At 43.0% G+C, this 56,242-nt stretch overlaps 3 protein-coding genes across 4 annotated transcripts; all 3 read right to left on the bottom strand.

Annotated features, from left to right (window-relative positions):
* Positions 1-5,163: 5,163 nt before the first annotated feature.
* On the bottom strand, positions 5,164-46,500 carry LOC121872316 (protein hunchback-like). 2 transcript variants are annotated; one of them, XM_042375026.1, is made up of 2 exons: positions 46,251-46,500; positions 5,164-9,961 (listed from the first exon to the last, which is right to left on the bottom strand). In XM_042375026.1, exon 2 carries the CDS (start codon positions 9,931-9,933, stop codon positions 6,802-6,804), a length of 3,132 nt encoding a protein of 1,043 aa, XP_042230960.1. In that variant the 5' UTR covers positions 9,934-9,961; positions 46,251-46,500; the 3' UTR covers positions 5,164-6,801. The 2 variants fall into 2 exon arrangements, with proteins under 2 accessions (XP_042230960.1, XP_042230961.1); XM_042375027.1 differs by lacking the exon at positions 46,251-46,500 and adding an exon at positions 14,769-14,848.
* Positions 22,107-23,336, bottom strand: LOC121872254 (keratin-associated protein 9-1-like). The gene has a single exon (XM_042374921.1). It carries the CDS (start codon positions 23,334-23,336, stop codon positions 22,107-22,109), a length of 1,230 nt encoding a protein of 409 aa, XP_042230855.1.
* LOC121872253 (keratin-associated protein 10-5-like) lies at positions 23,350-24,519 on the bottom strand. Its single transcript, XM_042374920.1, has one exon. The coding sequence runs from the start codon at positions 24,517-24,519 to the stop codon at positions 23,350-23,352; it is 1,170 nt and encodes a 389-aa protein (XP_042230854.1).
* Positions 46,501-56,242: the final 9,742 nt, after the last annotated feature.

Here is a 56,242-nt window from a genome sequence, read left to right as displayed (position 1 = left end):
ATATATATATATATATATATATATATATATATATATATATATATATATATATATAACCACAAGGAAAGCTTTGCAAAAGTTCCCCAAGCGCTTTCGTGTAATTCACATCTTCAGAATTTGGTACGGTCTGTACTCACCTGAGCTGTAGTACAACTGAAATACTGTCTCATAATTATCATATACTAAATCACCTTGCCTACAGTGATTTACTTGCATATATATATATATATATATATATATATATATATATATATATATATATATATATATATATATATATATATATATATATATAATGTTCAGCGTAGCCGCTCGGACAGTTTAGTTTACACCAAAGGATATTGGCGTCAAAAGTGCCGTGCATTTTGTGTATTTATCTGAAACATGGTAAAGCTAGGATTCCATTCATGCGGTAGCGGTATTACCAAAAATAGATCATATTGAAATGTACACGGTTGTTTCCATTGGAGCGGTAGCGTTAGTGTTGTGCGTTTGCAGTACATTTCAATCGGTCCCTGTGGTGATTGAAAACGCAACTGCGTGGAAATGGACGAAGGAATTCCACACTGTGACGTCACTAGTTCCTGTTTCGTATACTTGCTCTCCTCACCCAGCAAGGTATTCTCAGATTTTTTCTTCACCCAAGCTTAGCTCTTTTACCAAAGTATTGTAATCTCCAAATTTGGACCGATTCAGCAGTAGTTTGTGCATCCACCATCTATATTTCCTTGACCGTTTTCCCTTTGTATCACGCAAGATCTTACACAAACTCAAGATTATTAATAGCGTCGTATCTTCGATATACTGGGCGCCATTTTTCCTGCTTTGCTATCGCTAAGACAGAATATGCAACTGCAAATGGAAACAGGGGTGTCCGTTTTCCAAGGCAATTTAACGCAAACGCACTGCAAACGCATATATGGAATCCTAGCCTAAGAATTTATCAGTACAAGGGTACCGCTAAAAATATCATTGTTCTCGATCTACTGGGAAACATGGAACTTGTCAAGAATAATTGATGGAACTAGTCAGGTATAATTGCTGGAACTTCATAGGATTAATTGATGGAATTTTGTCAAGAATGATCGATGGAACTTCATTAGGAGTAATTGATGGAACCTAGTCAAGATTATTGATGGAACTCTGTCAAGAATAATTGAGGAACTTCTTAAAGAATAACTAATGGAACTGTCAAGGATAATTGGTGGAACCTTATCAAGTTCATAGCCAACAGCTTTAACTTACGAGTAGATAACGACACCTCGATTAGCTGATTAATATAGAACGTGTGATAGAATTAAAAAAATTTTTGGCGACGATAAACAAAAATTATCTGGTAATATTGTATAATTTTTAATGTCTCACAAAGCGTATATTACGCCGTGTTAGTGAACAAATCGCGCTAGCTGACGGCCCAGGGCTGTGGAGTCGGAGTCGGAGTCGGAGTCGAGGAGTCGGAGGAAATTTCGGCTTGTGGAGTCGGAGTCGGAGTCGGTAAAATTGTCCAGACTCCGACTCCAGCTGAATCTTGATTGCACTGAATTGCCATTTTCTTCACGAGCTTAGTAATAGTATTAGTATCTGAGTATTTCCCTCCATTATTTAATTATATTAAATCCCTTCAGCCCACTATAAGAGGGTTGATAGAAAAAAAATAAAAACTTCTGGTTTTATTTAGTCAACTGCAGGAACAGTTGCCATCCTGCGTGTAGAAATAGTTGTTACAAATAGGCCAAGGAGTCGGAGTCGGAGTCGGATTCGGAAGCATAAAAATTTGAGGAGTCGGAGTCGAAGGTTTTGTCTTCGACTCCACAGCCCTGGCTGACGCACAAATACTGTAGTATTATCCCTATTCATATACAGTAAAGTATATATTAATAATTTATTACACAACGAATTTAGCACTATAAATACCGCTATTTACTTTAGGCTTTATCTAAACGAGTACATAATTTTTGTTAAATTTAATTTTGATTCAAATTAAAATAGATTGTACATCCAAATGATATTTTTTCCGCGTCTCTGGTTAACCAATCAGGTGCCGTCGTCCCATTAGTGCATACAGAGTACTGTACTTTTTGGGAACATGTTCAGTTGATATTAACTTGATTGATGAAACTTTATTGGGAATAACTATTGACACTGAATTTGGACGTGAGTGATTAACCTTTTTCAAAATAAAATAACCAAGCTTAGACGTAATTATTGGGACTATGGTACTCGTTATTAGTTTATGCAGGTAAGGAAGTGTCTCTTTTTGTCGAATAATTTGAAGAAAAATACTACGGGTTTTGTAAGGAAGGAAAGATGTGTAGATCCCACAGTCTAGCGGAAGATTTATGTACTGTAAGTAATTTTTCCTGCAGTGAGTCGATGACGAGTATTGTAGTGCTGAGTGGATGGATAAACCGCCCGGTATGGTGGGGGTGACGGGGGTCAACTTCACTAGAGGACTGACCATCACTGAGGGTATTAGACAGTGAGCGACGGTCATAGATGGGTGGAGGACAGGGAGTCAGGGCCACTGTTGAAGAGTGTAGCATTTATCCTAGGTATTCTAACAGTCGAGGAGGATTGTGTAACACCTCTAGTCATAAGAGTAATATTCCCACTGAAGACACGGCTTTTGTAAAGGCTGTGTCATAAGAAAGAAGAAATATAGTAGCGATTAGTAGGGGGGGGGGGGACATATATACGAGAGGTTACACACTTTTAATGCATTTTTTGGTAGATTCATGTGTTAAATTCAAGGAACTCTTTTAAGCTGCCTGGGAAGGTTGACTTGGGACGAGGAATCACTGTTGTTAAAGAAGAGTGGTCTTGCTGTCCTGAAACAATTAGTACATGGTTTCTAGAAGACTGTTATATCGATGTTATTGTTTCCTCGGCGTATGACGACAGTGTTTAGTACTGTTTATGACTCTTACGAGAGTTGAGAGTGCACGTGAGGTTCAGGCGGAGTGTAGGGAGGCAGAGGAGGTATTAATGACCAATGCACGAGGACAGGTGGTTGGTTGTGTGGACTTTTACACAATCTATTAGATTTTGTGTGACTGGATATTGTAGAGTGATTTTTAAGGTCTTATTAATATTATTTGTACCGATTTGCCCTTGTATTTCGTGGATAGAAACTGTATAAAGGTACACTACGTGTATTTAGTTTTGAACATGAAGAGGTGTGAGACAAGGTCATCTGATAGATCCTCATTTGATTAGACTTTGAAAGTGATGAGGTCATGTTATCCACGTGTTTATATTTATGTGTAATTATGAATGTGTGACACACCTGTAGTGGTTTACGTACATGATTGAGTATGTTAGTATTATGTGTGCATCTGTTCTTGTATTTATATTTGTGGTGTCGTGTGTGTGGTTTTGTGCAGCCCTCGGTGAAGGAGCTTAACGCATCACTGCTCTTTAGGTTATCCTGATCATTGTGTTCTCTAAGTTATCTTTTCTCATCATAGTGGCTATAATTTTTTTCTTCATTACTACTCCTTCATTAGTCTTTATTTTTTTCAGGGTACAACAATCATTGACGTAAGCCTTTTTTAATATCATTTAGGTTAAATTACCCCCATTTTTTTCTTTTATAAGTTTTATGTTCAGAGAAAAAAAATGGTCATACCTGATTGGCTTAATTCTCGCCTTACGCCCTGCAGCGTTGGAGTCCTATAAAGACTTGTTGAAAAAACAAAAGGAAAAAAAACATTCTCGGTTAGTTCGCCATCGCAAAGTATTTAAGCAGTCAAGTGCTGAACAATATCAATGACGTCAGGTTTTTCCAGGACTGACTTTGTTTTTAAGGCCATAAAAGCCTATTGTTAGTATAATAAAATCAGGCAATATCACATACACGCGAACTACACTGGCACTGCACCTACAGCACAGGCAGTTAGGGAATGTCTTTTTGTTTTATGAAGCGTGTCCTCCACTTCTTAAATCAATAGCTCTGATTGGCTAGATTCTTTTTAAGCTTCGTTATTGGCTAGGAGCAGTCAGCCATATCTTTTAACACAGCGGCCGCTCTCTATACTGTTAATTATCGAATTTTTTATCATTGGGCGTTTTTTTTATAGTTCCTTGTTAGCTTATGTTTCCTGTTATTTGATGTTAGTCACATTTGTCACACTAATATTCAGTGGGTTTTTTATACATATTCTGTATATTTACTTAATTATCATTGATTTATGTATCAAATTGAAACTTCTTATTTCATGTACAAAAATTGTTAGTCAGAAGTGAATTTTGTTTCGAAACTTTATATGTAATTGAGGAAAATAAGTCGATTAATACTGTACACAGGAAACATATAAACTGAGTCCAATTTCACCCATTTTTAGTTTAAGAAAATCTCTTTACTGTAGTTGTGTGAAGGGCGTTGGGGGTTCTTACTACAGCCCCCCCCCCCCTTCTACGGCGCTCATCCACCTTCTTCCTCCCCCACTGACGGACTAGTGTTTCATGTCCTCGTGGTGTCATATTTGTACTGGCTCCTGTTAAGTCCAGTTTACTCGTTTTTCGAATTGTGTCTCGGAAAAATGTATACACATTACCGTACAGATTTTCGTGCAGATCGCATGAATGGTTGTATTGCAACAGCAACATTGTCCTCACATGTTGTAGGAGTGGGAGGCCTCCCACAGGCGAGGGCAATGTTGCCTTTTTAGTACAGACATTCAAGCGATCTCCAAGAAAATATATAAGGCAGTGTGTATATATGTTTTAGTCATACTGTATATTCAATAATTTCACTTTTATTTTAGTTATATTTCCGTTCTTTTGATTTTTTCGAGCCAGAATCATATCTTAAAAGATTTTTACTTTATTTTATTGAGTTAAAATTTATTGTAGATAACGAAAGACTCGGGTGTGTTGGTATATGACTTATTGTTGGTCATCCTGTTTTGCGTCCAGGTGTCATGGCGCGCCATACATTACCTTTAGCTGCTGTGTTCTCTCTTCACACCCACTGTCACCACCTTTTGTGCAAGCAACACAGATAACTTGTAGACAACGTGTTAACTTTTATTTCTATCGCATAGTATTAGTATTTGTTACCATTCCTGAATACCAGAGTTTTTATTTTAACTGGAGCTTTCATCACACACGTCGTAAACAACATGGGGAATATGAAGGGGAAGGAAATACATGCATAGCAGTAATTGATTTAATATTTGATATGACATTGTACCTGAACACAAGGCAAACCCTACATGACCACAGACTACACATATAAAGCCACTGCCCCGGGACACGGAGAACACTGGAAGGAACATATTAGTCCCTGTACACGAAAATTGAAATGTGCTCATGGCTACTATTATACATTTTTCTAAGTGAATCTCTCATCCTCGACTACAAGTAACCAAATTGATGCCAGTGCTTTGGGTAAGTGGCCAGGGTTACGGCCAGTCTACTCACACTGCGTGGCCAGGGTCCCACTCGCTAAGGAAGATACTGACACTTGGTGGCTAGCCACCTACCTCAGTCGCTGGTGGCATACTCTCAGTGTTACATGTGAAGATGGTAGTTATGATTTCATCTTTTGTTATCCCATTCATTGTTTTACTTGAAAATTAAGTCTTTAATTTTACTCGTCGTGTTTGCGACTATATTATCGCTGTGTTAATAATAGCCTTCATTTGAAAATGTGGCTTTTGGATAAATGCAAAGAGAACAGTTTATTAGAGAGTGTGAGGTGGCTATAGGATTTGGGATACAAGCGTTCTGGTAAGAGTGTTGTGGCAGACACGCCCACAAGATATGTTATGAGGGCCCCGTCTCTCACTCGTTTTATCCCTGAGTACAAAGTTACGAAAAGGAACGTCTTCATAATATCTAGCATTAAAAAAAATTAACTGGGCGCTGTTGACAATTTTTATACAGTATCATTATTATTACAGTATTATTAATTGCAGTAACACTTAAAGGTATCTTTAAGTGTTACTGACCCAATATTATACAGATAATATATAATTTTTAAAATATAATATTAATATGACTCTATGGGTGTTACGCTTACATGTACATAGCTGGAGTCCATCACACGCAAGTACAGTACACCATCAAGAGCTGTGTTCCGTCTCTGAAGACGTCAGCGGTGTCAAGTGGATATATCTAGACTCTTCAAAGTTACATCTACAGTGGACAGCATCAAGAGACAGACAGCCTTACAAGATCCATTATAATCATCCTTCTTAACTTAATATATGGTGGAGAAGGGGACCTAATGGATTTCTGGAACAAATTATCACTGCACAATTTAAACTTAAATCACTACAAACTAATACCCGCATAAGTCCAAACTAATACTGTGACAAAATGTTCAATAGAATCAGACTAAATATTAGTTACTGAATTTAACTTTTCTGAATTAAAATTTTTAAGTTTAAAGATAAAATTTACTTAAATGATCCATTTCACAAATGAAATTCTGTAACGATCATTTCTGATTGAAGTTATCACATGAAATATGAATTTACACTGAATAAACTCTCATATATACAGTACAAGTTCTACAGCTGACTAGAGCCTACGTGTTACTGCAGTTCAGTGAACCACGACCATTAGCCTATAAGCACCCATGAGAGGGAACTGGGTTGAGTTGGTGTGCCACCTGCACCAGGGTAGCACACATGCAGCAGTAGCAGCTGGTTATCCGGGCTCTAGCAGTGCTCACTGACTTATGAGCCCAGCACCAGCCAGCGAGATCAACGATTCTTCATTGAGATCACATCTCACATCATGAGTGAGATTATTAAATTTAAGTGTTAGGTGTGTATGCGGGAGCATTGCAGCTCACGAGTGTGAAGAACGAGCAATGTGGAGGAAAAAGGCCACTTTATCTGTGGCCTGATGACCGCACATGTTGCAGGTGAAAGGGTTGCGATAACCATGGTAGCCCATGTGCATAGTGTACATAACAACATCCTTGAAAGCCATGTCACAAAACTGACACTGATGGGCACTCTGCCAGGCTTCCTGACCCTCAGGCGGGTCATCAAGCTGCTCCATGGGCATGAGTGGTGGCATACGGTTCTCAGATGCCTTGGGTTGGCTCTCATCATCCTCACGTCGCATGTCTTCATCGTGACCGCTGCTCTCACCCTCAGCACTTTCACTCAGACGTAGGGCAATACGCTCCAACTTGAAAGCACGACCCTTTCGACGATTTTTTGAGGGTGGCGTTGATGTCTCGGAGCGAGGCGGTGATGATGACTGAGGAGATGAATGGTTTGGAGAAAGAGATGCTCGAGACTCTGTCCTTTGTTGGATTGGCGGTGGTTCTTTGCTGGTGTCTCTTATTGGTTGAGGTGGCGTGTGTTCTGTGGCCATGGCAAGCTGCTGAAGCGGTGTTTGTTCCTTACTTAAGTCCAGGACACCATCAGTGTTGGGCAAGAGAGTCTGGTGAAGGGAAATTTGAGGCGAGGGCTGACGGTGGTCTTCCTCTGGTTGGATGGGTCGTGGTCCCTGCAGTACTGGGTGAGTAAAGCGCTGCAGGTGTTGCTGCAAGCCAAATGCTGGGTGAATCTGTCCACTCATCATACGTTGGTAAAAGAAGGGGTTCATGGCACAGGTCAGATATTCTTTCAGATTATGAGCTGCTGCTAATGGTGAGTACAGTGGACCTGTCTCATTGGGTGTGAGTGGTGGTGGTTGATGTTGAAAGATGGGAGGGCGCACTGGAGAGATGGAACGATGCTCTGGAGTACTTGAACGTTCAATGGGTTGTGGAGAACGAGGTGTGTCATCACTGTCTTCTCGACGTTCAGCAGTTGCATGAATAATCATCATATGCTGAGAAAACATATCTCGACGATCTGTGACAAAATCACAGAGAGAGCACCGTAAGACATCCTTTGGTGACAAGGGATTTATATGTGCAGTGCGTTCTCTCTCACGTAAGAGTTCTCGCAGTTGTTCCCGAGGTTCTTCCGAGGATTTCAGAGCGCGAGACAGGATGGGCGAAGAGTTTTGGAAGTTTTCCATCATACCTGGGTAAGGTATTGGGAATGGTGAGTGAGGAGGCCCGGTCTGTGATGTTGGCGGGAGAGGTGTTGGTTGCCTCGGGTTCGGGGGTTGTGGGCTGTCAAGGGGCGAGGAGGGTGACGGAGCAATCTTTCCAGATGCATGCATCTGTGCCTTTAGGATTTGAGCTTGAATTTGATAATGAGGCGGGAGAATTGGCATTCCTTTGTCATCTTTCTTCAGTTTTGGTCCCCTCCGTGTTCCATACACATCAATAATAGGAATCGGGTTGGGAGTTCCATCTGGGTTAAGCACCATGGCAGGGTTGTGGCCATACTTGCGTAGGTGAAGTTTAAGGGAATGACAGTACTTAGTGGCATAGGTACAGTCTGAACACCGATACTGATATATATTACTATGAGATTTCATGTGCGAGTTCAGCATTGATTTGTTTACACAAGAGTAATTGCACTTATTACATTTGAAAGGTTTTGATCCAAAATGGTTCCTTAGGTGATATTCCAAGTGATGTTTATATTCTGTCACAAAAGGACATTTTGGACAGGTAAGAAGTTTCTCGCTCTTTATGTGCGAGCGTGCATGCTCCCAGAAGTCACTTTTGGTTATAGCCACATACTCACACTGTTTGCACTTGAAAGTTTTCACTTTGCCCTGTGCGTTCACCCGAGGCACACGTATACTCTCCAGATCCTCGTTGGCGTCCAGGCTGATTCCGTGAGCGTCCAGCATGTGGTCTCTCAGCTTGGCCTCGGCGTGGGTTGTGAACTCACACTTCATACACTTGTGATCATAGTGAGTGTTTAGGTGAGTGTTGAAATGAAAGCGAGAAGTTCCAGAGTATGAACAGATGTGGCACTGGAACACCTGAGGCTTATCTCCTGAGTCGCCGTCTTTATCTGACATGACACCGGACAGTTGCATAGCGTGTTGTAGGCGGGAGAGATGGTCCATGTCACCTTCGTTAGGGTTCATGGAGGAGTCCATAGTGTCCTCACCATCGGGTTCTACACTGGATGGCATGTGTTCCTCACTACCATGATAATTCTCATCAAAAGGAGACATTCTTTCTATGCTATCATTGTTTTTGAAAGATGGATCATATGCACGGAAAGACTGCTGCTGCTCTTCGGTGGACTGAGTTCTCGCAGAGTCTGTGGGCAGGTCTGGTGATTCTCCAGCCTTCTCAATTGGTGATCTCGTTGATTCAGCTTGATGTTCGGGTCTCGCAAAGCGTAGCACTGTATCGGACTCGTTGTGAGCGTGGTCCTTCTCACGCTCCGGAGCCTCTGCCTGCTGTTCATCTATCTGCTGAGGCTCTTCCTTGATGGTCACCTCCTGAGACTGGCCTGGTTTTGGAGACTGGTCAGCCGAGGTGTAACTGCTTTCTCCAGATGATTGGTGAGACTGAGGAAAGAGGTGAGTACTGTCATGCATTTGGATGTCGTTGGCATCATTTTCTTGCTCACTGGAGGTGTTAATGGGCTCCTCTTTAAGTGTACAAGTCTCCTGAGATTGAGGATAAGCTTGTCTTAATTGTTCCTCACGGTGTGAATACAGTTGACTGACCTCGTGCATCCTCGCCCGTTGCTCGTACAAGCGGCGGAGGTCTTGCTGCATTTGCACGGTGCCGTAGTGGCGTTCGTTGTGGACATGTGCCGTGTCCATAGGCATTTGGTGGTCCCTGGTGTGTGTACGGTCCATCTCCATGGCTGCACGCATTGTAGCCTCGTAGCCGGCCAGCGGCGGGATAAGAGAGACACGCCCCTCGTAGCTGATGCCCGCGGAGCCGTGCCGTTCTGTGGGCTTGGCAGCGGTGGTCATGGGCGAGGCGGTGGGCATGGGATTAGCAGCGAGCGACTGAGGTGGAACAGCCTCACACTCAGCAGACATGGTGGGGGAGCGGGCGGGGAAGTGGTCAGCGATGGGTGACTGCTGCAGCATGAGGCGGGACGGCAGGCGCTCCTCACTCCTGTAACACGTAAAAATACTGTCACTACTTCGTCCTCCACACTTTATAACATCTTAAAACTTAATGATATACATAAAGTTACGGATCATGTTAAGGTTAAGCACCCGAGCTTATTTCACTTAAGAATAACCACCCTAACGCCAACCTCCGAATAACATTAGGGTGTTTAATCATCAGGGAAAATAAGCTAGGGTGCCGAATTTTTACCAGATCTAAAGTTATTACTTGAAATCTAACTTAGAAATGTTCATAAAACTATATCTTGAAATTTATATTAAAATCTTACTTAATACTACATCAGAATGACAATATATTAATGTACCGTCAGAATAGTTATTATATTATCATCCTGTCTTAGTCAGCGTCAAGTAGATTTTGAATTAAGACAGTTACAATATTTCCAGGGTGGTTCAGAGAAGGGATCCTTGTTACCCGAGAGAACAGTACTATTTGACCACTGCATTTGTTTGCCACTCGCGGTAACAAGAGATCCTCCTAAACGGACCAGGAGACGATCTGTTGTACAGTATATTACGCGTATAACGCTTTAATTTATTTCAGCATTGCAATAAAGTTCAATATTTTAAGATAACTTGCATTAGATAATTATGTCGGGAGGTGGTGATGAGCAGCGAGGGTAAGCCTGGACCAGCACGCTCGCCTGGACACAACACGTAAACAAGCCCTCACTGCCCCGACGTCCCGTGAAAGTGTTACTAAAAGCGACGTAAACCTTATTGTGTGCGAGCCTCCAGCCGTCATTATTTGTGTTGTGGACGTTACTATTTGGGGTCCAGGTGTTCCTGTCACCCCCCCTCCCTCGCTCACCATAATAACATCTTCCTGTTGGTGACTCACTTGACCCGCCACCACACTAGTATCGCACGGTGTAATATGGTGAGTATTTCTAGTTTAAGTTTTGAGGGATTGGTGACTTGTAGTTAGCGACAAGATGAGATGATGTGGGGTATCAATGTCACCCCCCCACCCCCCATCCCCGGACGTTTTCTTTAGCGGCGTGACGGGAGGAGTGTGGTGACGGTAAGCTGTTTGTGTCATTGGTCATCACATCTCAACCGTAACACCACTCTTAGCACAACGTTTGACAGTAACATATTCATTATATTATCTCTTTGAAAAGTAACACCTTAGGTATACAGTTGAATATTTCAACAAGAACTACATGCTATTTCTTGATGTTAAAAATTCATATATTTAAGTCGGGATTGAAACATTTGTATAGTATAACGTAACAGTCTGATAAGGTTATCAACAAGACACGTCATGCATTCATACTAATTCGCCATCTCAACGATTATAAGGAAGTACATCAAGCAGAGCGTGGTCGACCTATGGAATCAACTGAAGATTCGCCCCAGCTTAATTACCTTAACACCACCTGGAGGCTTAACTTAGCGTTTGGGTGGTTAATCTTCAGGTGAAATAAGATGTGGAGGGGGGTCAATCTTCAAGTGACCCGACGCGACCTTAGGAACAGTGTAACCTTTCAACAGAAGCCGTGTAAACAAGAACCGCGCTGGGCTTTAAAATAACCCTGGACAAGATTATCAGGAAACATGGCGGGGATCCTTAACAAGTCAACGGCTTCCTCCCTGACGTGAACACTTGTAGTGGCGGTGGCTTGCATGCTAACGGGTAGACTTACTGTCCAATGTTTTATACCAAAGTCCAGTCATTGAAATGTACAGTAAATTAACTAATAAGATTTATTGAATTAAAAAAAATACGTTATGTCGGAATGTATATATGATCTCACCATTGTAAGAGAGTTATTTAAGAGAATATTTCACTAAACTAACTCCTCTCTGAAGCACAGCCAACAGCGTGTATGTTTCCCTGGGTGGTGGAGAGGGGTCAGCCGTTGTGGTACTCCCCAGCACGTGTCTCCATCGCCAACAAACATAGATACATCCAGGACAGGGTGACAGGGGGATGGGGGTGAGGGGCGGGGGTACAAAGCTGTTAAAATAGTGACGGGTCGCGTACACAGCATCAGAGGCCGGAGCGGTCAAGCGGAAAAATACCGCGCGCCGCCCCGACGTCACGTGACCTGTGGCTCCCCTCCCTCCCTCCACCTCTTCCCCTATCCCACACTTACATTCCCTCCTGCTGGTAGTGGCTACTGGTTCAGGTCTGTATGTGCTTCTGTCCACACACACACACACACGCACACACACACGCGCACACACACACACGCGCGCACAGATAACGCCAGCACATGTATGCATACACACGCATTTGCATACAGCCACACACGCTATGAACTGTTTATTGATATCAAACTAATCTAAAAAGCCATATACAGTGTACCTACGTATTATGATAATCGACCCTTCTGTGACCTGGTGTGGGTGTGTGTGTGTTCTCCCGTGTGACCTGGTGTGGGTGTGTGTGTGTTCTCCCGTGTGACCTGGTGTGTGTGTGTGTGTTCTCCCGTGTGACCTGGTGTGTCCCTTCCCGGGTTCCTTGACAAAACCCCAACAGGGTTGTTATTTGTCAACACTAACCTAACCTAAACATAAAAGTGTTTTATTTTATATTTTATATATGAGACGGGTTGGGGTTTTATCCGGTCACCCCCTTCCCGTGTGACCTGGTGTGTGTGTCCCTTCCCGTGTGATCTGGTGTAAAATAATAATATTAAACGGTTTATTAATAGAGTTGCAGCCGGTGGCTGTAAATACACGAACTTACTGTAGATGTGATTTAGATATAATGGTATGCTGTACAGTACATAAATCAGGTGTGTGTGTCCCCTCCCGTGTGACCTGGTGTGTGTGTGTGTGTGTGTGTGTCGCCTCCCGTGTGACCATTCTGGAGGCTCAGGAAAATATTTGTATCAACCAATCTTAACTGAAGACGACCGATCAGATTAACTCGTTCTATCATAACCTCTACATTACTAAGTCAACTGAGCCAATCACAACTTGAACTTAATCAAATCAACACTTATACATAATTAATCCAACTCGGATGATTATAACCTGAACATAATTATCAAGTATAGATGTTGTTTTACAGACTTAATTGATTATTAATAAAAAAAAAAGAAAATCAACGATAAGAAAATTCATATGAACACACGAACAATAAATGCGCACGAGAGTAAATAAAAGCATCACCTGAAGAATCTCCTCCCCAGCTTATTTCACCTGAAGATTAACCACCCTAACACTATATGAGGGATGAGGTTAGGTTAAGTAGCGTTAGGGAGGTTTAATCTTGAAGTGAAACAGGTTGGGGGTGGAGATTCTTCAGGTAGTCTCAGTAGAGTTCTCTTCTATCAGTCAACCCAGATTTAGCTATAAAAGTTAAGTATAATAAAACACGTATTAATTGGATCAGGTGTATGTGATAGTGGTAAAGATCTACCTGTGGACGTTGACTCTCACCACCACGAGCCCGACATTCCTCACATGACTGGCCAGCGGTAACATTTCTCACAAAATACACTGAAGTGACTCGTACTGTCGTAGCAAAGGTCACACACACACACACACACAGCCCACTTAGCAACTCCTCTTAAGGTTTTTATTGAGGCGAACTTCTTACACCCGAGATATTTCCCTATTGATTGAGGTGTCGTGTTGATGCTGGTAAAACTAGTTGAAACTCACCAACCAAGACACTTCAAGGTTTATACTCAAGGACCTAATCTGTTTTCATAATTCGTTCGGAAGATTATTTATATCATATCAAGTTTATCTCTGTAAGTTTTGGTGTTCAATAAGATGACTATTTAACGGATGGGAGAGGGAACGAGTTGTACACTGTAAAAGGCGGTAGGTTGGGACGAGGAGTGTGGGGGCCGTAGACTACTTTACAACGTATTATATCGCTCATTGGCTTCCACGCCGCTACCGACATTCATCGCTCGAGTATTAAAAAATAGGTTGACTGTGTTGTGTTCTAGCCATGTCCTCGGATCTGGCTCCTATGTACTAATAATATGTCAGGACTGGATTATTGGTACACGTGTATGCATATAAACTGGCAACGATCGGATCAAAATTGACTTTAAACATTACGTACAGAAAATTAAACATTGGTTTTCTTCCTACAGTTTATGATAAATACAGAACTAACTAATGTACAGTACACCGGACATGAAAACAATTTAACATGACGCAGTGCAAACGTGATAATGTTAATAATATTCAGGAAAAAAAATATATGGGTTAACGTGGACATAGATTGGTTGAGTGTATGAGTCAGCGGGAGAGTCATCTCAGGTCAGTTTACTCTGGAGTAACAAGAAGTTCACCATTGTTTATCTCGGCCTTTAGTGGTAAAGTCAGCTCTGAGAATGCTGACAGTGCATTTATTAATACCAGTGTAAAGGACAACCAACTCTCCTGATATAAAGAGTAACTTAAAATCCGTTAATGATCCTAAAATGGATAAATAAATGTAGAGTACAGAGTGAGTAGCCAGGATAGTTTTGTGTAAGGCAGGGGGCGGAGTGCTGGTCCACTGTGCAGGCTCACTCTCCTGGACCGCAGGAATCACACAACTTTAAAACTCTGAATATAAAATCTAAGATCACTTAACTGCAAATAGTCTAATATATACCTTAAGCCTGATAAACTCTCATCGATTTATACAAAAAAAAATGTGAAAACTCTCCGTCGTTGTCGAGGAGCCTCGCATACAAAGATTTGAAAAGAATAAACTTGTTTAGCAAAAAAAAAGAAAGCTTGAACACAAAGCACAGACAGGCAGCTTCACACACCGTCGCCACACACCACCACTTGCTTTGTTTCTACATTTTACAACAACAACGTACTTTTTTCTCTCTCGAGAGAGAGTTCACTGTTAAACAAAATCCATCGAAATGAGGAGGTCCAGCCCCCACGGCGCGGCCTGGGAGACTAGCGGTGCTTGTTACCTGCGCTTACCTCACCTGTTGTAACTACCCCCCCCACCACACCCACCCCCCAACCCCAAGCACTCACCCCTTCCCACCCCCACCCCCTCCAGCTTGTGTACCCAGGTTACCATAGGTCCCTCGTCCTGTCCCTCACCCTCGTGGTGCGTCACTCACCCCGGTACTCAAACAACATAAACGATATGTATGAATTACCTTTAATTATGCAGAGGAAACAAAATAATATTTGTTTTTAATGTGTATAAAATTTATACACATTAAAAACAATCGCACGGATCAATTAATATGGGATCACCTTAAGATTATCCTCCAAGCGTATTTCACCTGATCATTAAACACCCATATGCTTACCTGGTGGTTAGGTTAGGTTAAGCTTGCGGTAGGGTGGATAATCTCAAGGTGAAATAATCTGGGGGGTGTTGATGTTCAGGTGATGCGTAACTTGTTAGTAAAAGAGATGTATGTATAGGTCGTAAACTCAGCATGAAAATATAAAATTAGTGATAATAGCGTAGTTGCCTTATAGCGCTGGGCTGTCCGAGGTGTGATTTATGGGAAACAAGTGATGGTGAGGTAGGTGGTGGTGTCTGGGCGGCCACCTACGTCACTATTCTGGGTGTGGAGGCAACACTTTCCCTTCCCAGCAGTGTCTTAACCTCTGAAATACGGCAAGAAAAAATCATCGACCTATAAGAAACTTAAAAAAAAAAAACCGAGTCCTTCAATAAGACCCAACTGAATTATTCAAGTTAATTTAGTTTTTATTGCCAATAACACATTAGTATGGATTAATGAACGTACACTGACTGTGCTACTTGTCATAATGGGTACAAACTATATACAGTATATAACCTTGAAATGTGATATTTTGGCGTAACAGGTGGAGGAACAAACACGTGTGGGATGCCGGGATAAAGCGAGGGTGTGGGGGAAGGGGGGGGGGAGGTGTTCTGCTGCCTCGACCACTAGCACACAAATCCTCTTTTTATAACCTGCTCACAGCCCGCCATGCTTGTATTGGTTTCACCCATCATATGTCAGAATATTCTCCCGTGATTTATATTCTGGTCGATATTCCTCTAAAACTTTTGAACCTGTAGAAGGAAAAGTTGGTAACGATAACAAGTGTAAGGTGAATGAGGTAACACGAGGGAAGGTGGTGGGGGGAGGGAAACGGGACAAGTAAACAACCCCCCACAAACAAGTTACCGAGCGGCCTCCATGGCACTTGACTTTTTCTCTCTTCCTTCAAACCATAATTATTTTTGTCACTGACGTACAGAATCAACTAGTCTTTGCCAGGGAAAAAACCATGAACAGTCTTGTCGGTATACAGTAGATGGAATTCAGAAAAAAAAGCAGTGGTGGTGAAGCGACACTGGTTAGTTACCTGATGCGACCTACTTTCCCGCGGCCGCCAGCCAATGGCAACACCCGATAGAAGGACTAACCCACCAATGGGCGACTAGCTACCTCTCCACGCTACAGTAGGGTACTGGGAAAGTTGCGCAAGTAATGGAAAATAAATCTTATATACAAGGGGTAGAAGGTACATGAAGGAACCAAAGCACCGTAGGGACCCCGAGGAGTCTCTAGGCAAGGATTACACTAAACCTTATGTCCCCGCCACACAAGGTAGAAGCTCACGTCCTGTCACGGTTTTGCGTGAATTGACACAATACCTCAATAACTGGAAAACAGGATAGCTGAGGACCCGAAAACCAGGTCACGCGGAGAAGGTCTTACCCCCGGGGGCCACACACAGGTGAAGTAGGCCGGGACGAGCCACAACCCTTCCTTACTGACAAACAACACCGGCTGACCACGCCGTAACGGACAGCGGATTGAGGGAGATAACCGCGCACCCTAGAGCCTCTTGACGGGTTAACAGAGGTACTGACATGACGCAAACTGTACACAACTGGTTATACGTGATGACTGATGCCAATGAGAATGATATACAGTATGTAGTGAGCGGGACTGAAATTAAGCCGTCATCCAGATGGCGGAGGCGAGGTGTTTCCAACAGGTATAAGCCGATGTTTTCCTTTAAAGGGTGATGCGTTGACAGTACAGGTAGCTAGCCACCTCATGAAAGGCATAAGGCACATATACCCGGACACGTGAGAGCAGGCTCCTGGCGGCCAGCGGTCCACAGACAACAACTTCCCTTAAAACAAACAAACACCCGTATCTCCCACCAAACACGGACAGTGAAGTTATAAACAACAGGAATGTATGCACCGAGAAGCACCTCCTCCGCCGTCCACCTTGCTCAACCCCCTCCGCCCATAACGTTTCTCTCATGACAACTACCTGTATGGAATGTACGGGTGGATCTAGGAAATTTCTGAGACCTAAGTACGTACTTACCCACACACACATAGAAGTGTACCTAATACAGAATTGAAAGACGTTAGTACACGCGCATTGGCATCATTGTAATAGGTTTCTAATATGACCAGACAAATCTAATAACAGCAAGAAAAATGTATTAACAAGCGTAGTATTATCACTCACCACCACACCAGTCAACCGTAAACAGTAATAATAATTCATGGATTCATTGGTTAATCAGGGACAAGTCTATAAAATTATAAGGTTGAGGAGAAGAACTCAAAAACTGGTGGACCACGCTGGGGGGGAGAAGGGTGTGGCGCCCCTCCCTCGGCCACGGTTAGATTTATTTGGAATATTAGTGTTAACTGATGCATTTTGATCAGGGTTTTTATTTTAATATTTGCCATATACATATCTACTAAATTTAAATTTTGTCCACAAAACTCACTGAAAATTCTCAGATACATAGACAGGATTTGCTAAGAGTTTAGTGTAGGTTATCCAAACAGCGGTGGGCGAACAAAGGTGTTATGACTGTTGGCATTAAGAATTAATTTAAAGGAAACAGTTCTCTGTAAAGAGGAAACTCCCGGCTACGGTGCTGCACAGAGGAAACTGCCTCGTCTACCTCTACCTCTCAGTCGTCACTGGAGGCAGCAGGTTCCTCTTATCGATTTACTTATCCTTTTCATCGTCTATCAGCGTACAAGCCGCGGTTGGTAACTCCTCAGCTTTATGTGGGTGGCAGATCTGATCACGTGGTATGTGGACTACTTCACCCTTGGTTCTAGAAACATAAAATTTGACTGGGTGCATCTATGATGACAATTTTGTCCTGTAGTACAGTACAGATTGGACAGCCGTAAACGTCCGAGCACTTTTAGATGAGAGCCACTCATTGGTGAAGGGGGTGGGGGTGACACAGCGGTGGGTGTCTGACCCGGAGGGAGGAGGGGAGGTAGCTGTGTCGTGCCAATATGTTTTTCGTGTTGGATCAGCGTGACAGGTTTGGTAGGATAAGGTAATCGCTCTGTTTATTTGTTCTTAAAGGTGCGTGTGATAGGCCAGCCCCCCCACCAACCCACGATAACGCTACAAATATTTCTTGTTACCAGCGGCCCTGGTGCTAACTGAAGAGAGGAAGGGGGGGGGGGGCGTACACTCTGTCAGCTGTATTCATCCACCAGCACCAGAGTCTTAAAGATTTGTATTTTTAAGTTTTCCTGACTCTGTAATTGGTAATTTAAAAACACATGAAAGAGGGGAACTTATTACAAGACACAACGAAGGCGGCACATGTAACATTGATGTGACATTTAGACACTCGTAATTATCTGTGTTTTCTCGTCTACAGTGAGGAGAAAACTACCTGAGGAATATTTGAGCATGTTGGTGTGTGTGATGAACAGAGTCTGGAAAAATACACAACATTGTCTTCTCAGCCCGGGTGATGATAAGGTGTGTGAGCCTCAGCTTAAATGTCCCTAAGTTCTAATAAGCTCCATCCTATAACCTATTCATTAAAATGGGGGACCTATTGGGACTGTCCCCAATCCTAAAGGTTCAACTGGAGCGTATTAGGACGGGCCCATTTGATCAGTCACCCTTAAGGTATACAAGAAGAATTATCACGTGTAAAGTGAGTCAGGTCAAAGGTGGTGGTCAGGACCAGTGAGGCAGAGGTAAGAGCAGGCAGGAGGTGGTGGTGGTGTTCTTGAAGGCAAGGTAGATAGCGCCTCCCTCCCCCACATACACACACACCCGCTACACACAGATAACAAGATAACAAGACAGTTACCAACCAAGAAACACGGCTCCAAAGGTGATAGAAAACATGCGATAAAAGCAAATAATACCAGAAAGAGAGAGAGAGATGCAATATAATGTCTTATAGTAAATGTGATTTCAACGCCAATTCTCCAGGCTTCGCTGTTTCGTATAACAAATTCGTCCGTCCTGGTGCATGAGTACAGCTAACACGGACACGTCACCCCCCCCCCTCACTACACAGGGATGCCAGAGTACAATACAATAAACATTATACTAGTTGGTGTTATATGAACAAATGTGGTGAAGGTAATTGGATATTTAAAGTATTTTTTAACAGGTATAATAGTTTGACATCCTTGTATCTATTTATTAGGGATATAACTATTGTTTACACTTGGGACGTGATAATATCGAACTGTAAACAACTATAAGAAAGTGTCAAAATATAAAGATTTGCATCAGGTGGTAGTAGACCTGGTAACTGCGCGAAGTATTTCATTCGTTTGTGGTAGTCAAAGTGAACAAACAACCGTGATATTATTATTTTAAGTAATATAAATAAAACAACATTAATGGTAAGATTATTATTACCGCTATGTGTTATAGTGTGAATATCTTATCATGGAAGAGAATCATAAAGAAAAACAATACCAGATACTTGAATAATTTTGACAAGGTTGTTTCCGTGTTTGATTAAAATTAGCCATCCTCACGTTAGTTTAATCTATTATAACCTAACTTAACCTAACCTCTTATAACCTAAAACCTAACTTAACCATCCTAACGCTAGCCTAACACATCATAACCTAACCTAACGCTAGCCTAACCAATCAGAACCTCACGCTAGCCTAACCAATCAGAACCTCACGCTAGCCTAACCAATCATAACCTAACGCTAGCCTAACCAATCAGAACCTCACGCTAGCCTAACCAATCAGAACCTCACGCTAGCCTAACCAATCAGAACCTCACGCTAGCCTAACCAATCAGAACCTCACGCTAGCCTAACCAATCATAACCTCACGCTAGCCTAACCAATCATAACCTAACGCTAGCCTAACCAATCAGAACCTCACGCTAGCCTAACCAATCATAACCTCACGCTAGCCTAACCAATCAGAACCTAACGCTAGCCTAACCAATCATAACCTAACACTACCTAACCTAGACTTACGCTACCTAACCAATCATAACCTAACGCTAGCCTAACCAATCAGAACCTAACGCTAGCCTAACCAATCAGAACCTCACGCTAGCCTAACCAATCATAACCTAACGCTAGCCTAACCAATCAGAACCTAACGCTAGCCTAACCAATCATAACCTATAACAACCTAACCTGACACTAGGCTAACTTATCATAACCTAATCTAACCTAACCATCCTAGCACTAACCTAACCTCCCCCAATAGTGTTAAGGTGAGTAATCTTTAGGTGAAATAAGCTGGGCTGGAGATTCTTCAGGTGACTCACTATTTGACACAGTTCATTAGGCCCAATAAGAATATTACTCTATATAAAGAACAGGGATATCGTAACGATGATTCACGAAACGGTCGGTGATTCATGAGACTGATGGTGATTCATGAGATGGACGGTGATTACGGACGGTGATTCACGGATGGTGATTATGAGACGGTCTGTGATTCATGAGACAGTTTTGATTCATGGAGACGGTCGGTGATTCAGAGACGGATGGTGATTCATGAGACGGATGGTGATTCATGAGACGGATGGTGATTCATTCGGTGATTCAGAACGGTCGGTGATTCATGAGACGGATGGTGATTCATGAGACTGGACGGTGATTTATGAGACGGTTGGTAATTCAGAGACGGACGGTGATTCACGGAGATGGACGGTGATTCATGAGACGGTCGGTGATTCGCCGAGACGGTCAGTGATACACGAGACTGTCAGTAGTAATTCACGAGACGGTCGGTGATACACGAGACTGTCAGTAGTGATTCATGAGACGGACGGCGATTCACGAGACTGTCAGTAGTGATTCATGAGACGGTCGGTGATTCACGAGACGGTCGGTGATTCACGAGACTGTCAGTAGTGATTCATGAGACGGACGGTGATTCAGGAGACAGTCGGTGATTCATGAGACGGTCAGTGATACACGAGACTGTCAGTAGTGATTCATGAGACGGTCAGTGATTCATAAGACTGTCAGTACTGATTCATGAGACGGTCAGTGATTGGACCTGACACACTGTCCACGCCAGCAACACCTATGACAACCTTCCCTTCATAAATATATTTTCACTACATTTATATCACCTGTATTATCATAATTCCTCCCAGACTCAGGTATGGTTGTAGCTGACTTAATTAATTACATTATTTATCGTAACTGTAATAGATTTTATATAATGTAATTTTTTTTAACAGTTATATTGAATAAACACAAAAGGAACTTAGATTTGTAATTTTCATCGCGTGTGTGTGTGTGTGTGTGTGTGTGTGTGTGTGTGTGTGTGTGTTGTGGTCTCGTTGTGCGTGACTGTCTTGTGCTGTACTGTAGATGAAGCGATGGGAAGTCTCGGAGCTAGAAATAATTTAAGTCCATATTGGGGTACATGTATCTTAAACAAAGGATCCGTCTGCCTCACAGGAGAAGGAGAACCAAATCAAAGATAGACGGGTAGTGAGTGAGTGAGTGACGTGACTTGTAAGTAAATAATAATAATAACTTCTCGGGATTCGGGTCTTGGAGCGTGTCGGTGGACCAGACTTTTGGGGTCACCTGAAGATTAGGCACCCCAGCTTATTTAAACTGGAAGATTAACCATCCCAGCTTATTTTACCTGAAGATTACGTATCCCAGCTTATTTAACCGAAAGATTAACCATCCCAGCTTATTTTACCTGAAGATTATTTAACCGGATTAGGCACCCATGCTTATTATAACTACGGCCGAGTGGATACGGTACTTGACCCATTTTTATAGGGTCAACGGTTCACATCCATAAATAGATAAATTAATGCGTAAATATATAAATAAGTAAGAACATAACAAGGTGAAAGGGGATGAGTCAGATTAGTAATGAAAGACAAAATGTTTCTTACATCTATGGAGACAACACAACAACCTGAGGGGAACAGCAGCAGATAGTATCACGAAGACAGCAGTAAGGACACAATCAGCGGTAGCGATGCAGCAATAGGGACACAGCACTGACAAGCGTTACAGCAGTAGTGACAGTAGGAGTGATACATGTAGCAGTAGCGACACAGGAGTGATGTATGCAGCAGTAGTGACACAGGAGTGATACATGCAGCAGTAGCGACACAGGAGTGATACATGCAGCAGTAGCGACACAGGAGTGATACATGCAGCAGTAGCGACACAGGAGTGATGTATGCAGCAGTAGCGACACAACAAGTAGAGTGATACATGCAGCAGTAGCAGTAGCGACACAGGAGTGATGCAGCAGAAGGACAGGAGTGATATGCAGCAGTAGCGACACAGGAAGTGATACATGCAGCAGAGTAGATACATGACACAGAAGTGATACATGCAGCAGTAGCGACACAGGAGTGATACATGCAGCAGTAGCGACACAGAGTGATACATGCAGCAGAAGCAGACACAGAAGTGATACATGCAGCAGTAGCGACACAGGAGTGATGCATGCAGCAGTAGCGCGATACATAGTAGGTGACACAGAAGTGATGCATGCAGCAGAAGGACACAGGAAGTGATATGCAGCAGTACACAGAGTGATACATGCAGCAGTAGCGACACAGAAGTGATACATGCAGCAGTAGCGACACAGGAGTGATACATGCAGCAGTAGCGACACAGGAGTGATACATGCAGCAGTAGTGACACAGAACACACAGCAGAAGTGACACAGGAGTGATGCATGGTAGCGACACAGGAGTGATGCATGCAGCAGAAGCGACAGGAGTGATACATGCAGTAGTGACACGAAGTGGCAAGTGATACATGCAGCAGTAGCGACACAGGAGTGATGCACAGCAGTGCAGTATGCAGCAGTGGACACGCATGCAGCAGGACACAGAAGTGATACATGCAGCAGTAGCGACACAGGAGTGATGCATGCAGCAGTAGCGACACATGCATGCGACGGCAATACATGCAGCAGAAGTGACACAGGAGTGATGCAGCAGAGACACAGGAGGATATGCAGTAGCGACACAGGAGTGAGTATACATGCAGCAGTGACACAAGATACATGCAGCAAATACATGCATGCAGAAGGTACAGGGTGATGCAGCAGTAGCGACACAGGGTGATACATGCAGCAGCGACACAGTGCGGCAGTAGTACGACACAGAGTGGATACATGCAGCAGTAAACGCAGCGACAGCAGAGAGCATGCAGTGCAGCAGTTTATGTGGTGCATGCAGCAGTAGCGACACAGTAGTGATGCAGTATGGCAGGAGTGATGTAGCGTAGCACAGGAGTGATGTATGCAGACACAGAGGGTGACACAGGAGAGATGCATGCAGCAGGGGTGGAGCAAGTAGCAGTGGCGACACAGGAGTGATGTATGCAGCGACACAGGAGAGATGCATGCAGCAGTAGGGGTGGTGCATGCAGCAGTAGCGACACAGGAGTGATACATGCGGCAGTGATGTATGCAGCAGTAGCGACACAGGAGTGCATGCATGCAGCAGCTGACACAGGAGTGATGTATGCAGCGACACGGTAGGACACATGCAGCAGCAGTAGCGACACAGAGTGATGTATGCAGCAGGGGGTGGTGCATGCGCGACACAGAGTGATACATGCAGCAGTAGACACAGGAGAGATGCATGTAGCAGTAGGGAGTGATGCATGCAGCAGTAGGACACAGGAGGTGATACATGGCAGTGATGCATGCAGCAGTAGCACACAGGAGTGATGTATGCAGCAGGACAGGGAGTGATGTATGCAGCAGAAGCGACACAGAGTGATGCATGCAGCAGTAGCGACACAGGAGTGATGTATGCAGCAGTAGCGACACAGGAGTGATACATGCAGTAGAAGCGACACAGGAGTGATACATGCAGCAGTAGCGACACAGGGAGATGCATGCAGCAGTACTAGACACAGAGTGATACATGCAGCAGATGCAGCAGTGCGACACAGGAGATGCATGCAGCAGTAGCGACACAGGAGAGATGCATGCAGCAGTAGCGACACAGGGTGATGCATGCAGCAGTAGCGACACAGGAGTGATACATGCAGCAGTATGACACAGGAGAGATACATGCAGCAGTAGCGACACAGGAGTGATGCATGCAGCAGCGACACAGGAGAGATACATGCAGCAGGAAGTGACACAGGAGAGATGTATGCAGCAGTAACACAGAGATACATGCAGCAGTAGCGACACAGGAGAGATACATGCAGCAGTAGCGACACAGGAGAGATGTATGCAGCAGTAGCGACACAGAGTGATACATGCAGCAGTAGCGACACAGGAGATACATGCAGCAGAAGGGACACAGGAGAGATGCACAGCAGTAGCGACACAGGAGAGATGCATGCAGCAGTAGCGACACAGGAGTGATACATAGCGCAGCAGTAGCGACACAGGAGGATGTATGCAGCAGCGACACAGGAGGATGATCGCACAGGAGAGATGCATGCAGCAGTACACACAGGAGAGATGCATGCAGCAGTAGCGACACAGAGAGATGCATGCGGTAGGGGTGGTGCATGCAGCAGTAGGGGTGGTGCATGCAGCAGTAGCGACACAGCAGGAGTGATGCATGCAGCAGTAGCGACACAGGAGAGATGCATGCAGCAGTAGGGGTGGTGCATGCAGCAGTAGGGGTGGTGCATGCAGCAGTAGCGACACAGGAGTGATGTATGCAGCAGTAGCGACACAGGAGAGATGCATGCAGCAGTAGCGACACAGCAGGAGTGATGCATGCAGCAGTAGCGACACAGCAGGAGTGATGTATGCAGCAGTAGCAACACAACAGCCACGGAAGGGACTACGTGGCAGCAGGAACAGCTGTACTACGAAGCAGCCACAACAAAAGCGACGAGTCATAACAAAAACAGCAACAACTCCGCAATAAAAAGTCAATATAGGAGCAACGACACAGTAAATGGGACAACAACAAAAAGCATTGACCTTTAGTTACACGGCAGCACCGACACGGCTGTAGATTTTGACCATGATCTGGGACCACCCAACCCGAGAAACAGATGTCGAACGCAAGTGAGTTGGGAGGAGACAACAAGCCCTTGAAGACGTTTCCACATATAAATAATAAGATAGAGAGAAATACAGAGAAACAGTGGGGACATAACCTGATGTTTACAAGCACCTGTACACCTGTTGCACACTTGTTTCCGAACGCTGGAGTTGTTCAGAGTAAACACCGAGAGTAAGATAAAATGATTTCCTTATATCTGACCACCGCACAGCTACGCCAGGGAAGGAAAACAGTAGTTAAAATTGTGGCACATTTCTTCTAAGAACTTCCAGTGTGGCTATTCAATCTCCAATGCCGCCTCCTTCCCGGCCTTTAGGAAGAAATGTAAAAATCTTGTGTTTTCGCCCCCTGCTATATCTTCGTCTCCTCCATCTCTCCCTCCCCGCTTCCCCTCCCCGCTGTCTCTGCGATGCACGTCAGCTCGTCCCTACACACGTCACATGCAATTATTCTGCAGCTGTTGCCATGGATACATCAAAATCTACTTACGTCGCGGGCCGAAATATGTAGTGGTGAGACGACCGGTCAATACTGGAGTCCCCGCGCGTGCTTAATGGTCCTGAATTTACCACGTGTGTGTGTGTGTGTGTGTGTGTGTAAGGTGGAACAGGAGGTCTTGAGAATGAAACACACAAATACACTCATTCACACATGAGAGAACCAATTAAAACATTAGCTTTTTAAACTGAATAATTATTAGTGGTTAATGACAATTGGTGTGCAGAGGAAAAAAAAAATCAGTCGTATATTCCTCAAATGCTGTATTCCAAAGCAGATGTTTATGGACGGACAGATTACTGGGTTATAATAGAGAATTGTCAGTCATTCATACATAGGATAAGGTAATTATCACATAGTATTTAATATATCAATAAAAGCTGCGTTCAGTTAAGTATAATTGTGGCGTAGAACTTAAAAGTGTATTGACATCACCCTATACATAGGCCTAAGAAATATGGCCAATCAATTATGGAATAAAGAATAAAGGAAACTAACCGATCATAAATAATGGCAAAGAAGAGAAGAGAGCGAGGTGGCTGGGACACTACAAATGGATTCGCTCCTCCCTCCTGCCATTTAATTCCCTTGATTGAGAAGCCGTCGGGGCCTCCTGAGAGAATCACTTCAGTCTAAATACAGTGGTCACTCTCACTCCTGCAGCCCACGCACCTCGCCAAGCTCACAACACTTCTTTACTAAGCTGTTTACTCTTAGCATTTATTGACGCCGAACAACACTCAATATACGACAAAAATAGAAAAATGCACCGAAAGTAAACATTATCGGTACCTCAAGCGAAAACACACCTCCCTCCATAGTATGGAGGTTCACCAGCCTTCTGGCAGCACATACATCTCCCCTCTATCTTTTTTGTAATTGCATTTTTCTGATTGGCTGAAAAAGCCTCAGCCCCCCCCCCTCCTGCGAGACCCTCCCCCCCCTCGTCCGCTGTGACTCACACTTAACTCGCTCTCAACAAACATTGTTATTTTGTTAATTTAACAAAATATCGAAGACAATTAATAATTATAAAAAAAAATATCCGATGTTTGATGTTTGGAGTATAACAACAGTAAAAAGTTCTGGTAAATAAAATAACCTTGCAAATAATTGTTAGGTGGCACCTCAGGCTCCCCCTCGAGTTCTCCATTTAATCCTCGGTGAGGCCGGTGGGGAGGGCGGCCAGACCCCCGCTATATCATATACTGTACAGTATTGTACAGTATTACAAATACTGTACTACGCTCTCCACAACTACTATATCTCTTCATCATCAGCGACACACACACACACACACACACACACACACACACACACACACACACCGAATTTTCTAACCGTACTGTTTAGTTTGCTAAAATAATTCTCTTTATTATCCAGTTTATATTTTCCTCGCGTTTATCTCATGTTCAACACTCAAAACCTTGTGTTCCTCCTCCTCCTCGTCGTCGTTAAGCTGTAAGTCGGGCAGAGACGACCTTCGTTATCTACCGAGACATTTGCGTCATCGTGTCAGTGAATCATAATCTTAACCACACTGTACGGACGGACGGACGGACGGACGCTCTTTAACATTATCGGACACAGTCAGTTCGCTCATATGGGGGGCATATAGATTCTTACTTCCGGTGTCAGAATAAGTAACGACGGAATGGAGTGGCGGTAGTTTGTGGGTTGTTTACTTACTTAGTACAGTACTGTATAGTTATTAAGCATGTACCCAATTTGTTGCTAGAACCACATTTACTGTACATTTGTGTTGGTGGAAAATTAAACAAAATGGGGGGGGGTAGGGGTGCTAAGGCCAGGTAAGGCTTGCAGGTGTTGGGGGGGGCTGTGGTTGTTGGGGGTGGTGGGTGTTAGAGAATATTAAGGGTTGTGGTTTTGGGGGTAGCGTGGTGTTGGTGGAAGCAGTGGGTGTTGGTGGAGGTTATGAGTGATGGAGTATGTTGTAGCTGGTAAAAGATTCACGTCACACCCCCCTTGACTTAACGTAGCACCACAATGAAGAGCGAGTACCGCAAACATTCATGGTTCTGATAAACTGTGTAAGTTAGTTTAAAAAATAATCATGACTAAAGAGGAGTGTGGGAGGGTAGCACTTGCTCTTTTCTTACCCGAAGTAATACTGTGAGTTATATAGTATATTGATGTACTGTACTGCACCTGTATTCTGTGAACACCTGCAGATTTACTGGGGAGATGGCAGAGAATTGTAATTATACGGGAGAGTACAACTGTTTCATAGGGTAATGACCGGTAAACAATGGTAGGTATAGTTGTACTGCACCTGTATTCTGTGATCACCTGCAGATTTACTATGGAGATGGCAGAGAAGTGTAATTATACGGGAGAGTACAACTGTTTCATAGGGTAATGACCGGTAAACAATGGTAGGTATAGTTGTACTGCACCTGTATTCTGTGATCACCTGCAGATTTACTAGGGAGATGGCAGAGAAGTGTAATTATACGGGAGAGTACAACTGTTTCATAGGGTAATGACCGGTAAACAATGGTAAGTAAACATATTGTACACTGAAGCCCCCAAAAGTATCTGAATATATACCCGTACTGTATGTATATTGTGTACCTGCACTGTCTATGTAATTGTATACATACATGGTTTATATACACAGAATCAAAGTAAACTTGTATGGCGATTTTACTGAATATCAATTTTACTGAATATGCAATACATTAAAATGCATTGCATATTCGTAGTGAAATGGACTTAGTTATTTTAAGGCAACATTTCAGCAAGTACGAGATACACAAACTGCAAAGTATTAATCCTTAGTGCCCTACAGTGAATGAACTCACCTGTCTTGCTAACCACGGTGTACCACCTGATAAGTGATAATGATTTATAAGCACGTAGAAACATACAGTACCAGCACACCTGTTACACGGCAACAATAAATAAATAATACCACAGGTAAATTCGTAGAACTCAATCATACCCCACGTCAACACCACACCTGCTTGCTCAGACCACACCTGCTCCCCGATAACATAACGAGGAACAACTCGACGCATCATCATGCAAAAAGGACAGCAATACTCGGGGAGGCGTTTACACTGCTAGGTCAATGACAGTATTTGTTTACAATTGTTTCCTAACGTTTACTGTCATACAACATACAGCAGTGACCCGTCATACAACAAACAGCAGTGACCCGTCATACAACCTACAGCAGTGACCTGTCATACAACAAACAGCAGTGACCCGTCATACAATATACTTCAGTGACCTGTCCTACAACAAACAACAGTGACCTGTCATACAACATACAGCAGTGACCTGTCATACAACCTACAGCAATGAGCATGTCATACAACCTACAGCAATGAGCATGTCATACAACAAACAGCAGTAACCTGTCATACAACAAACAACAGTGACCTGTCATACAACATACAGCAATGACCTGTCGTACAACATACAGCAGTGACCTGTCATACAACAAACAGCAGTAACCTGTCATACAACAAACAACAGTGACCTGTCATACAATATAATGCAGTGACCTTTCATACAACATACAAGGTGGGCGAGAGGAACTGTGATGTTAGGAACCCAGAACATGTGTTTGAGCTCCGCCTTAATCACAGCATATAGTACAGTACACTTCACCATGTACTGTGTGACTTCTTTACAGCATCTGCGGTATGGTAGTATGGAATAATAGGTCTCATTAATTCTTCATTCGTGTGGTAGCGCTGTTTTGCCACATAACTTGTTTGTGTGGTAGCGGCGTTTTGCCACATTTCTTATTATTGGTAGCGCTGTTTTGCCACATTCCCCATTCGTGTGGTAGCGGTGTTTTTGCCACATTCCTCATTCATGTGGTAGCGGTGTTTTGCCACATTCTTCATTCATGTGGTAGCGCTAATTTTGCCACATTCCCCATTTGTGTGGTAGCGCTAATTTTGCCACCCCTCTTTAATGTATCCACAGACAGAATTGTAACAGGCTCCTAGGTCGAGGGTTCCCTGCTTAGAACTACATCATTGGTGTTAATGGAGACACAACTAACACACAACTTACCACCACCTATCCATGACCTCTTACCACCACCTATCCATGACCTATCCTGGGAATGCCTGACGGTTGCGGTGTATAATGAGCACTAATGCATTATGTCTCACGGGGGGAAGTTCGTCCAGGAGTTAGTTGGAACCAGTTTTGTGACGTCCAGATAAGGGGCTTGATTGACAGTACCCCCGCCGCCAAAAACAAATCAAAATTTATATATCAGTATCGTGGAACCAATCTGCAGAGACCGTCATCAGTATACAATAGACCTCTCATACAGTATACAATGACCCGTCATACAGTATACAATAGACCCGTCATACAGTATACAATAGACCCGTCATACAGTATACAACAGACCCGTCATACAGTATACAATAGACCCGTCATACAGTATACAATAGACCGTCATACAGTATACAACAGACCGTCATACAGTATACAATAGACCCGTCATACGAGTATACCAATAGACCCGTCATACAGTATACAATAGACCCGTCATACAGTATACAATAGACCCATCATACAGTATACAATAGACCCGTCATACAGTATACAATAGACCCGTCATACAGTATACAACAGACCCGTCATACAGTATACAACAGACGCCGTCATACAGTAGTACAATAGACCCGTCATACAGTATACAATAGACCCGTCATACAGTATACAATAGACCGTCATACAGTATACAATAGACCGTCATACAGTGTACAATAGACCCGTCATACAGTATACAATAGACCCGTCATACAGTATACAATAGGACCCGTCATACAGTATACAATAGACCCGTCATACAGATACAACAGACCCGTCATACAGATACAATAGACCCGTCATACAGTATACAATAGACCCGTCATACAGTATACAACAGACCCGTCATACAGTATACAATAGACCGTCATACAGTATACAATAGACCCGTCATACAGTGTACAATAGACCCGTCATACAGTATACAATAGACCCGTCATACAGTATACAATAAACCTCGTCATACAGTATACAATAGACCCGTCATACAGTATACAATAGACCCGTCATACAGTGTACACAGACCCGTCATACAGATACAAAGACCTGTTACAGTGTACAAAGACCCGTCATACAGTGTACAAAGACCCGTCATACAGTATACACAGACCTGTCATACAGTATACAATAGACCCGTCATACAGTACACAGACCCGTCATACAGCATGAAACAGACCCGTCATACAGTGTACACAGACCTGTCATACAGTATACAATAGACCCGTCATACAGTATACAATAGACCCGTCATAACAGTATACAATAGACCCCATACAGTATACAATAGACCCCATACAGTACACAACAGACCCGTCATACATATACAATAGACCCGTCATACAGTATACAATAGACCCGTCATACAGTATACAATAGACCCGTCATACAGCACAATAGACCCATTATACAGTATACAATAGACCCGTCATACAGTATACACAGACCCGTCATACAGTACACAATAGACCCGTCATACAGTATACAATAGACCCGTCATACAGTATACAATAGACCCGTCATACAGTATACACAACCGTCATACAGTATACAATAGACCCGTCATACAGTATACAATAGACCCGTCATACAGTATACAATCAGACCTGTCACATATACAAAAGTGACCCGTCATACAGTATACAATAGACCTGTCATACAGTATACAACAGTGACCATCATACAGTATATAACAGACCCGTCATACAGTATACAACAGACCATCATACAGTATACAACAGGACCCGTCATACAGTATACAACAGACCATCATACAGTATACAATAGACCATCATACAGTATATAACAGTGACCCGTCATACAGTATACAACAGTGACCCGTCATACAGTATACAACAGTGACCCGTCATACAGTATACAACAGTACCATCATACAGTATACAACAGACCATCATACAATATACACAGTGACCATCATACAGTATATAACAGACCATCATACAGTATACAACAGGACCATCATACAGTATACAACAGGACCCGTCATACAGTATACAACAGGACCATCATACAGTATACAACAGGACCATCATACAGTATACAACAGTACCATCATACAGTATACAACAGTGACCATCATACAGTATACAACAGTGACCATCATACAGTATATAACAGACCATCATACAGTATACAACAGACCTCATATACAACAGACCTATACAGTATACAACAGGACCATCATACAGTATACAACAGGACCATCATACAGCATACAACAGTGACCATCATAGTATACAACAGTGACCATCATACAGTATACAACAGTGACCATCATACAGTATATAACAGTGACCATCATACAGTATACAACAGTGACCACGTATAATATACAACAGCGACCATCATACAGCATACAACAGTGACCTTCATACAGTATACAACAGACCCATCATACAGTATACAACAGTGACCATCATACAGTATACAACAGTGACCCGTCATACAGTATACAACCTGTGACCATCATACAGTATACAACAGTGACCCGTCATACAGTATAACAAGACCATCATACAGTATACAACAGTGACCATCCTACAGTATACAACATGACCATCATACAGTATACAACAGTGACCCGTCATATACAACAATGACCATCATACAGTATACAACAGGACCATCATACAGTATATAACAGACCTGTCATACAGTATACAACAGACCATCATACAGTATAAATGACCCGTCATACAGTATACAATGACTCATGCAGTATACAACAGGACCATCATACAGTATATAACAGTGACCCGTCATACAGTATACAACAGACCCGTCATACAGTATACAACAGTGACCCGTCATACAGTATTGACCATCATACAGTATACAACAGACCCTCATACAGTATACAACAGTGACCATCATACGTATATAACAGTGACCCTCATACAGTATACAACAGGACCATCATACAGTATACAATCGAAATACCTCATACAGTATACAACAGGACCTCGTACAGTATACATCATACGTATACAACAACAGTGACCATCATACAGTATACAACAGTGACCATCATACAGTATACAACAGTTGTATATAGTAAGACCATCATACAGTATACAACAGGACCATCATACAGTATACAACGACGAGACCATCATACAGTATATAACAGTGACCATCATACAGTATACAACAGTGACCATCATACAGTATACAACAGTGACCATCATACAGTATACAGTGACCATCATACAGTATACAACAGTGACCATCATACAGTATACAACAGTGACCATCATACAGTATACAACAGTGACCCGTCATACAGTATAACAACGTGACCATCCAGTATACAACAGACATATACAACAGTGACCTCATACAGTACATGCCCGCATACGTATACAACAGTGACCATCATACAGTATACAACAGTGACCATCATACAGTATACAACAGTGACCCGTCATACAGTATACAACAGTGACCATCCTACAGTATACAACAGTGACCCGTCATACAGTATACAACAGTGACCCTCATACAGTACATAACAGTGACCATCCCTCATACAGTATACAACAGTGACCCGTCATACAGTATACATACAGTATACAACAGTGACCATCATACAGTATACAACAGTGACCCGCCATACAGTATACAACAGTGACCATCATACAGTATACAACAGTGACCCTCATACGCAACAGTGACCATCATACAGTATACAACAGTGACCATCATACAAGTGACCATCATACAGTATACAACAGTGACCATCATACAGTATACAACAGTGACCATCATACAGTATACAACAGTACCCGTCATACAGTATACAACAGCGACCATCATACAGTATACAACAGTGAACCGTCATACAGTATACAACAGTGACCATCATACAGTATACAACAGTGACCATCATACAGTATACAACAGTGACCCGTCATACAGTATACAACAGTGACCATCATACAGTATACAACAGTGACCATCATACAGTATACAACAGTGACGTCATATACAAAGACCGTCATACAGTATACAAAGTGACCATCGTATACAAGTACCATCATACAGTATACAACAGTGACCCGTCATACAGTATACAACAGCGACCATCATACAGTATACAACAGTGACCATCATACAGTATACAACAGTGACCATCATACAGTATACAACAGTGACCATCATACAGTATACAACAGTGACCCGTCATACAGTATACAACAGTGACCATCATACAGTATACAACAGTGACCATCATACAGTATAGAAAAGTGGCCATCATACAGTATACAACAGTGACCATCATACAGTATACAACAGTGACCATCATACAGTATACAACAGTGACCATCATACAGTATACAACAGCACTACTCATACAGTATACAACAGTGACCATCATACAGTATACAACAGCGACCATCATACAGTATACAACATGCATCATACAGTATAACAGTGACCCGTCATACAGTATACAACAGTGAACCGTCATACAGTATACAAAGGACCCGTCACAGTATACAACAGTGAACCGTCATCAGTATACAACAGCGACCGTCATACAGTATACAACAGCGACATCATACAGTATACAACAGCGACCATCATACAGTATACAACAGTGACCATCATACAGTATACAACAGTGACCGTCATACAGTATACAACAGCGACCGTCATACAGCATACAACAGAGACCATCATACGTATACAACAGTGACCATCATACAGTATACAACAGCGACCATCATACACAGTATACAACAGTGACCATCATACAGTATACAACAGCGACCATCATACAGTATACAACAGCGACCATCATACAGTACAACAGTGAACCGTCATACAGTATAACAGAGACCATCATACAGTATACAACAGCGACCGTCATACAGTATACAACAGAGACCATCATACAGTATACAACAGCGACCATCATACAGTATACAACAGCGACCGTCATACAGTATACAACAGTGACCATCATACAGTATACAACAGTGACCATCATACAGTATACAACAGTGACCATCATACAGTATACAACAGGACCATCATACAGTATACAACAGTGACCATCATACAGTACACAACAGTGAACCGTCATACAGTATACAACAGTGAACCGTCATACAGTATACAACAGGCCATCATACAGTATACAACAGCGACCATCATACAGTATATAACAGTGGCCATCATACAGTATATACAACAGTGACCCGTCATACAGTATACAACAGCGACCATCATACAGTATACAACAGCGACCGTCATACAGTATACAACAGTGACCATCATACAGTATACAACAGTGACCATCATACAGTATACAACAGTGACCATCATACAGTATACAACAGTGACCATCATACAGTATACAACAGTGACCCGTCATACAGTATACAACAGTGAACATCATACAGTATACAACAGTGACCATCATACAGTATACAACAGTGACCATCATACAACATACAACAGTGACCGTCATACAGTATACAACAGTGACCATCATACAGTATACAACAGTGACCAATGATGCAGTAACAGTGACCATCATACAGTATACAACAGTGACCCGTCATACAGTATACAACAGTGATCATATACAAGTACAACAGTGACCATCATACAACAGTGACTCCGCCATACAGTATACAACAGTGACCATCATACAGTATACACATTAAAGTGACCCGTCATACAGTATACAACAGTGACCCATCATACAGTATACAACAGTGACCATCATACAGTATACAACAGTGACCATCATACAGTATACAACAGTGACCATCATACAACATAGAGTAGTAATGTCCAGCAGTTTATATTAATCAACACCTTTATGAGTGGGAGGGAGGAAAGGAGGGAGTGGATGGGAGGGAAGGAGGAGGGGGTAGGTAGGTAGGGAGGTAAGGAGGGAGGGAGGGGGTGGGTGCAGCCATAAACAGCAATAATGACAGCAGCAAGAGGAGGAGAGCAAGGCCTGCCCCCTCCCTCCCTGGCCCACACGCTCCCTTTATTGCACCCTTGACACTACCACCACACACCCTGCATGTCACCCACAAACTGGTGATAGATCTTGTGTCATGTCATGTACAACAGCGAAGCGTCTTCATCCACCACCTCAAAGTCAACGAAGTTCTTGTCTTGCCTCTTAGGAGTGCATTTAAGGAGTCGGGGTCGCCATATAGGGGTTCGCGGACGCGTGCTATAAATGGGTGTTTTTATGTCCGCCTAAAAACGGGGGTGGCGATCCTGGGTGCCCGCGGGGGCTGCCACACACCGCCACGCGCCACCACTACTACCGCCACACCCGCACCATAGGCCTACACCCTCTTGTCCTGCCCACCATTCTCCCTCCCTCGCTCACCCTCATCCTGAACCCAGGATTCGCGGATTTATCTTTCATGGATTATTCTTCGTGGGTTTATAGGATGGGATTTGGTTATCCGGGGATTATTTACTCGCGTTAAATCAGATTCGACTAACTTGTAGCCGAGAATTACAGTCTCAAGGATTTTGATGTTTTTTATCTGGAGAGTTACAGCGAGGATGAAAGGCGAGCCATGGCATTAGTGACTCGGGGCGCGGGGAGAATTGTTTGTAATTATAAAGTTCACGAAATTATAAAAACAAAATAGATAATTAAGAAATAAATTTATAGACAAGGTAAAATTAAAGCTAACATTTAGTGTTAACGTTTAGAATACAACATTCTCTGTTAGTGAACGACGCGGGAAATGTCGGCACCTAGTAAACCCCAAGATAAATTACTGAATTATATTGTTTAATGATAATAATTAAAACTAATTAACCATACGTATAAATGAACTAATATTATCCCTTTAAAGTTAGTTCATAAGCTAAAATTATCAGGAAATTAAATATATACACAACCAGGAAAGTAAAATTGGTGGTATTAATAAGTTGAGTGGCTAACACGGCCAAACAGGGAGCAGAAAATGAAACCAGCACAATAACTAACCGGTATAACACAAGTACACAGGTGTGATAAAGCTGGGTTGGAGATTCTTCAGGTGGTCCAGTAAAGTACTAGACGGTCAAGTGCCTAACTTATAAAACTCTACTCAACCATCATATCCACGCTAAAGTAAGTAAATAAATAATAAATAAATGAAAGTGGAAAGGACCGAAATATTAAACTAAATTGAGTAAATACCAAGAATGATAAATCAATACGTGAGTAAAAGACCTTCATGTTTATATAAGGATAGATACAGTACAGTACAGTTGACGCAAGTGTTCGAATACTGTGTGAGGCGCCCCACACCCGTCCCTCCACCACCCGGATGCTCGCAGTCATTCCCCCCCGCCCCCCTAACTAACTCGGGGAGTCCCTGTACAATATTATTAGTGTATTGGCCGCCATTTTGTGATCTACCTTTATACCCCTAATTCAAAACATTTTCACCTCACATTTTAAGAGGGAAATCGTACGTTATTATAATTCCTATGTAAAAGAGTATACAGTAGAGTGTAAATATATCAACACCTTGTGAATCATTAGGTATCCATAACGTCTCACTTCAAGAATGTGGTTTTCGTGGCTAGTAACTCATTCTGGATATTATCTCACAATCTGTCAACATTTAGTGAGAAGGTGAACGGAGAACAAAGCGCCTTAGACTCTGTAGTGTTTGTGACCTGCTCGGAGAATGGTGCCAAGCTGCTGAAGTTTATACGGAGTGCTCCTAACCTAACCTAACCTAACAATTCCTGACGCGTGAGAATATAATATCATGTATATAATTCTTCAGAAGGTACCGTAGTGATTTTAGGATAAGATCAGTAACTTATGTGGGAATTGTGAAATACTTGGGAAGGTAGAGGACGTGTCTATAAACAGTCATGAGTGTCGTAAGACTGGGAGATAAATGTGAATGTTGGGACCATGAGTGGCACAAGATGGAGGGAGGGCCATGAGTGGTACAAGGTTGAGGGAGGGAGGGCCATGAGCGGTACAAGATGGAGGGAGGGCCATGAGTGGCACAAGATGGAGGGAGGGGCCATGAGTGGTACAAGGTTGAGGGAGGGAAGGCCATGAGCGGTACAAGATGGAGGGAGGGCCATGAGTGGTACAAGGTTGAGGGAGGGAGGGCCATGAGTGGTACAAGATGGAGGGAGGCCATGAGTGGTACAAGGTTGAGGGAGGGAGGGAGAGTGGTACTGGAGGGAGGCCATGAGTGGTACAAGGTTGAGAGGGAGGGCCATGAGTGGTACAAAGGTTGAAGGAGGGAGGGCCATGAGTGGTACAAGGTTGAAGGAGGGAGGGCCATGAGGGTACAAGGTTGAGGGAGGGAGGGCCATGAGTGGGTACAAGGTTGAGGGGGAGGGGCCATGAGCGGTACAAGATGGAGGAGGGCCATGAGTGGTACAAGGTTGAGGGAGGGAGGGCCATGAGCGGTACAAGATGGAGGGAGGGCCATGAGTGGTACAAGGTTGAGGGAGGGAGGGCCATGAGCGGTACAAGATGGAGGGAGGGCCATGAGTGGTACAAGACAGAATTTAATATGTTTTGGAGTTTTCTCATTTCATTTATTTTACTTCACTTGTCTAACATTTCTACACGAAATTTAGTGATCAGACGAAAAAACAACAACTGAAGAAACGTAGAAGTTGTTAGATGGGGTGAGTGTGCAGCGCCCCCCACCAAGACTACTACACACGATCGCTTCTCTTGTTATTATTACCTCACATGTTGTCTAGAATGGTTTACGTCACAGGATAGACTGACTTGTACTCATATTGGGGATCACCTGAAGATTCGTCCCGCTCCTCCAGCTTATTTCACCAAAAGTTTTAAGTTTGATTGATTGAAACAAACAATATTAACATGGCTGAGCCAGTTGAGAACCTGAGCTATAAGGTTAAGCTAACATCAGGGTGGTTAATTTTTAGGTGAAATGAGCTGGAGCGAGCATTCATTGTTGTGTGTGGTGTTGTTGATTAACGTTAAATTGTCTTTGGAATCATTCGTTTATTGTATGTTATTGTTTGGTATAATTTCTTTTACGGAATTAATAATAATGTTTTAAGATAAAGTTCGGGGAGATGATAGAGGTTCTGTGAGAGCCTCTGTGACGGTCTTTCAGGACATTTATGGGAAAAAGTCGGAAATATACCAAGCTGAACCTTTTAAACCAGGCGCAGCAGGGAGGAGCGGGGCACGTGGGGCCAGGTAGCGGGGCCCGCACGGGACACATAATGCCCTCACACGAAAAATGGCCGGACGGGATACAGAAAAAGAAGAAAAAAAGAATGGGATATGAAGGGCCGCATTTATAAATGTTACCACTGGTTGAAAGTCGTAACCCAGGCCAGGGGAGGCAGGGGGCCGCTTCCCCCCAGGAGGGTGACAAGCCAAGATCACCAAGAGAGGGGAAGGCAGGGGGGCCATCTACCTCCCCCACCCATGGGAGGGTGACAAGACTATGGCCGGGGAGGGGGAGTCGTGCCCTAGGGAGAGAGGGATGGAGGACGGTGGTGCAGTAAAACAGTGTAGTGTTGGTGCCGGAAGTTGCTACGGTAAGAGGTTGGCCAGGGAGTGTCACTGTGTTGTATAAAGGAGCTCAGATCCTTGTAGGGTTTTGTTGGCCATAACTTAGTTGACCAGTTGCTTGGGTGACAACGCAACATTTACTATATCTTAGTTTGCACAACAGACGATACCGCGTTTCTCCCACAGTGTTCCAGCACTGGCGTGGTGTAGCCAGTACACCAATACACAACTATATTCTTGACGCCGCCACAAATTCGTGACCATCATTTTACGTACCCAATAAAGTGTTCTTTGTCGTGGTGGGTATTGTGGGGAGGCATCGTATGCCCTTGTCGCCCGGGACGAGCACGTGGCGACCTGCGCGTGCTAGTGTTACCCGTCGGCCAGAAGCCTCCCCTGCCTTCCCCCAGTCGACCAGAAGCCTCCCCTACACCTCTCTTCCGCCGGCCACAGCCTTCTCACTACGCCCTTCTCCTAGTAATCGCACATCTCTACGAATATCAACAGAGCCACGTTACCACAACTGCCTATATCACTACCTAGCATCGTCACTGTTGGCAGGTGTTTTCATATAGCTGTCAAGGTTATTTTGTTATTCATTGAATAACTGTGTAGTATACACCGAGGTGCGGGAACACTTGTGCTACTTGATAGTGAAGATCCACATGGTACAGTATTGTATCTGTTCGGTGCGTACAACTGTAGAGAGAAAAACAGGTCCAGCAACACTTACTATTACGTTAAGTATAATGAAGATCGCTCACAACCTGGCCACGTTATACTGACATTGTTGCTTCCGTGTGCCATCATTCTATAGTAATATATATATATATATATATATATATATATATATATATATATATATATATATATATATATATATATATATATATATATATATATATATATATATATATATATATATTGGTTTTAATTGTTATAACTTATTGGAAATTAATTTGCATATAAGAAAATAAACAGTTTCATTTAAGACGTCGTTTACCATCACAAGAGAGCTAATTTATACCTAAAGTACAGTAGGTTAAGTTAGGTTTTCTATGAAACTATTAATCTATTCATTGATGAGTATTATGATTATATACATGATCGTCTATGGCCAGTCAAAAGTTTCCTAAAACAAGAAATATATATATATATATTATATATATATATATATATATATATATATATATATATATATATATATATATATATATATATCTTGATAAAATCACACGGGAAAAAGGAAACAACGGAGCACCTTAGCTTTCGTCTTTATTCAAGACATCTTCAGAGGCAACTGTGATTTTATCAAGATTTATCTTATCCACGTTTTCATTGTGGATCTACATGAAACATTATATATATATATATATATATATATATATATATATATATATATATATATATATATATATATATATATATATATTATGCAACCTTCACCACATTACTGTAAGTTTACCCTAAAATTTAGTGTACGTACACGGATGTGTGACAGTTGTGAGGAACAAGAGTTCCTACAAGAACAGTAAAGACGGTGTGTGTTGTGATAGGTAACCTTAGTCCAGCCACCCCTTGATGGTAACGAGCGGGGGCCACGATCACTGCAGACTTCTCAGGATGAACACCCATCCTCATTTACTAAAAAACACTATTGATCAGTCAAACAGATCATTGGCTAGCTTAAGTAAGGTCTGAATCAGAGTGGGTACATTATTCCCTGTTCGGTTTTGTGTAGACAATTTAAAAGAAAATATCTTTAGTATTTTTATTAAAGTAATAAAACAGGACCTCGGAGGAACTACAGTTTTGTTTGGTTTAAAGTAACATTTTCGCGTGGTAACTTAGTTGTATTCTACCCAGGAAGTAATCGGCAGTCCCACACTACACCACACAATCAAGGTGGGGGTGCACCCTCCCACACTCATATGTCAGCTGTGCATAAACGCTGCTGTACAGGTGTTGCATGACGTTAAGGTGAGGCCGACACGTTTGTTTTAATCTGAGATTTAATGTTGACATCGTCGACTTTACTAGCGAAGTAAACCACGTGAGTAATGATGGCGAGGAAAAGCAGGTGGGAGGGTAGTAGCTGACCCGCTCATTACTACCTGTCAGCCCGCCCTCCACCTTGACTCACGCACCAGGAAAACATTTGCACATATAGCAGTAAGTATCGTACAACTATCACAGGTAATCGGCAGTCATGTTTATGGGCCAGAAGATAATGGGATAAAACAAGGAATAAAGGGGTAAAGCGGGAATGTACTGTTCATGACAAAACAGAACCCCCCCCCCTCCCCCACCCCCTATCTCTGCTCTCTGTACACATCCACCAACAAAAATGTAGTTTATTGCCGAGATGAACCACAACAACAGATAACGTTCGTGTCATCATCTGCATGTTTGTGAACAGTAATAACTTCGGAAAATACACGTCTCTCGTAGAAAGACAAAACACCAACAGTTAAAAATGTTACGTTAAGAGTGCATTGTGTTACTGTAAAATCAGTCATGATTTGTCGCTCTCATTACCCCCACATTATATTAATAATTAAACGAGTGACACCCCTCAGCGGTCTATTAATCACAGCTTGGAGATGCCCGGCCCCTGGGGTGTAGGAGTACTGTCCCAGACGTAAAGGAAATGGTTACAGCATCATCGACGGGGCCTAACGCTAGGACTCCGTCGAGGTTTTTTTGCCTGACATTTGCTTCCCGTGGCTCCTAGTTTCCTCGTACAAATCTGTCGTGTACAGTACCTTCCGTTATCTCTGAAAAATATTTTTATCGAGGAGAAAATACAAGATAAGAAGGCTAGGCTAAGGTTAGACTCATCGTGGAGGTTAAGGAGAACTTCCGTTTAAATTCAGTTAGGTGAAGCCTAACGTTAGGATATATATTATTCTGTATGAGGAAGCCGGGGGCTGGGGGGAATATGTCAAGATGGCTGCTAAGCATTGACTGAACCCTCAATTCATGCACGCCTCACTGTTGGGCTCTCGACGGTGCTGTAATCACTTCATTGTGGATAAGGACCTGCTTGAAGATGATATAAGCTGTACGTTAAATTGCCTGAAAGAACATAATTTCTACCCCCCCCCATAAATATACTGCCGCCATAATGGTTTAGTGCTGTTCCCGTACAGACTGGAGTCGCCATATTCCTTAGTTCACATTATTTCCCCCTTTCCTGAGTATTTCTTGTACAGTATTTCGGGTCAGTAGTGTTTGGGGAGTCTCTGAGGACTGGCTGTACTCCGGCCAATAATTAATAGGACGCCTTTTATGTTCCCAAATTCACGCTCTACTGTGATATATAACAGCCATCTGTCCGCATTATAACCAACACTTGGCTATGCAGTAGTGTTAAGCTTTATTGCGCGAGAGAACAATAGGAGTTTAATATTATTACCACTGAGGAATTTTGTAAACGCGACAATACTATATCCGGAGGCCATCTTTATACTGGCTTAAAGACACGCTAACATGACGGTAAATGTATTCTGTTCATACCTTACTGACAGTGTGTTACAGGAGGCTATTTTATTGTTACCTGTGACAACACGATGTTAAACTACGGCAACAATTTTTAAACATACCGACACACGACACTAGAGAAAATAATGCCCCCTCTAGCGACAAAAAAATAAAAATAAAAAATCAGGTCAGGACAGGCGGGAATTAGGATGCGCTGAATCATTGCAGTCAAAAGTATACATACGAGATAAATAATATTGTATTACCGGTACAAAAATGATACTTTACATTCATGGATAAATACAATTCATTATCGGTAATACAGTATTTATTTTCACCGTTGTACACGTAATATTTCTTATACTTCAGTACACATATTTGTTCATACTTAAAGGGTTATCCTCACTATAGTAAACAAGCCACTCAGTTCCGCTAGAAAATTCTTACTCTAAAATTAAGTTAAAATTTTCACACATTGCACCTCGTGAAATATTTAGGGAATTTTAGTACTGTATGTGTGTTATTAAATCACTATAGGCTGTGATGTGACCTGAGAGGGCGGGAGATATTTTTACTGAATCGGTCGTTGTTATGGTTGTTATAACGTGGCATTATTATTATCAATGATGTCATAACGCACCCCCTGATACTTGGCTGTCGTAACGCACTCCCTGATACTTGGCTGTCGTAACGCACTCCCTGATACTTGGCTGTCGTAACGCACTCCCTGATACTTGGCTGTCATAGCGCACTCCCTGATACTTGTCTGTCATAACGCACTCCCTGATACTTGTCTGTCATAACGCACTCCCTGATACTTGGCTGCCATAACGCACTCCCTGATACTTGGCTGCCATAATGCACTTCCTAATGGTACTGTATGTGTCATAGCGCCCTTCCCCTATACGCTGTCATAACGCACTCCCTTATAATATTAGAGAAGTCATAGTGTTCCCCTGATACGTACACTCATCACGCACTCCCTAATGATACGTTATGTATCAGTGTCACTCACGACGCACCCCATCATACTCTCGGAGGTGTAATGGCGTTCCCATAATTTTAATACTGTCATATCGCACATCATGGCACTGCTGGGGGTGTCTAAGCGCTACTTTAGGGACCGTGGTAACTTGGTCACGAATAAGTTATTGAAATTTTGGAAGGAGTATCAGTAACTAGGGTTATATCACCCCAGCTCGGTCATACTATAATACTGCCAGTGCCGCTGAAGCACACAGTGCGTTCCTGGTAGTATGAAAATTATTATAGTGCATTACTGGTAACACTGCCTGTCACTAATTGGTCGTGTTACTACTGGAGGTGATGCAACAATTTACCACAAGGGGAAGGGTCAGCAGGGCCGCCTTGGTGTTATATTCATATAATCATTGATCACACGGAAGTTGGAATTACTTCTTCAGTATTTGAGACGGTGATATAATTATAATACATCACTGTGCGGGTATAATGTGTAATGTAACATTATAGTAACATTGATGGTGGCCGTGGTGGGAGAGTGCTGTACGGTGCTGGAAATTTAGATGCGTCGAAGGAAGAGTTCGGGCAGCCGGCGGGCGGACGTTGCAAGTCACCATGATAAAGTTTATAGTCCACTTATCTTGATGACAGCGTGAACACCAGCGGGTGTGCCCTCACTCACGCTCAACCATCCTCCCAAACTTTCTCACTGCTAAAATAAGAGGAAAAATAAGTTTCCTCGTAAATAATTTGCGGCGAAAAACAGATATCCTCTCCAATGAAAATAAGGAAACGTGGAGCGAATAACAAGGAGGTCCAGGGAGGCGACCACTGAGCACCGCCACCATAAACGTGTGGGTAACGAGGTCGTGGATGGAATCACTGATAACGGCAAAATCTTGCCCTGGATAATTACAGCTCAAGATAAATGGAGACACTGCGCGCGGAATTAACTCCGGAGTCGACAGGTCAAAATGGGTGTCGTCACTCTTGTCGTTGAGGAGGAGCACTGCTCCCCGCCACCACACAGGTAACGAGTGTGTGGTGACAGTGGGTGCTTAGTTCCCCGCCTCACAGGGGAAGGCTCACTGTGTTACACTACTTCCATATTTACCGTTGGATTCACTGAGACAAGATTAAGACATTTTACAGCGCACCTTCCGCGGGTTTTATGAGCGTGCAGCCCGGGGAGGGACCTTGGTGTGGGTCCATCATATACACTACATGCACCTCAGTTGTATCGCCACCAACAGAACGGTCAACACGCACAACTAGGCGCATTCACCTGGGATGATCGAGACACGCTAACAAATCATTCAAAAGATAAGTACCCGCTGTCTCCTGCATCATAATCGCGTCAAATTAATTTATACAGTTGAAACATGTGTACTGATATGTGCCGAGTGGAGGGTGACTAGACCGGCGGCACCAGTGTTTAGTAAAGTACAAGACCGCCGCTATCATATACTGTACTCTTACCCCAAAGTATTATACGATATTTGTTTTGTTTTTTGCACAAATTATGTCTCTCGGCTTTCAAAAATTGTTGCAAGGTTCACAAACAGAACAGATATAGAGAAGCATATATAGCGATGAGAGTTGGTGAGCGCGTGGTGCTGAAACTTTTGGCACTTGTGTGATCATTGTTGTAATAACATCAACAAATATATGGATACTTAGGAGGGGGCGAGGTGGAGGGGCGACTCGCCACCACTCCGCTTGCCTCACGTTATTGGTGGCGACATCTATGTGACACTCCTCAACTATGTAAGTTATTATGTTTATGAGTAAAATAATAATTTCGAAACTAATTCTCGGTTATTAGTGCATTGTGTAGGACAACTACACAAAACCAGACATAAAGAGGCCCCTTCTCAGTCCTTCAGTACAGCCCTGACCTGACCTCCGCCTTGGTGCGCTCCTGACGTCTCTCACCGCCACATCCTCGCTCTCTCCTTCACAACTCCGGGAAAATTAACCTGCTCGAGTTTGTGTAATGACCCTCGCGGTGTAGTTAAGAGCGGTGACGCCCTGGTGACCGCGGAGGCACCAGTAGTCCTGGCTGAGTCACCCCGAGGCACCCATAAACATCCGTCCCACCTACAGTATACTCCCCCCTCCCCTCACACCTTTGTACTGCTCTGAGTTTTATGCAGAAAGTGATACATTGTTGATCCACTTTCAGGGATATAAACCTATTTCTAGTCTAGTGAGACCTAATTCTTTGTTACAGTTTATTGAGCTATATAAAACGCAATATCTCTTGGATCACCCTAGAAGATAAGTGCGTTTTGTAAACTTACTTCATTAACAACTTTCATCGCTTACAAGGTATCTATTAAGCAAACGGAATGTCCGGTGGTGTCACGGAAATATGCAACGGTAATTTCTAGTAAAGAGGCAACACTTCCCTATTTCCTTCTTTTATAAATGATTTGAACTGATAAACAGGTGATGAAAAATATGTTTAATGAAGGCCAGGATGATGAACATTAACTTACCAGAGTTAGGTAATCCTTGAGGGTAGACTCCGTGGGGCACCAGTCTATCACACACACCTCACCATGTTGTCAATAATGTCACACTGGTACTTTTCTTGTACATACGATTAAAAACAATCCATGAGCACCTAGGTAGGTAGATAGATAAAGTCACTAGTGTCAGGTAGCGCGGGCGCGGTAGTGATGGCAGTGCGAGGAAGCCAGCGAGCGGGCGAGGCACGGCGGAGCTACTCGTGTGTCTCCCCTCACGGCTGGGCGACGACTGAGCTGGGCCTGAGAGTGACCGCTGCCGCCTGCCTCGCTCACCACCACGGGCCCCCGTGACCTCAGCTCCAACCAACCTGCAGATGAGAACACACACGCACCACGTACTCTACTGCTCCTCCCTCCCACACCCTCCAACTCCGCTCTCCACATAGCATCGATAAAAACAATCACTAACGTGTCAATTTAGCACTAAGAATAAGAGGTCACTTGTGTGCCTCTCTGTGATTAAACCTTTAAGGACAATTGGTGGGATCCACAGAGGCTCGACTTGAAGTCCCGAGATGCTTGAGCCTTGGAAAGTAGACGACATTGTATTTCTGGCATCACAAAGTCGCTCATGTACTGTCCTCGGTGTGAAATAGCGGGTTATGGCGGGCTGGGGGAGGGGGATTCGGTACAATAGTGAGCATCAGTTCATGGCTGGGCCGTTTCAATTTAATACCGTAAATTACAAGTTTTATATCTGTTGAACCGTCCTGCCAGCCCTCACCACTACCACACCATAACACTCGTTGCCATCGTCGATAATTCTTCGCAAAGCATCCACCATTAACAACACCAACGCTGCCATCACCGCCATGAACATCGCCACCATCACCACCACCACCATCGCCACCATCACCACCGTTGCCACCATTACCACCACCAACGTCGCCCTCACCACCAGCACCAACGCCGGCATTACCACAACCATCATCGTCGCCATCCACCACCATCATGGCCGCCATCTCCACCACCATCATGGCCGCCATCTCCACCACCATCATGCCGCCATCTCCACCACCATCATAGCGCCATCAAACACCACCATCGCCATCGCCGCCATCACCATCACCACCAACGCCATCACCAATGTCGTATCACCGCCATCGCCACCACGACCATCGTCACCATCATCACCACCACTATCGTCGCCATCACCACTACCCCATCACCATCACCACGACCATCGCCGGTATCATCGCCACGACCATCGTCGCCATCACCACCATCACCACCATTGTCACCACCCACCACCACCATCGCCACCATCACCACCACCACCACCACCGCCGCCACCACCACCCCACCACCACCACCACCATCACCATAGCCGCCTTCATCACCACCACCATCGCCGTCATCACCACCACCACCAAAGCCGGTATCACCGACGACCATCGCCGCCATCACCACCACACCACCACCATCGCCGCCATCCACCACCATCGCCACCATCACCACCACCATCGCCGCCACCACCATCGCCGCTGCCATCACCACCACCACCATCGCCCATCACCATGCCATCACCACCACCATCGCCATCACCACCATCACCACCACCACCATCGCCGCCATCACCACCACCATCCGCAACCACCACCACCACCATCGCCGCCATCACCACCACACACATCGCCACCACCACCACCATCGCCGCCATCACCACCACCATCGTCGCCATCACCACCACCACCATCACCATCGCCGCCATCACCACCATCGCCGCCACCACCACCACCATCACCACCACCACCATCATCGCCGCCATCACCACCACCATCGCTGCCATCACCACCACCATCGTCGCCATCACCACCACCACCATCACCACCACCACCATCATCGCCGCCATCACCACCACCACCATCGTCACCATCACCACCACCACCATCACCACCACCACCACCACCACCACCATCATCGCCGCCATCACCACCACCATCGCCGCCATCACCACCACCATCGCCGCCATCCCGCCATCACCACCACCATCGCCGCCACCACCACCACCATCGCCGCGCCACCACCACCACCATCGCCGCCACCACCACCACCACCACCATCGCCATCACCACCACCATCACCGCATCACCACCATCACACCACCACCACCACCATCATACCATCCCATCACCCCATCACCACCACCACCGCCATCGCCACCACCACCACCACCACCACCATCGCCATCACCACCACCATCACCGCCATCACCACCATCGCCGCCATCACCACCACCGCCGCCATCACCACCACCACGGCCATCGCGGCCGTCACCACCACCGACCATCGCCGCCATCACCACCACCATCGCCGCCACCACCAACACCAACACTACCATCGCCGTCATTACCACCACCATCGCCGCCGTCACCACCACCAACACTACCACCGCCGCCATTACCACCACCATCAAACTACCACTACCACAACTATCAAAGCAACAATCACCACCACCACTAAAGCCGCTATCACCACCACCACCAAAGCCACCACCACCACCAAAGCCGCCATCACCACCATTGTCGCCATCACCATCACCACCATCGCCGCCATCACCCCCACCACCAGCATCACCACCACCACCACATCAACACCACCACCATCGCCGCCATTACCACCATCGCCGCCGTCACCGCCACCAACACTACCGCCGCCATTACCACCACCATCAAAACTACCACTACCACAACTATCAAGCAACAATCACCACCACCACTAAAGCCGCTATCACCACCACCACCAAAGCCGCCGTCACCACCACCACCAAAGACGCCATCACCACCATTGTCGCCATCACCATCACCATCAATCCCCCCACCACCACCAGCATCACCACCACCAAGCCGTCATCAACACCACCACCATCGCCGCCATTACCACCACCAAAGCCACCATCACCACCACCATCAAAACCACCACCACCACCAAAGCCGCCATCACCACCACCACCACCAAAGCAGCCATCACCACCACCACCAGCCGCCAACACCACAAACACCATCGTCGTCACCACCACCATCGCCGCCATCACCACCACCACCAACCACCAACATCACCACCACCATCACCGCCTTCACCACCACCACCAACATCACCACCACCAAGCCGCCATCACCACTGCTATCATCACAGTCGCCGCCACAACAAGATTAACTATATATGTCACTCTTGTGTACGACTTTGCCACAGCATACCGAAGACAGCAGCATACCTCCAACACAGCATACCTCCAACACAGTATACCTCCAACACAGTATACCACCAACACAGTATACCTCCAACACAGTATACCTCCAACGCAGCATACCTCCAACTGACATACCTCTAACACAGCATACCTCCAACACAGTATACCTCCAACACAGTATACCACCAACACAGTATACCTCCAACACAGTATACCTCCAACGCAGCATACCTCCAACACAGCATACCTCCAACACAGTATACCTCCAACACAGTATACCACCAACACAGTATACCTCCAACACAGCATACCTCCAACACAGCATACCTTCAACACAGTATACCTCCAACACAGTATACCTCCAACGCAGTATACCTCCAACACAGTATACCTCCAACGCAGCATACCTCCAACACAGTATACCTCCAACACAACACAGGTATATATTTACAGAGGTATATATTTATGTTCAGTAATACAGTTATGGCTCTACTAGTAGTACTAATAATGAAGATAATAATAATAATAATTGTAATAATAATAATAATGATGTTAATGATAAAATAATATTAAAGATGACGATAATAATAATAATAAAAATAATTAATAATTATAACAATAATGAAGATAATAATAGTAATAATAAATGAGACACATTTAGCTCTCAGATAACAGTGTCCTCCCGAGCAAGCCACCAAGAATGTCTACCATTATATACATCATTACCAGATAACTGATCAACTTTATTGGTATTGTAAATATGCTGAGCGCTTATCTGGTGTGAGTTTGTGGCATACCTTGCATAAAGCAACAGGACAGCTGGGAGAAAATGCTGAGAACTGGTTTGGTTTGAGTATTTAGCATAATGTTGTAAGAGGTGAGGGGAATATTTTGAATGAGAATGTTGCATAATGTTGCAACAGGTGAGGGGATTATGTTGACTTCTTGGCTCAGGTGTGGTCGTACAGTACCTCCTTAGCATGGAAAGAAAAGAACACCTGGTCAGCATGTTACTGTTACAGCATAAAGTTACTCCAGCCAGGTGAATATGCTGACCTCTTTTGGGTCAGGGGTAAGCATGTTGTATACTGTACTACCAAAGAGACAGTATCCAGGTGGGGGGGGGTTAAAGGTGACCACCACCAGCAGGAGGGGGCCGCCATCTCCCTCATCACAGGTAAATGCCACGCCCTCCCTAATTACCTTCATCTAAATTACCTGTGTACCCTCCCCCCCCCCCCCACCTCCCATCTCGGGTACTAATGGTAGATTAATCAAATGTCAGAAAAAAGGTGAATCACTAACACAATTAGGCTGTCGTAGAAAATCCTTCGATACACCTGTGAAAAATTAAGCCGTTGATTATCCTGTATCTAGGAAAAGTTATTTATGAACATATAATGAACAGTAATTGAGAGGTACAAGACTGTGTTTTTCTTTGGGCGAGCTCCACAGAACTAAGAGTTCACTAAGTATTTAACACACACACACACACACACACTTGCATATTCACTTCATGAATTTTCTCCACTTTATACTGAAAACTTTATCGTTTACCATTTTTATCTTTTGGATAAGATTAGCCTTTGGTTGGTTGTATTCTTTAATAAACCATTTATTATTATTATTATTATTATTATTATTATTATTATTATTTTCTTATTATTATTACAGCTTAATTATTATTATTATTATTATTATTATTATTTTTATTATTATTATTATTATTTTCTTATTATTATTACAGCTTAATTATTATTATTATTATTATTATTATTATTATTATTATTATTATTATTATTATTATTATTATTATTATTATTATTATTATTATTATTTTCTTATTATTATTACAGCTTTATTATTATTATTATTATTATTATTATTATTATTATTATTATTATTATTATTATTATTATTATTATTATTATTATTATTATTATTATTATTATTATTATTGTTGCAAGGAAGGCCAAACACCATGAATGTTATAATGGAATATTATATCGGAGAGGTGGGCTTCACTCACTGAACAATGAACAACTGCTTGAACTCGACAATACAACTGACATGTCTATAGCGTGTCTGTGCTTGGGATTCAAACCTGACATAACACACACAGGTTACGAGCTGTCAGTCATGTTATAGTGTTAAGTGTACAGGCTGTCACTCATGTCATTTGTTTAAGTATGCAGAGTGCCAGTCATGAAAGTGCAAAGGTTACCAGTCATGGGAGTGCAAAGGTTAGTGTACACTCTACCAGTCATGACAGTATACAGTCTACCAGTCATGACAGTATGCAGTCTACCAGTCATGACAGTATACAGTCTACCATTCATGACAGTATACAGTCTACCAGTCATGACAGCATACAGTCTACCAATCATGGCAGTATAATACAGTCTACCAGTCATGACAGTGTACAGTCTACCAGTCATGACAGTGTACAGTCTACCAGTCATGACAGTATACAGTCTACCAGTCATGACAGTATACAGACTACCAGTCATGACAGTATACAGTCTACCAATCATGCCAGCCAGTATAATACAGTCTATCAGTCATGACAGTGTACACTGTACAGAGTACCAGTCGTGACAGCGGCTATAAAACATTAATACCCTAGAAATGAGTGACTTACGCAGACTGTGTATATATATATATATATATATATATATATATATATATATATATATATATATATATATATATATATATATATATATATATATATATATATATACATATATATATAAATATATATATATATAAATAAATATATATATATATATATGTATATGTATATATATATATATATTTATTTATATATATATATATATATATATATATAAATATATATATATATATATATATATATATATATATATATATACATATATATATAAATGTATATATATATATATATATATATATATATATATATATATATATATATTTATATATATATATATATATATATATATATATGACTGTTCTCTCTCTCTCTACTCATTAGACATGAACACTGTATATACATATTATTGTATCGAAAAAAAAACAACAAAAAATATTGTGTCCTTGAATGGAAGACTAAACGTCCACTAAACATCCACACTCAACATCCACCACAGTATACAGTGAACATCCACCAAATATCTACCACAATACCACTAGGTAGTAGGTAGTAGGCAGCTACCAAACAGGGAGGTACTACCGCCTGGGAAGATATTGGAAGCATAATGTGTTGTCTAATGGTAGACCCTGCTGCCATATGGCATCACGAAAATTGTGACCAAGTCCCAGGTTGCTCATCTGGCTTTCTGCCTCATTTACACACAGTTGCAGGGTCTCAATTGTTTCTCTTACTATTGACAACACAACATACATATATTGTTCCTCACTCTTGATATATTTTTATATTTATTTCTAGTTATTATCATTATTATTATTTTTTTTATTAATAATTTTTATTATTATTATTATTATTATTATTATTATTATTATTATAATTATATTTTCGCCCCCCAGGCCCCCCACCACACATTCATACTCAACATCTAGCACAATAAACATCCACCACTAAACATCCACCAAACATCCACTATAATAAACATTCACCGTACATCCACCACTAAACATCCCCCAAACATCCAATACAATAAACATCCACCAAACATCCACCACTAAGCATCCACCACAATAAACATCCACCACTATAAAAATCCACCACTGAACATCCACCAAACATCCACCACTGAACATCCACCACAATAAACATCCACCACTATAAACATCCACCAAACATCACACAATAAACATCCACCTATAAACATCCACCAAGCACCCACCATCAAACATCCACCACAATAAACATCACCACTAAACATCACAAACATCCACCACTAAGCATCACCACAATAAACATCTCACCACTATCACCACTGAACATCCACCATCCACCATCAAGCATCACCTAACATCACCACTATAAACATCCACCAAACACCCATCATCAAACATCACCACAATAAACATCCACCATTATAAACATCCACCACAAAAACACACCACAAGAAACATCCACCACTAAACATCCACCAATAAACATCTACAAACATCCACCACTAAACATCACCACCAAACATCCACCAAACATCCACCATCAAGCATCACCATCAAACATCCACCACAATAAACATCACGCCAAACATCACCACAATAAACATCACATCCACACAATAAACATCACCATCAAACATCACCACAATAAACATCACCACTAAACATCACAATAAACATCCACCATCAAACATCACCACTATAAACATCCACCACTATAAACATCACCAAACACCCACCATAAACATCACAACAATAAACATCACCATTATAAACATCCACCACAAAAACATCAACCACAAAAGACATCACCACTAAACATCTGCCACTAAACATCACCACAATAAACATCCACCATTATAAACATCCACCACAATAACATCCACACAAGAAACATCCACCACTAACATCACAAAACATCCACCACACCAAACATCACCATCAAACATCCACCACAATAAACATCCACCACTAAACATCACCACTAAACATCCACCAAACATCCACCATCAAGCATCCACCATGAACATCACCACAATAAACATCACCACAATAAACATCACCACAATAAACATCACCACAATAAACTTTCCCAATATAAACATCCACCACCAAAACATCACCATCAAACATCACACCACAATAAACATCACCACTAAACATCCACCACTAAACATCCACCAAACATCACCATCAAACATCCACCACAATGAACATCACCACAATAAACATCACCACAATAAACATCACCATAAAACTCCACCAATAAAACATCCACCATCAGCAATACCACTATAAACATCACCACTAAACATCCACCACAATAAACATCACCATCAAACATCACCACAATAAACATCACCAGACATCCAGCAATAAACATCGCCACAATAAACATCACCACAATAAACATCACCACAATAAACATCCACCAAACATCCACATCAAACATCCCATTATAAACTTCACCACTAAACATCCACCATCAAACATCACCACTATAAACATCACCAAACATCACCTATAAACATCACACACATAAACATCCACCACTATATCACCATCAACATCACCAATAAACATCCACCAAACATCACCATCAAACATCCACCATTACACATCCACCCAAACATCACCACTATAAACATCCACCTATAAACATCACCACAATAAACATCACCAAACATCACCATCAAACATCACCACAATAAACATCACCACAAACGTCCCACTAAACATCCACCAATAAACATCCATCAGTAAACATCTACCAAACATCCACCATCAAACATCCACCACCAAACATCCACCACAATAAACATCCACCATTATAAACATCCACCATTATAAACATCCACCACAATAAACATCCACCATTATAAACATCACCTCAACATCCACCATTATAAACATCCACCACAATAAACATCCACCATTATAAACATCCACCACTAAACATCCACCACCAAACATCCACCACCAAACATCCACCACCAAACATCCACCACAATAAACAACTAATAAAGCAAATCTTAAAAGAGAGAGAGAAAAAATAAACCCTGGACGCTGAAGAACAAAGTATGACGACCATAAAGCGGCAGAAATAGACTAATCTTGGTGATGGTGTACTAATGTGAGTCGTCGGTCACTCGGGTTTTGGGTGAAACTGGGGCCGATCTGACTGACCACCCCATTGTTACTCGCCCCCCTTCAGCTGCCCTGCCACCCCCCCCCTCTCCCCTCTCTCTCCTCCCGCTACCCCTACCTTCCTCCACACCCCTCCTACCTCCCTATACCCTCTCTACCAGCACTGTCTCCCTCTTATTGCCTCCCCTCCCTCTTTTTCCTGTCTCTTCTCCCCCTCTCACCATCTCCCCCTTCTCATCTCTCTCCACCCCTCCTATCTATTCTCCCTCTGTCTTTGGAGGTGGTAGGGATGGAGGGAGGTGTTCCCCCATGCTGTCATACCCCTCCTCCTCCGTAGTCACTGGGTGGAGGTGTGGAAACAGGGGAGGTGAATGCCCCTTAATACAGCTGCTTGGGGAGAGGGTGGAGGGAAAGTGGGGCGATATTTTCGTACTAACATCAACATATACAACTAAAGGGACTGAGAGAGGGAGGGACTGAGGTAGGTAGGGAAGGAGGGAGGGACTGAGGTAGGTAGAGAAGGAGGAAGGGGGTATTTTCTTAATATTACTTCCTCATCAATGGGTAGAAATACTCTCCCTGTTTAAACCTTCTCACACTCATCAGTAGAATGTGACCCAAGACACAGATTATCACATATAGAGTTAGTTCATTTTATACAGTAACGTGCAGGTGAACCTTCTAACAGCTGGAGTGAACTGAAAAAAAAAGTCGCTGATTAACATATTTTCACATTTGTGTTTAGAAATGACTTATAATACCACCTAGTTAACAGTAAACACAAAGTACATATTATATTCATGCACTAAAAGAGATGTATGTAAATTCAAGACATGTATTTCATCACATATACATATATAACGTATAGTTGTGCAATTGTATGGGAGAGAAATGAATTGTCACACTTTTTTATATATCCCGGGGAACTTTAACAGTGTCAGGTGAAAATTTGAACAAGGGAGATTTTATGCCTCGTCAAGAATATATGGATAAGAGCTATATA

The sequence above is a fragment of the Homarus americanus genome, unplaced genomic scaffold (assembly GCF_018991925.1).
Source record: "Homarus americanus isolate GMGI-L3 unplaced genomic scaffold, GMGI_Hamer_2.0 scaffold5589, whole genome shotgun sequence".
Lineage (NCBI taxonomy): Eukaryota > Metazoa > Arthropoda > Malacostraca > Decapoda > Nephropidae > Homarus > Homarus americanus.
Note: the sequence above shows the minus strand (reverse complement) of the source record. Positions and strands in the feature narration are given on the sequence as shown.

Excerpts from the sequence above, each read along its gene's own strand:
- LOC121872253 (XM_042374920.1), bottom strand. The coding sequence starts at position 24,519 with ATGTATCACTCCTGTGTCGCTACTGCTGCATGCATCTCTCCTGTGTCG.
- LOC121872254 (XM_042374921.1), bottom strand. The coding sequence starts at position 23,336 with ATGCTCTCTGCTGTCGCTGCGTTTACTGCTGCATGTATCCACTCTGTG.
- LOC121872316 (XM_042375026.1), bottom strand. The coding sequence starts at position 9,933 with ATGCTGCAGCAGTCACCCATCGCTGACCACTTCCCCGCCCGCTCCCCC.